Source organism: Symsagittifera roscoffensis, chromosome 1 (genome assembly GCF_963678635.1).
Source record: "Symsagittifera roscoffensis chromosome 1, txSymRosc1.1, whole genome shotgun sequence".
Classification (NCBI taxonomy): domain Eukaryota; kingdom Metazoa; phylum Xenacoelomorpha; order Acoela; family Convolutidae; genus Symsagittifera; species Symsagittifera roscoffensis.
The window spans coordinates 6,837,474-6,903,217 of NC_087062.1; the positions used below are offsets into that span (position 1 = coordinate 6,837,474).

Below are 65,744 nucleotides of genomic sequence, written 5' to 3' on the forward strand. Positions count from 1 at the left end.
GTCGGGACTGAAAAAAATAAAGCTCTATACTGACCTAAATTTATACTCTGAGTCAAGCTGAGGAAAGGTTGAAGACACTGTCAGGCCCTCGCATTCATTCATGAAGATACTGCTAGATCAAAGTGCAATTAAACACATGAATCATCTGTAAAAGGAAAGAGGCAAAGTGAGAATGTTACATGATGACAGTTTCCGGTCGACAATGACAGTTCTCACCCACTCCAGCAAGACGACGACATTCTGACGACGAGCTGAAACATAGATCAAGCGCAGCAACTGTGTCTACTCAGAGTTTCTACTTGTTTCAATTGGATATCAGATTTGGTTTCAAGAATGCAAGGTGGCGCATTTTTTGATCTTGCAAGTTTTTATTGAGGAGTCTTACGTCCGTTTGAAGATAACTTGTTTACTTTTTCCAATGATTATATAGACAAGGAGAAACGTTTAAACTGAAGGGTTTCCCAAGCTTAAGCAAGATTTTTGATCTTCCAATTTTTTTTGCATGTCGCAGAAATACTGTTAAAATGTTTTTCGCTTGTTTATGGATAGCTGGATTGCTTCCAAAGATTATTAAGACAAGAAACGTCCGTTTGAACCAATAGTGAGTGTAAAATTTCCCAAAACGGCGGAATTTCTGATCTTGCAAATTTTTTAACGAGTCGCTTGATTACTGTTGAGGCTGTCACTTCCGTTTACGGATGGCTTGTTTGTTTTCATTGATGATTAAGACAAAGAAAGTCAATTTAAGCCAATGGTGGTTCTAAGACTTTGCAAAATTTTGAAACTTCTGGACAAATGTTTAAACCGATTGTGGGTCTATGATTTAGCAAGGTGGCAGATTTTTTGATCTTGCGAAACTTTTTGCGAACGCAGAAATACTGTTAAAGGCTGTTTCGCCTGATTTTTGATAAACTGTTTGGTTCCAATTATTGCTAAAACAAAGAAAGCCTGTTCGAATTGATGTTGAGTCCAAGGTTTTTTAACGTGACGGATTTTTGTTGTAGTGATTTTTTTGCAAGTCACACAGTTACTGTTAAAATTCTTTTAATAAAGTTCTTGTTTATAGATAGTTTGATTGTTTCCAAAATTTGCTAAGACAAGAACAAGTGCATTTGAATTTTGTTGGGTCTAGTTGGATTTTGTAATTTCGCGAATTTTTGTTGCGAGTCGCTGAGTTGCTATTAATAGCTTATGCGTCCGTTTACGGATAGCTTGTTAATTTACAAAGGTTGTTAAATCAAGTATAATTCCATTTAAAATCAATGGTTGTGTAAAAATTAGCGAAACGGCGGAATAATTGTTCGTGCAATTTTTCTGCGAGTCGCAGAATTACTGTTAAAAAATTTTACGCCCGTTTATGCATAGCTTGATTGTTTTCAAATATTATTAAAAGCAGAAAGCCCGCTTGAACAATAGCGGGTGTAAATTTTTTCAAGGTGGCTGACTTTTGATCTTTCAAGTTTTTGCGAGGCGCAGAGATACTATCAAACACTGATTCGCCTGGTTAAAGATAACTTGTTTGAATCCAATTTTTGCTAAGGCAAAAAAATCCGCTTGAGTTGATGTTGAGTCTAGTGTTTTTGCAAGGTTGCGATTTTTTGATCTTGCGACTTTTTTTCGTCTCGCACTTTTTATGTTAAAAGCTCTTAAGTCTGTTATGAAAAGCTTGTCTGCTTCCACAGATAATTGAGACGTGAAAAATTCCGTTTGAGTTGTTGGTGGGTCTAGCCTTTTCGCTAGGCGGCGAATTTTTTGATTTGCGAATTTTTCTTGGAGTCGCAGAATTTTTGTAAAGGCTATCACTTCCCTTTATGGTTAGTTTGGTTGTTTTCAGTGATTATTAGGACAAGAAAAGTTCGTTTAAGCCCATGGTGGGTCTAAAATTTTGCAATGTGGCTTTTTTTATCTGCGAAACTCTCTACGAGTCGCAGATAAATTGCAATGAGCTGCTACGATTGTCTATGGATAATTTGTTTTTTTCCATTGATTATTGAGGCAAGGAAAACCTCTTTGAATTGATAGTTGGTGTAAGATGTTGCAAGGTGGCGATTTTTTTTGACCTTGTATTGTTTTCTGCGATTCGCACAATGTTTTTTTTTCACGGCTGTCGCTTCCGTTCATTGATGACTTGTTTGTTTCGTATTTCTATTAACACAAGGAAAGACCGTTCAAACCAATGATGAGTCTAAGGTTTTGCTAAGTGGTACTTTTTTCAATCTTGCGAAATTTTTTGCGGGTTTCAGACATTTTATTTAAAGCTATCACTTCCGGTTATAAGGATTTTTGCAAGGTGGCGGTTTCTTTGATCTTGCAAATGTTTTTGAGTCGCATAGATACTGTTAAAAATTGCTTCACCTGTTTATGGTTAACTTGTTTGTTTCCACGTATTGCTAAGACAAAAAAAGTTCTTTTAAATTGATGTTGACTGAAATGATTTTGCAAGAGGGTGTTGTTTTATCTGGAAATTTCTCTTGCTTTGTTTATTTCCGATAAATGTTAGAACAAAGAAAATTCGTTTAAAACAAGGTGGGTCTAAGGTTTTGCAAGGTGGTGTGATCTTTGCAAGGTAATCTTTTCAATTACTACCTCGAAATGAAAAACGTGATTTTTTTTTAATCGAATAGTCCTCATTTAAACAGGGGTAGTGTGTTCTGCAGATACTGAGACTCAGCAACAAGTTTACAATTTCTGCTTGATAATAGGTTAACTAGTATCGCTCAGCCATGAGCATACAAATCGGGTTTTTAAAATCAATGATTGAACGCAATGTTTCAGTGAGACTTATAGGGCACAGTGGTTAACAAAAGGTGCAAGAAAGAAAGTTTAAGCAAAAAGAATGAATGTCCTGGACGTTTTGTTTTTAAATCTAATTTTTGGATTAATGTTAGCTTAGATGTTTGTTTAGACTAAGGGCAATTTTCTAGAAAAGTCATCTCAAAATTTTTGATCACAAGTTAGGTCAGCGCAAGGCAACGAGAGGCAGGGCAGAGCAACGCAAGGCGATGCAAGGTATCGCAATGAGGGATAGGGCAAAGCAGCGAAGCACAATGCAAGACTCAGCTGCGTAAAAAGGCATGGCAGCGCACGGCAAGACATGTTAGTGCAAGGCAAAAAAAAGGAATGGCAGAGCAAGGCAAGGTAGGGCGATGCAAGGCAAGACAGGGCAGGGACGTGTAAGGCAAGGCAGGGCAGATCAAGAGAAAGAGGCGCAGGGCAGCTCAATGCAATAGTAGGCGGCACAAGACAAGTTGGGGTAGGGCAAAGTAGAACAGTGCAAGCCAGAGCAGCGCGAAATAAGGCATGTCAACGCAGGGCATAGCAGCAACAGATTGCTCTGAAGCTTTGAGAGACATACATCGACTACTTTTATAAAACGGGAGGCTGTACTTGCGTGTAGAGATATATAATTGAATTTATCTTGAAACTAAATATTTTTGTATTTGTCTATGTAAATACTAAATATTTATGTATTTGAAACAAAAATTGGAAAAACAAACAAAAATTAATAAAAAATCAAAACCTTTCAGTTTTTTGTTTAAAATTTTTTTAAAAAATTGTTTTTAGTTAAAAAATTTGTGTTTCAATTAGTAAAAATGACCTTCTTTAATGACCTGCGCGCTTGACTCTTTAGCATCAAATTTAAGTGTCAATTCTGAAAGCTTTTTCAGCCTCAACCTTTTTCATTGTTAATTTTCTTTGAGGGACGAAAGTAATTTGGGATATTAATGTGGTTGTACTCTAAGTCTTCCGTTTGAGCTTTTTTTTAAAACTAATTGAAAAAAAAATATCGACGATCTCGTTTCGATTGTGAATAAGCAAACCTCTTTCCACGCAAGTTATTGATGAAAAGACTCAGTTATGATTGGAAGCGGGCTCACTTGGTCTTGATTTTTTTGCGAGAAGCATATTTGTGTTTCTGCATAAGATGTTACTTTGAGAAGTTTTGAAGTATGATCAATATTTTCAACCTTCTGATAAAAGCCGTAGAAATCTGTTAGCTATGTATCAAATTGAAAAATTCAGAGACAATGTTTGCAGATAAAACCGTTTCAATTGTTCAAAGACGATTGACGGATTCAATAAACTGCTGGAATGAAAGTGACGGCCTTATCTTGGCTGATTTGCTGATGTTTGAAAATATCCACGATAGCAATAGATCAGCAGCTGAAATCGATGTTGCCACGGAAGTTCTTAATTATCTTCAGTCCTTTAAGCACTCGTCTGGGAACGTCGAAGAGCTGGTTATATTACATTTGAAAAGTCAGCACTACCTGATAATCGGTCAGCTTGAATCGGCTTTCAACGCGTGCGTGATTCGCTTTGAGTTTTCTCCTCTTAAGTCAATTTCTTACCACTCTGACGATTTGGAATTTTAGGCTAATTAGTTGCGTTCAACTTTTCATCAAGCAGATGCAGTCTCACAAAGACAATTGGGCATTACCTGTTATGATCAGGCTCGTCACGGACGCAAGAACCTTAGCTTTCAGGTAAAACTTACGGGTAATGCTTAAGTTTGTTTGTTATTATATGATATATATGTTTGTTTCAACCCCAATTTCATCGAAAGCTATGAAAAAATTCCTCAGGCTCACTCCCCTCAATCTTTTGATTGTACAGCCATAATAATAATAATAAAATAAAAGAAGACTTTTAATTGCGAGTTCGGTTAGAAAAAAAGAACGTCCCTACTAATACACTACGCTGATCGCTAGTGTGAAAAACGCTCTAGTATAAAATACAATCTTATTTCACTGGAAATAAAGTCAATGATGATGCTATGGAATGCGTTGGCGGCAGGCGCTGCAATGGCAAGCTAATTGCCAAGAACAAATGTTTAGTTCATTATAGTTTGAGTTGTAATAATCCCAGAAGAATTTGACGATACGGGGTTTGACAAGTGTGAGTGGGCCGTGGAGGTTTATGCGGTCATTTATGATGTTGTATAAGCGAGGAGCCCTGTACCAGAAGTGTTGTCTCTGAACTTCCTGATTGCTGGGAGTTTGAACATCAAACTTGATATGTTGCGAGTCGTATGTTGGCTGGTGCAACGCTGGACGTGGTTATACCAGTGAAAAATTGAATCATCTTTGACGAGTTTGAGGAATGCGATAAGATCATATATTTGGAGGTTGAGTGACAATGGGAGTATGTTGAGTGATACCATTCTATCTCTAGTGTAAGTCAGAGTCAGAGTAACCCAGAATCCAACGTATGGCTCTTCGTTGAACTTGTTCAATTGTGCGGAGGTCACCCCGTGACGGCGCCCAGGCCCGAGATCCATAAGTTAATATAGGCACAACCATCGACGAGCATGTATAAGTCGATCTTGTGCGCGGTAGTGGTTAGTGGAGCAACATTTTGCTTCACTAGGTTCAGGACCCTGTTGGCTTTCGAACATGATGTGTTGATGTGTTCGTTCCACTTCAGGCAGTCATTGATGATTACTCCAAGATCTTTTTCTGATCTGACTTGCTGTAGGGGCATGCCGTAAAATTGAAGTTTGCTGGGACTGTGTTTAGAGATTGTCACAATATGGCATTTGTCAACATTGAATTCCATGCAGTTTTCTGAGCACCATTGTTGTAAATGCGATAGGTTGTTTTGCAGCATAGAAGATATACTTGATTTGTGCACGGAGAGAAGTTTTGTGTCATCTGCGAAAATGAACGGCGTCGTTACTAGTTCACTAGGCATGTCCATTACGTAGATGATGAATAGTAGTGGCCCGAGAATGGACCCCTGTGGGACTCCACTCGATACGTCCAGACTCGGTGATTTGGTGTCTTCCATTTGCACGAACTGGGTCAGCTGTGTTAGGTAGTTGCGTATTACTCCAAGAAGTTTTCCTCCAATTCCCAGTCGCTGCAGTTTATTGATAAGAATCTTATGATTGATTTTGTCGAAAGCTTTCGCAAAATCAAGATGCACTGTTTCAATTGTGCTGTCGTTTGGAATGTTCTTTTAGATGTTATCAAGGTAGCATATGAGCTGAAGAACAGGTGACCGTCCTTTAGTGAATCCGAACTGGCAGTTGTTTATTAGTTGGGATATATACGAATAGAGGGCATTAAAGATCAGCTTCTCGTTGACTTTTCATGCGATATTAAGAAGAGTAATTGGTCTGTAGTTTTGAATTTGAAGTTTCGTCTCTTTTTTGAAACTTGGATGTACAGCACCTTCTTTCCATTTTATCGGAAAACATTGCGTTTGTTTTATTTTGTAGAAAAATTGGCTCAGCGATTTGTCCAGACCCGGCATGTTTTTGAATAAGCATGGTGGGAGCCCATCCGGTCCTCGGGATTTGGTAATATCGAGGGTGGATGTTACTTTGAACTTTAGTGGCTTTTTTGCTATAATCACGATCTGTAGCTGTGGAATTTTCATAGCATCTGTTTTCTGCTTTTTTGTGGCTACTGTTTGTGATTTATTAGGCGTCCTCGAATGTTACTAATTCGAGGCTTCTTTTTACTTTTTGTTATTGCACTTTATAGAGCTGCTTTTTTCGTCTTCTCGTTTGTGTTTGCACGGTTACAATTTCCAAGCGTTATCAAAGCAGAGTACAGACTTTTCCGGGTTAACAACTTGTTTAACAGAATCAGTTGAATAATTTAATAACTTGACCAATAATATATCAAATTTCGTAGCTTCGCCAAACTTGGTCGAAAGGTAACAACTCTCATTGTAGTTTAAAATTTTCTCGGAATATTCCTTTCCAATGCAAAATTACTTAATCTAATGTGTTGCTATTATTTTTGTTTTCTTGCCTCAAATGTTTCCGCTTTGTTTAATGGGCTGAGTGGCATAATTTTGTGTTTCCAGAGGGTGGAGCTTGTCTATTTTTCGGCCTAGTTACCGCTCAGTAAACGTTTCTGATTACTAATTTAACGCCAAGTAATTGGGTTTCTCGAGGTGTTGTCTCAAATTGAAAATCATTCGTGACAAAACTTTTGTAGTTGTTTTTTTTCGACTTAGTTGCTTTCGTTCTATTTTCTGTCTGCTAGCTTGCACTGCCATGCTTGTATGATGAAGCAAGTTCCTAAAACACAGGAGAATCGGAGCAAGAATCAGTGTTTTCTGGTATATTTCAGATTGACACAGCTCCCATTAAAGAGTTTTGCTGCATGAAGTTATGTTTGAATATATTCAGATTTTTTTGCAATAAGGATTTCATGATTCGTGTATATAACAGGTGTCTCAATATTTCCTCGGAGAATAAAAATTGAACAGTGTTATTTGTGGTTTTGATGAGTTATCAAAGAACGATTCTGCTCAAGAATTTTCCTGTAACTTCCAAATTTTGTTACAGCTCATCTGTTCTGTGTTTTGTCTACTAGTGATTCTTTAATTAACTTAAACTCGGCTGAATTCATTGAGGCTTGAATTCTGTCGACGAAGTTGACACTTTCTTTGAAATTATTTTCCAACTGATAGGCTGCAGTTGTTTTTTTAGTGTCATATATGATATTCTTTCGTGATTTCTCAGTTTCGTAGGTTTCTGCTGGAACATGTCTGCTTGGTTTCCGTCTGTTTATACAAGCTAAGCTTGTGTGAAAGTAATAACTCTCCTTTTTTCCAACCTTAGTCGCAAATATAAGTGTTCATTTTGATCAATAACCAGCTATTAAGTACAGCCAATGCTAAGGATATTAACACATACTATTATATTATTCTGTAGCGTAGAGGTAGGGAAGGAGACCCGCAACAAAATAAGAGGGTTCGAACCTGGGCAGGGTCGGATGTTTTTAATGAATTTTTTCGTATATTAGTTAATATGCGTCCGCTCTATAAATTGAGGCATGTTACTTGGTAATTTCTTTTTTTTCAGATTGACTGGTACTGCTAATGCGTCACTAAGCAATTACGTAGACTCATAATTGACTTGCGTCACTTAGGAAGTTTTGTAGACTCAAAGTTTTACTCAATCAGTTTTTCCCAATAGCGTTATCGGTCATATTTTTGCTTGTGTATGCGCAAATTTTATCTTTGACTTAGTTTTGAAACTGGTTTTTACGTACTTGTCGATCCAGTTAGGAACTTTTTTTCAGAATTCGAATGCGAGAAGGTTGTCTTGTTCAACTTGCCTTATCATTGAATTCATTCAATTTATGGTCTTCTGAGATGCACTTTTGCCACGACGCAATATAATATCCGCGACTTAGCCGTCCGATGTTCATAGTTCAAATCCCGGTCGGATCCTTTCGTATTTGTTTTTTCTTTTTGTTGTTTCGGCTTGCTTTAAATGAGCTGAACCGCCTTACACTTCGTCGTTTCAAGGGCCACAACTGATAGCTATATATGTGTTGTTCTTTTAAGGGAGTTAACATTTTTTGGCTATTCGTGCATCTAAATGAGTGCTGTGGGCTATAAACCGCTTCGTTCGTTTGGTTTCAACTCTGATTAAAAGCCCGTTTTTGCTCCGACTTTCGATACGAAAGTAACGGAATATTTGTGCTCGGGGTGGGTTTTTTCCTTCAGACAAATTTCGACTTTTAACTAGCCATTTTTGACGGAATTTTTTAATATCATTCGAAAGGTATTGTTGTCTTGAGCTCAAATGTGAAAAGATATTTCACCTATGATCATTTTTTGTAAAGTTATGAGGGTTTAAATATTGCCATTTTGACCAATTTGGGACAATTAACGCGCGATATAATTCGCGCTTTTAACGCGTAAGCGGAGATTTAATCCGTCTTAGAAATCGTTCCAAATTGGTTGAACGAAGCTTATTTGCCATAATTGATTTGTTACAAGTAGCGAAATCTATCCTTTTGTACTTTATATGGCGTGTGGGGGATGATTTTTATTTTAAAAATTTCAAATTTTAGAAAAAAATTTTTTTTGATTTTATTATATATTTTTTTGTTATTACTGCTCATGAAACCTCAAAAGGCAGTCGGAACATTCAGGGCTTCGTCCTGATACGAGCAGTCTTGTTGTGTTTCTGGACATGTTGTTCTCAAATTTCAGTTGTTATTGTAACAATCCGTGATTTTGCATCCAAACTTGGCCTCTTTGCAATCATTTGTGATGGCAACTTGTATGTATGTGTAGAATACTTGTAATCATTAAGATCTGTGGTCGGAACAATCTGCGGTTCTTGCACAGCAAACGGCGAAACTTTTTTGCGTTTAAAATTTAGCTTGTGTATAATAGCTTCTCTTGTGTATAATAGCGCATTTCACCCCCTCCGACTTTAATTTTGGAACACTAACTGATAACTTCCAAGCACAATGGATTATTTCGTTTTGACCAGCTCTTGGAATCATTAAATTTGTTACTGTTTGTATTTGTTAAGGTGTGTTGATGAGAAAGTTAGTGAAGACAGCGACAAAATTTTGGAGCGCACGGCAGACTCGTTAATGAACTGTTTCCGAATCTGTTGTGCGGATACGAGATCTGATGTTAAGCACACGAAAAGGTGGGGGATGCTGCATCTGGTCAACCAACTGTTCAAAATATACTTCCGAATGAATAACACGAAACTGTGCAAACCTCTCATACGAGCAATCGAAGGCTCAAACTTGAAAAATGATTACATGAAGGCTCAGCTTGTTACTTACAAATTCTTTCTCGGAAAAATTGAACTCGTTGAAGGCAATTTCGACGCGGCTGAAGAATCGTTGACGTATGCGTTTAACAACCGCCACCCGAGCTGTTACGAGAATACTCGGAAAGTTTTGAATTATTTAGTGCCTCTTAAAATGCTCAAAGGTGTTATGCCATCGCGGTATGTGATCAGAAAATACGATTTGACAGAGTATAGGCGAATATCAGAAGCTATTAAAGTTGGAAATGTAAGACTATTACAACAACATCTAGACGATAAACAACTACGCTATGTTGCTATGGGAATATTTGTTGTTATGGAAAAATTGATTCTACTAGCGTACAGAAACTTGTTCAAAAAGATTTACAACATCATGAACCAAACTCACCAACTGAACTTGAACTTGTTTTTCGAAGCTCTGAAATTTTGTGGCCCTGACGAAGATATTGAATTTGATGAAACTGAATTTATAGTCGCAAATTTGATTGCGAAAGGATTTATAAAAGGGTATATTTCACACCAACATGCGGTTCTTGTTGTAAGTAAACAGAATCCTTTTCCAGCTCTTACATTTCTGAGGTGATATGTTTTGTTTTAAATTGATGTATTCTTCCTTCATTTTTTAAATTTAGTCTTAGCTTCAAAAAGTAGGCTATTATTATTACAAAGCGAGCATGATCAGCATGCAAAGATGAATATAAAAGTTATGAACAGTTTTATAAAATATGAACTTTTTTTTATGAATTAATGCCGTTTAATCGAGCATAACAATGAAAGTTTTATATACATGTAAAAACTAAACTATGATTTGTCCGATTGAATAAAGTGCGAAAAACTGTTCACAGATTTTCTCTTGCGACAGACGCCATTACTCAAAACAATTACTTTGTCAATAATTGAAGTGTCCGTTTGGATGTAGTGCAAAGATACGGTGTACGAATTTTTCTCTTGTGACTACATTGCAAAAATATGACGAAAAGTTATGTTTTTTTTTGTTAGTATGGCTAATTCTCAAATAATTTTTTCTATTGAACTGATCGTTGAAAACACGATTAAACCACTAACTTTAAATATCAGAAACACGTCTTGTAAAAATGGCTGAAGTATCGAGTAATAAGAATGATTCTGATTGTGCAGACGGTTCGGAGCTGAAAGGAGTTCTCTCGCGCCGACAGCAGATAAATGACGGAGAGAGGGCGCCAGAAAATAAAGTGAAGGTAAGAATAAAGACCGAGAAGATAATATTTAACCTCAGGTTTGATCAAAGATGTCTAAATACTTCTAAGATAAGATAGTTCTCGATTTCTTTCTTTTTCAGAATTTTTCTCGATACTCATAAAATAAACTTCAGACGGTTAATTGATTGGGTGCTGCGAACAAATCAACTATCTACTTGTTTTTTCTGATGTCTTTTTGTAGCGGGTTACCATTTTTGCTTGGGAGGAGATTGCTCAATTGATCCCTCGACCGAACAGCGTAAAAGCCCTGAGAGGGGAATATTGAAGTTGATAAGTTGACTTCTAGGGCTCAGAAATTGTCCTCAAATAACTCTAATGTTTTTAACCTTTGCGATAAGCAAGGACGTGGCGATCTTCTACTAGACTTTTTTCCCGTAAACAACTTGTTGACAGGATGACTAAAATTTTTCATCTCCATGTGTTCTCATTTCTGCAAATTGAACGCTGGTTCTATTTTACCTTGCAATTTGAAAAGCTGTTGTCAGTGCAAAAATTCGAATAATCGGGCTATCGTTTGTTAGCTGCAATTAATCAGCTCAAACTCCTTGTTTTTGAATTTTATTCTGGCTTGAGCAATTTACGTAACAATTGAAACCCGTTCTGTTATATCTGAATTTACTAACTGCGACTTTGAATACGACCTTTTTTCCGGCTCATGTTAGGTTGTTTTAGTTACCTTATAATGTGCCATTTGAAGAGTAAAAAACTTGTCTTTGTTAAATTTTTCAAAAGGATTGGATGAAACCTATTGAAAAATTTTGTTTCAGTTGTTTTTTATGCAAAATCCAGCATCAATAAAAAAACATAGATTAAAAAAGTCAGCCGTGTATCAAAATATTTTGCTTTGAGTATTATTGCTTCACATCATTCGTTGGCGGTAATGTTTTTCTTCATCGGGAAAAACCTAATTTGTTGATTTATGAACCGCTTTGTGATGTTTTTATTTTCATAACTGAGACGAGGCCATTTTATTTTCTGTAATTTTGTGGTCGAAAAGCAATTTTAGGTAAAGCACAAAGTAAAAACGAGGATAGTCGGTTACTGTGCAAATAGCACAGAATGTTCCGACATTGTTTTAAAAAAGTATATAAAAACAGTTTTTTCAAATAAGTGCAGTTTTTTCTGTGTGATGTGATGAAAAGATCTGAACGATGAAAAAGAAAATAGGCATAATCGACAGTTATAGTCAACTAAGCCACTTGGAAAAGACTAGAAAAACAAAAGAAAAAAAAATTAGAGATTTTTTTTCATATTTAAAAACATTTTTTTTGCAGAACTTTTTTTTGTTGAATTTTTGAAGTTTTGATTCACAAAATGGCGCTTAAAACTTCAAGAACTCACTTTACTCGATTAACTAAGTTTTCAAGGCCTTGAATGAATGTTTTCAATTTTGTTTGAATCACGGCTGAAAGGGCTTTAATATGATATATCACTCGACCCATTCCCATGATTATTCGTGGTACATGCTTTTGCGTGGAATACAAAAAAAAAGAAAAAAACTAAAACACACCCGAATACAAAGTTCTTCAGCAATTTTCCAGTAGTCCGAAGAACAATTCATAGTTTAGTCGAGACGTTCGAAAAACGGTCTAGCTCAGCGCGGTCGACAAAATCATCATCGAGTCATTTGAAACATCAATCAAGAACATCCAAATAGGGGAAAATCAAAGAAAGATAAATCTTGAGCACTCAGTTTAACAGCGATGCTTGGGAATCAAGTCATGATTCCGTCGAGGCATTCCTTATTTTGGCCCAGTCATTCGAAAAATAGCTGAAGTGACGAAAGCATAATCGATAAGTTTTGTAATTTTTTCAGTATTGTAATGCTTTTGTAGTTCTTTCAACATGAATTGAAAGTTAAAATATGTTCCAGAAAACGCAAAATTTCAAATCATCATTGACAATTATTGCAAACCCGGCTGGCTAATAAAAATTTGCATTACTGTTTTATGCAACAAACTTTTTAAGACCGTGAGTGTTCAATTAATGTCCAATATTTTCTTTTTTTTTGATGCACCTCAAGTTTTTAAGGCAACCTTTCCATTTTGACACATACTCCATACTCTAAAAATCGCTAAAATTGACGAGTATATATACGGCCCCCGACAAGGCAAACACAAGCAGTGTAATTTTTTTTTGTACAGCGCTTTTCAAGGAATAATTTTGAAACATGATTGAAATGAGCCGTCGGCGTTGAAACATGCGCAACTTGCTAGAGACGGTCTAATCTGTAACTTTTAGTCTTAAAAGTCACCATGGGTCGATCACGTCGACCCGGTGTAATTTGTCACCAATCATCAATGAACAAGACTAAAAAGCTTTATTTTAACAGAGAATAAACAATTAGGAGCCCAGTTTTTAATCAGGGGTTTCTCACCTGCAAAAAAGCAGAAGTATTGGAACCAATAGAAAGTTTATATAGTTTTTCCCTATTTTTTTTTACATTATTGGGATATACTTTGCTATTTATTCGAGCAGCAATCGCCTATTCTTTCCAACCGCATCTCAAATTTAGTACAAACGAAGTTAATTACAGTGCTCTTAACCGAATGTTCGTTACATCGTGAAATGTTACCCAGTGATATTAATGCAGGTGAAGAAATCATCGATCAGTATTTACCTGGACAATGCGGACATGGATAAGACCACGATAGACCAGATCAAGCTCAAGTTCGAAGAATATGACCTGGATAAGAATGGGGTGATCGATGAGAATGAATTGACCCTTCTGTTCGAGAAACTGGGGGTTCCCAAGTAAGTAGCAGAATCGGCGACGGGAAATGGGGGGGTATATTGATTCATTAATGTGTATAATGGTGATTCGATAAAATAGATTAAGATTTATCCTTTTGAGTGCATCGGGGTAATTTTTTAACAGACAGCAGAATTGATTGTAATCAGCATAAACCTCAAATGTCCGCGATCTGTGATCGCCGTTGACGCTGTCCCAGGTGTACTTGTTTGCTTATACTTGGAAACGAATTTATTTATAGTTGCTTGAGGGTGAAAAAAAACGAGCAGAAAAAAATTTGACCGCTGAAAAGTTAAATGCAGTCATTGCACGTAATTGATTGCATGCGATAGCAGCTCTCTTAAGGAATTGAACTACAGCTAGTATTTTGTTTTTTAAAATTTGAAAGATGATTAGTCTGTAGCATAATGAGAAGGGGCGGATTTAGGGAAGGGTGATTCGACCCCCTGCCGACCCAAAGGGTCACCCCTTTGTACTATTTTGAGATATCCATATTTGGAGACGGACTCTAAAAATTTTCTTAAGGCGCCATGGGCGCCAATATATACTCATTTTGAGCGGGGAGCCAAAATTTTCCAAAAAGTGCCTAAAAATGCCTTTTTTGGCCTGTTTTTCAAAATTTTGCGATCTCTTCAACTATATCCCATCTAGGGTACCTAGTAACGAATATCCCCCCTATAAGAAATTAAATCTCTGGTTAAGCATATGAGAATTTTAAACCTAGTAACGAATCTCCCCCCCGCCCTCCTTGCAAAAGGGGATATAAGAGATCCGTTTTTGTTTAGTAATCTACTCTCAGTTCGCAACCTCATCGCACAAGTTGACCAGGACGGTGACTCGTGTTTGAACATCGACGAGTTCATTTCCATCTTCCGAAAAGTCGCCTCCGAGAAGCTGGACGAGACCTCAGCCCTCCTTCAGTTTGTGCGAATGACCGAAATTGACGTGTCCCAATCAGGGGTGAAAGGGGCACGTGACTTCTTCGAGGTCAAGATCAAAGAGAGCGGTGACAGTGGGTTGTCAAGAATTATGGAAGAGGAAAGGATAAGAAAACAGAACGAAGAAGAGGAAAGGAAACGAAGAAAAGCAGAAATGGTCAGGAAAATTTCAGCTTTTGAAGAAACTTCATAACTAAAAAAACTTGCAATGAAAACAATTTTCATAGCTTTCTAGTTGGGCTCTTCAGCCGCTTTCTCCACCAAAAAAAAACACCCCTCAGAAATAAAAATCGGTTTTGTCATTGATTTCACGAATTTCAATTTGAAGACAAAATGTTTTAAAAATTGAGTAATGAACTCATATGCCTACTTTCATGACAGTTGGACAACGAGAACAAACATTTCAAAATCTTATGAAAAAACTACAGGTGGTGATTAATTGAGTCAAAAACTGGGGAAAAATGCAGGTCTAGAAGTGTCACTATTTTTCTCTGCTGTTCATTTGATTATGTCATGCTCTGAGCAACGTGAACAAATTTAGAGACAGGTGTAAGTTTCAGAAGTTGCTTCCATTTTGATCACATGTTCAAGATGTTTTTTCACTTTATTTTGATTTGTATGGCACAAATTTTGAAAAAGTTAAATGAATTATGGTGAAGAAGTCAATAAATTATTTGTAAACTCTTTTTTTTACAGACTTTTGTAAAGACTTTTTTAAACAGTGTCTAGTCGGAGTTTCGTTTTTGCCGTATATTGTTATTTTAAGAGGTTTTAAACAGTCTGTTCAAACTGCGCAATGATTGTCCTGTCTCCTGTGAAGTATAAGCAAAAAGCTCTGTTTTTTAAGTGAAATTAAAACTGGTCAAATTAATAAAACTATGGTCAAATTTATGTCAAACCAACACTCATGCAAGTTTAAGGTGATCAAGACCATCATTTAAATGGCATTGCCATCAACTGTAATAAAAAACAGACCAAATTCAATCATCGTGTATATATGACGTCAACAACCCATAAAAGATGTCTGGCTTTTTCAGGACCCATCTTTCGGCTCTCATAATGCCAAGTATAAACCCGATCCGTGGTTTTTGAAAAGGCACAAAAGTTGAGATTCCAGTTTCCGGATTGAGTTTCTGCCGCTTTCCGATTACAACAGAAGCCCCTAGACTCTTATCGCTTGCACGAAAACCTAATTGTCGGGGTTATTTTGGAAAAACTACTATGTTTATTGCCTCTTTTTGCCATGATTAATTGCAACTCAAAAACCTCTGAACACTTGTCAAAAAATTCATTTTTTGTTCTGACTACAGGATGCCATGAAATTTTTATTGAACTATCGAGATTTCAGGCTGCGAAATAATTTCAAATGCGAAATGATTTCAAATGCAAAAATAGACAAGACTGATCGTATCAGGGCGAAGCCCTGAATTTTCCGACTGCCTTTAAGATTTATGGAGCAGCAATTACATGACAACATTTGAATGTAATAAAACAAAACTAAAAAAAGTTTTGAGATTTTTTTTTGCGAAAATCATCCCCCACACGCCATATAAAGAACGAAATGATAAATTTCCCTCCTAGTAACAAATTAATAATGGCATATACGCTTCCTTCAACCAATTTGAAACGATTTTTAAGACGGATTAAATCTCCGTTAATAGCGCGAAATATTTCCGCTTACGCGTTACTTGTCCCAAATTGGCCAAAATGGCAATCTTTAAACCCCCATAACTTGACAAAAAATGATCACAGGTAAAATATGTTATCAAATTTAAGCTCAGGACAACAGTAGCTCTCAAATGGTTTTTAAAAATTCCGTCAAAAATGGCTAGTTAAAAAGTCGAAATTTGTCTGATGAAAAAAAACCACCAACCACAAATATTCCGTTACATTCGTTAGGAAAGTCGGAACAAAAAGATGGCTCGGAACAGAGTAAAATGTTGATTAGTTGACTGTCCTTTTTGTCTATGGATAATTTTTCTATGAAATGTTTATAGAAAATTAATAAAGTTTCAGCTTTTTTTAAAAAAATTTTCCCATATCTTAAGAAAAAATTAATTTTTTACGGTCAAATAATAGATTAAAAAATAAAATGCGGAAATATAAATTTTAAATGAATAAGGTACGTTTTTCATCGCTTATTGTTCTATCTGTAACATTAACATTGAAAATGACATCAACACATTATGTCAAAATGAGTTGTTCGAAGTACAAAATTATGTAAAAACCTCAGATACGAGTGCAAAAAACGCCACAAAAAGGTGTGACGTGTCCTACTTTGTTTAAAAACGGCAAGAAAACTCTCTAGTTTTTCAAATTTAAATGCTCTGAAACTATTAATTTCTGCATTCATTCACATGCTTCCAATTTGAGAGAAACAAGATAGAGGGCTAGCATCTTCAATGGGTTACCAACATCGTTCAGATGTTCTTTGAGTCAACTGCGTGTTTAGGTATTCCGAGCCTTTTATGGGGCCTAAATTGGTATATTAAAAAAACTTGATGTCCCTGAATCCCTTTTAGATCGGACTACCAACCCATTTATAGGTCTCGGAATCCTGAAGTACGAATACCTTTAGTTTTTGTTAGTGGCTTAAAGCAGTTACTTCAAGAAACTTGATCTTCCTGCACCATATTTAGATCGTGTTACCAAACCATGTAAAGGTCTCGGCTTGCCTGAAAAACGCGATTGTAATTAAACAACATTGAATAAAGTGGCTTATTCAATGAAATAGCTAACTCTTCTAATTGAGTAAGCAACCCCATCTAAAGATTTCGAAATAACTAAAATAAGCTGTTAACTTCAAAAACCGGGTTCGCTACGTCCGTTATCAAAAGCAATTGCGTATTTTAGGAGTTATCACTTTAAAATGGACCTTAATTGACCTTTAAACGAGGTTGCTAACTGTATTCAAATGCAAAATAGTTCAAAAGTTCTTAAAATAACCAAGTGCTTCAAGTATTTCACAACCTTCTCAGGCCCTTAAACCGTTGCTTCAAAAAACTGGATGTCATTGAACCACATTTAGAGCTGGTTAGCATTCCAATCAATTAGCGGAAATTTGAATGTAACAAAATCAATTTCTTGAGGTAATTGGTTACTTCATGTATTTCGAGCCCTTTGTATGGGGAGTTAGCCCATTTCATGTAAGTTGCCTGAAACATTATTTCCATAAAACGGAAGTAATACGGAAAAAACCAACGGTTTTTAAAAGTAAAAGAGTATTTCGATGTTCCGAGAATTATATGGGGTCGCTCACCCGAAATGGTAGCGGCCGAAAACACCTTGTAAGCCGTCCCTGAACTTCATCTAGATCCAATGTTAGGCCACAACTTGATTATGGCGGTAGCCGAAAACAGTAAAATTCATATAAAGAACTAGGAATACTTGAAATACAGACAAAGTTATTTAATTCTAGTGGTCTAAAACGGTAGCTTCAAGAAGTTGATTTCTGTGAACTAGCAAAACCCATTCTAAGGGCTCGGACTTACCGAAACACGTGATTACCTTGAAAATTGTTGAAAAAATATGCTAATCCAATGAAGTTGTTTAAATTTTGCATTGGGTTAGCAACACCATGCAAAGGTCCGAGAATACCTGAATTAGGCTGTTACCTTCCGAAACCGGAACCGCGGAGCCCATTTTTTAAAGTAATCGCGTATTTTAGGGGTAACCGCTTTTTTCATGAAAAAAATTTCTAATTCAATGAAGTTGTTAAAATTTTGCATTGGGTTAGCAACACCATGCAAAGGTCCGAGAATACCTGAATTAGGCTCTTACCTTCCGAAACCGGAATCGCGGAGCCCATTTTTTAAAGTATTCGCGTATTTTAGGGGTAACCGCTTTTTTAATGCGTTCAGAGAATGCAGGATTGGTGATCCGAATACTTTTTTGGCAAACTAAAATTTCAGCCGAGAAATTTTTAATTTGGCATTTGTATGCAGGAAGATGAAAGCTAATAAGTAGTGCGTAGCTCGGTATTGAGTAATCAAAACGATTAATATAGAAGCAAACAAATGACAAATCCTGAAACTGTTCGAGCAATTCAAGAAATAGTCCCTTCTGTGCAACAATTTTCAAGTGAAGTAAGACTGGTCTATACCCCTAAATGTGAACCAACAAAGCTATTTTTATGAAACTCATAGAACAGCAAACAGAGATGAATCGATGTTTTGATACGGGCATGAACAAATTCAGACTAATTCGACCCCCATGGATTAAGTGATAATAACTCCGGGAAGTGTAATTCGCCCTCCTAGAAGTCAGGATCTTACAGTTGAAATGTGATAAAAAGTTATTTTTCATACACTTAGTTGAGGGAGCTTACGTTCAGAACCCCAGACTCTAGATTCTACTTCCGGTGTTATGCTCTATGTGGATAGTTCCCACCTTGACTTCCAGATGTCATTACTCGTCCCCAATTGAACGCAGAGAGCTGAAAATTTGAGATAAGCTAGGTAGACAACATAAACCATGTACTGCAATTTGAGCAAATCCGACGGTGAGACTGGAAATTCTTTAGACGGTTGGACTGTAAACTTGGGAAAAAGACCCATTTTACCGGAAAAAGGCTATTTAGGCAAAATAAAGAGCAAGGACATGTTGACTTTATGCCGGCAATAGACACAAAACAACAACTCAAAAAAAACTTTCGTGCAAAACAAACCCCTCCGCAAATTTTGTCTGCTTTTATAGCCCTTTAATTGAAAAAATGATAAGAGATTTTTGGAAAGGGACAACTGGGGTTGTTCTAATGGGATATAGATGAAAGAAAGGTAGGACTACCATAGAATTCTTACTACAAAAAAAAATGATTGACCCTGGTTGACACCCGAGTGACCTTTGAAAGACTTTGTGGATTTTGGGCACTAAACTGCATAGCAAACCGCAGGACTCAGAAGCTAAAGGGATATAGCTTTTACATTGCTCCATTGAAATAGTGGGTTGAACGTACAGTGCAAGCGGGCAGATGTTGGGTTGAGCTTTGCTATGATAGTTAATAGCAAATCAACTAGAGTAAAAAAAGTAGTTGAAAGTTAATAGCAAATCGGCTAAACTAAAAAAGTAGCCCCTAGGGAAATCTGGCAGTTTTATAAGTGTGGCTCGGTTATTAGGTCTCCACTTTATAATATGATTGTTTGGGATATTTACTTTGGGAGATTGTTTGGGATATTTACTCCCCATGGATAACTTTTTGGAGCAATCAAACCACTAAAAGACAGCTAGAAAGTCGAGCTAAAAAGTTCAGAGTGGAAGTTTAAAATTTTAGCGAGCGGTATTTATACATTCAGAAGAAATCCGCGTAAAAATTGGAGGCCGGAACACTAACGGCATAATTACAAAAAATTCTTGAGAATTTTGATACGTAAACACATTTTGGTTTTGAGATGAAATTGGACCTTAAGTTTGCAAAGATCTGTTAAATATATTCCCATTGAATTTGGCATTCATAACTAACGTTTTGGAGGGAAAACTTCTACTTGGATTTGTACCAGAGTGTATGTCAGAAGTTATAGGAAATATCATAACTATACCCATAACTAAAATTCAAACATAGCGAAAACATAACGGGTAGTCTACCCTTAAGAAGAAAAACTGCGCCGTGGGGAAAGCTTGGTTCTGGTTGTAAAATCTGAGAAATTCCAATTCTTACAGCTAGTGAAAAATTAGAGAAGACGTTTAGTGATAACAATTAAATTAACTTATAAAATAGTAATCTGTAGAAATACTTCCAATTTTCGCAGGTCGAACTAAACTGTTGCTGAGCGTAATTGGATGGCTAGGTTTCGCTTAACAGGTAGAATTGCTTAGTTGAATTTACAGGAAGCTGAATCGCAATTATGCAATTGTGTTGATAAATCGCTGACCGTTTCTTTTTGATTAGATTTTTAAATGGTATTCTGTCCACTTAGATTAGATTTTTATCTGAAAGTCATTACTATTGGAACTTTTTGCGGTTGCAAGTGCGGGCGATACAACCAAAAGAGCAGTGAGAAAAAGGGGCAAGCAACACAGTACTGTACGAAATAAGTGCCACCAACTTAGCTTTTTCTGAATTGTGGATACCACTGAGTATTGCTCAACCCGCTTTTTGCAGTGCCCAAGGAAGCACCTTGCGTTGCCCTAAAGTAAGAGAGAAAACGGGCCTAGATAATCCTTTCCCTAAATCTACAGAAAAAATAATGTTGGGTTCCTAATCCAAAGCAAAGGGTTAGCGTCTTCAAAGATTTAGCTAGCTCAATCAAATTTTGTAAAGATAATAGCGTATTTCAAGCATTTTGAACCCTCTATAGGGCTTTAAACGTTATTTCCATAAATTTTGATATTCCTGAACCACATTAAAATTGGGTTAATATATCCATATGCAGTTCTCGGATTACCTGAATTACGGATACTTTCAAATTTTGGTAATGACTTGATGTCCCTGAACGGTATTCAGATTGGGTAAGCAGTCCCATATCGATTGTTTGAGAATGAAGACATACAATGCTGATAATTGTTTTTCTTTTCGCGAAAAAAAATTTCACGGTCGTTACGAACCCGGTTTTCAAACGTAATTGTGTTTCAGGTGTTTCGAGACCTTCATGTGTGGTTGGTAACGGTAAACTGGTGGCCTAAAACTTTACCTTCAAAAAAATTGATATCCCTGTTCTGATATGAATTGAGTTAGCAACTACATGTAAATGTCTCGGAGTAAGGCTACCTAATTTTTAGGCAATGGTTCAATAGTAGTCTAAATAGGTATTTTTAAGTTAGCAGACTAAAATGGTCACTTTGTAAAATTTGATGTTCCTATGCACCTCACTGACATTGCAAAGCCGGTTTCTAACTGTAAATGCTTAATGCAAGTATCCCGAGACTTTCATTTAGGTTTGCTACCCCAAGTTACTTTCGTTTAAATTGTTAACGTGGTGACCTAAAACCATAACTTCAAAAATTTTGATATCCCTGTTTTAATTTAGTTCAGTGAAACCATATAAAACTTTCCGAATCAGGCAGCTTGTAGACAATCTTTTGATAGTGACCTGAAGAGCTATTTTTTTAGTTTTGGCCTAAATTGATAGCTTTAGTAGTATTGCATCGTGTCCCGAATCCTAAGGGGGTCCTTCCTAAGGGGCGGGGGTGAAGGGTCCTCACGTAAAGCAAAATCCTAGAACCTCAATTGGAGGACCCGTATCCTAGGATTTTATTAATTAACGTAAGTTCCCAACCCCAAAGTATAAGACCCTTAGGATCTTGTTAGGCTGAGCTTAACAACTGGGATCCGATACAATAATTCCTTTTAATTCCCTTTAAAGCGGTCCCTTTTCCCGCGACAATTAAATATAATCGTTCTAATCCCTGAACATTTTTTTCATCCTAGTTTCATGACTTTTTTTTCGTCGAACATTTGTCATGCTAATAAAAGTTTGTTGTTAAAACTGAACCAAAGGACTTCACACATTTGTTTGAACAACATTTAGTTTGCGTCAACTACTTTATTTGCCTGAAGTTATTTGTTTTAAAACAAGACCAAGACAAATTTTTTGTTAGTGATAATTTGGTAAAAACCAAAACAAGTGTAAGCCGAAGTATAAAAAGGACGAGCAGTTAAAATCATCTCAAAATGTATGTTTCAGAATTTAATGTTTATTGTTTTGGTTTTCTTCGCGCTATTTTTAGATGGTCATTCTCCTGAAGCTTCAGATAAACTAAGTGGGTTTTTTACTGTGGGGCGTTCACGAACTCGGCTACTAGAAGCTTCTTCTTCTCGCAGCTCTGTTTCTGCGCCGCTGTAAAAATCCCCAATTGAAATTCGGGCCAACTGTTATTAGTTTCATTGTATGAGTTGGCCCACTGCGGGTCCATGTAAATGTCTTCTATAAAATTTCTTCGGCGGCTTTATGTCCGAATGCAGCTGTCGAAATCCCCGTCGAAAGGAGAAACTTTTTTTGAGTCTATTGGTGCTAACAAAAGTTTGTTTTGTTTCACTGTCATATTAGTGTGACCTTACGAAACTAAATCATAGTTGTACACTCTCATTGTATTCCCAGCGATTAATTTGTTCCTGAATGTTGGACCCGTTCCCGCTGTGCAATCCATTCTTTTCCTTTGGCACTCATTTTTTTAGTGCCTTCTGAACAGAAGCAAAACTGTTATTGTTTTCTACAAGGAAGAGGATAGTTTCGTTTCACTTCAGCAACAATTTATACCGAGCAAAATTTCATTCATTTTACCAAAGAGCAGAAAATCTAATTTATGATTAAAAAAGAGGAAAAGAGAAAAAATATGTTTTCAGATAAATCAACGTTTGCGCAAAATTGTACAATGTTGCCTAAATCAGCTAATCGCTCATAGTTTTTTGCAACAAATTAAGGGGGAGGGAGAGACGTTGGTGATAGTGGTGGTGGTGGTAATTCGTTTCTGCAAAAAGGAACGAATGGGGGTGGAAGGATGGCTTTAGTTGGGATTCTTACTTTCCTTTAAGGACGACCGAATTTTGTTTCGGTTTTAGGGCGATGAATTCTCTGATCGGATTCGAAACCATTCTCGTCTTTTAACTTCAGCACAACTTTCTTGTTGATATTGTCGAACAGGAAATAGTCCTCATCATAATTTAAAAAGTCGAATCAGCTTTTTTTTCTCTATGACTCGTTAGAGGGTGTCATTTTTAATGGCATAAATAAAACTATCCGTGTCGAAGTACAGTAGTTCCGGTTTGTATTTGTTTTCATTTTTAGATAATGAAATTGAAACATGAAACGCTTGGCGAGTTCTAAGATGGTCGCATCAGCTATCATAGGCTTGTCTCATAAAATTTTGGTACTGAAAAGTTGATTGCGGCTAACTGATCGTCAATGATTCGAAAGCTCTTCATCGTGCTCCGAGCTGTTTTCTGAAGAAGATCTCACTCATTCCTTTCAATCTCCAGCTTTTTCTTAATAACATAGACTCGATTGTCTTACCGAATGCTGAATTAAGAATTAGCTGGCAAAATTTCTCCTGGAATTTATCTACGGCGGCTTTTTCTAGGCGGGTGTTCAGTTCGACAAAGGGTGCCATCAAGTGACTTTGGCGGAACTGAAGAACTTTTCTGAGGTGAGTTTTTTTCATTCTGAGGTGAGTTTTTACTAAATGCGACTTTTTAACGAGACGACCATAACTCGTTCACTTTGGCACTTATGCCTCGTTAATTTCATTTTCAACTAATTGAAAATGAGAGCAACCACGTTTCTTCCTCTTCTCTCGGGGTCACTCGAGCACACAATAGTGTAGCTTCTATCAAGATCAGAGACTCCGTCGCTGCTTGAGCCGTTCTCGCATAATCCCAGGGCGTAAGAACGTGGCTCAAGCATCAATTCTTCTAATTCGACTCTTTCAATTCCTGTAAGGGTCCTAAAATTCCAATTCCAAAATTCCACGGTTGCTGCCTAACCAAAACATTGTTTCGGGCCTTTCGCTCCTGTTTCCGATTCGTTTCTCCCATTGGTTTCATTGTATGCAGTTTTCTACAGGTAGCTTAGTGTCATTTTTGTTAATTATTGATGTCAGTTCCTAGACAAGTTCAAGTTTCAACGTTGGATGAACTTAAAATAGTTCTGATTCCTTAATTGTATCTAAAACTACCCTGAAACAACAACCTTGTGAAAACTGATGTCATCAGTCCAACTCAAAACAGTAAAGCATCAATCAGTGAAAACTGATGTCATCAGCCCAACTCAAAACAGTAAAGAATCAATATTTAAAACGTACATGTCTAAATCGAAATTATGACTCAGAAACTTCATTATTTTAAAACTGTTTAATTAATTTTAGAGGCTAGAAGTATTTTGTCCTTAATAGTAATTTAGAGGTGAACTGTGATTGGCTAATTTTTTAACATGATGGTTTAGAACCAAAATGTATGTGAATTATTCTAAATAACATTTGTAAATTGATGTAATATTGTCATTTAGATTAGTTTTTTGTAAAAATCCTGACGATGCACATAATTGCGAAAATGTTTAAAAGTTATTTTTTAGCAAAATTCTCTTCATAGTTGATATCTTTAATTGATTTTCCTGAGCCACAACGTGTAGCGTTAGTGGCCTATAACTATAAACTTTATTCTATTTTCTGGTATTGGCCTAAAAGCGCAGTTTCTTTTATTGAACTAAAACGGTAATTTCAAATGAATTGATATTCCTGAGCCAGACTTAGGTTGGAGCCGAACTTAGCAACGCCGGGTGTGGCATGAACAAACCCTCCTCGGAAAAAAAAACAAACTCGGCTAATTTTTTAACATGATGGTTTAGAACCAAAATGTATGTGAATTATTCTAAATAACATTTGTTTATTGATGTATTATCGTCATTTAGATTAGTTTATTGTAAAAATCCTGACAATGCACATAGTTGCGAAAACGTTCCTAAGCCACAGCGTAAAGCGTTAGTGGTCTACAACTATAAATTTTATTCTGTTTTCTGGTATTGAAAATTTTACATCTAAATAGTTTGAGAATGCGTTTAAATTGTAAATTCAAACAAACGTTTTTGCACATTTTTGTGCATCTTCAGGTTTTAAAATTCTAAAGTATCTGTACAAAATGATCACAGATCATAAAAAGTGTCATACACATCATAATTTCCAATTTTCAAAAATTCAACCAATCAAAACTTTACAAATTTTACTGAAATTATTGAACAATTTTTATGTAACAATTTTAAACATTTTGTCACAAATTTTTAAGAGTTTTCACGTTTTTTGTTTTTGCAATTTCGTTTTGTTGCTAATTTTCATGCTAACATGTTAATTATTTCAAAATTTTTTCTTGTTTTAGACAGAATTTTTCGATTCTGGAACTATAGCCTTAGGGTCAGCTACCTTCTTCTAAAATCGTCGCGCGTGTTAATTGCCGGTCTCTCTTTCCTAATGTGCAGCGCCTCTAATCTAAATAACTTGATGCTGCTGGACGCCTGGTCGATTATTTTCCATTTAAACTCGGACTTACCACTCTCACTACCACACTGCCGATTTCCAACCACAACTCAAGACTGAACACTTTTTTTTTATTTCTGTTCACTAGAAAAGGAGGATTTTAGAGAGGGCATACAAGTTTTCATTTTCCTCGTCGTGAATATTATCTGCGCATTGGTGATATCGCGCATTTTTTTTTGCTAATGTCTGACTGTGATTCCCCCTATATTGGACCATCAAGATGGGTGGTGAATCACTGCTATAATCAAAGGGCTTCTTTTACTTAGCCTTGTTCTTTTTGTTTTTGCCCTCCCTGATGATCTTTCCAAGGGCATGAGATGCACCCCACGACGACCAACTTCCCGGATATTGGTTATCCAACCACTTTTCACGGTTGATTTTCATAGCTTTATCATATTCTTGCCATGTTGACGTACTGCGGAAAACCCGGTGAACAAATCCTTCAATCACGCTTTTCTTGTACTGAAGGGGGCGCAGCTTCAAAAATTTAGTATGGTATTTGTATCTGTTTGTTTTGTTACCACCCACAGTTAATTTTCCTGCTTTTGTCAATGCTATTTTTTAAATCCAAAAATGCCAAACTTCCGTTTGTCTTTGGTGTCTCTTTTGTGAACTGTAACTTTGGATGTAGTAAGTTTGCAGCCCGTAGCACTTTTTCACGATCACCCTTCACTGTTCTCACTATATCGTCAACGTAACGGAGAAATAACTTCGCTTGCTGCACTGACTTATTTTCCTCTCTTGTTGCGATGCATTTTCTACAGTACCAGACGGAAAAACATTTCGGGAGTATACCTCGAAAGTGCAGTTTCGTACTGCTTCAGCCAAAGATTTGCTAAAATAACGGCAAGAGATGCCCCCCTTGCCAAACCATTTTTCGGAACGTACCATGTTTCATTGCACTTGAAATGGACTTGACTAACTGCCATGTTCAGCAGTTTCTTCATGGTTTTCCTAGCAATTGATGGTGGTTCAACTTGCTCATACAAATTTCTCAGAGCTATGTCTATTGCTTCTTTCAGTGGAAAATTTGTATACAAACTCTTCACATCTAGAGATATCAAAATTTCATTGGGCTCAAGATAAGTGCTCTCTAAGATTTCTCTCGCATCTAGTGAGTTTGTTTCGATGTTTGCGCCCTCAATTTTCTCGAAAAATTTTGCAAGAACCTTGTTCAAGTTATAACAAGAGCTACCAGGCAAGGAGAGGACCGGTCTTAATGGGGTTATGCACTTTAAGCACTTTCGCCAACCCATAAAGATTGGCGGGCTGCCCCCCAGTAGACCTCATCCTTGTGTAGAGATTCTCACTTATTTTGTCTTTTTTCCTGATAGCCAACAACTCCTTATTGATGTCTCTTTCTATCTTCAAAACAATCGCATCACTTGTTCCTTTACTTTTGCTGAATTGATTTGAATCTATTGTATCCGACAACTTGTTCTCATAGATGTCCTTCCTCATTACACAAAAATCGACGCCTTTGTCATACGGTACCGCAACTAATCCGTTACTCTTCAGATACTTTTGGGCCTTCTCAACAGTTAAGATCTCACAAAGGGCCTCCCCGGGGACTTTACGACTTTTGAGATCCGATAGAAAGATGTCAATGTCGGCAAGAAAGTGCGTCTCATTAAATTTGACCCTGACGGGATGTTTCGGCCCTAATGCCAACGCTTGTTGTACCAAATTTGGTAAATCAACATCATCGAGAGCTCTTACCGAAACCTCACCTTGCTTCCCTAGAGGTCGGTCTTGCCCGTCTGATACTTTCATTAGCTTCTTCTGATGGGTTCTTTGACTGTTTTTGTTTGTCTTTGTCCCCTAAGACTTAAGTATTTAATTACCAAAGGCTAAAACTTCTCATCTACACCCCACTGTACTGCGCCTCTCGCCCTTTCTAGTTTGACTTCAACGTTTTTCTCATCTGTCCTTGCCTTGTTTATCTCCGTTCTTAGAAGTTCAATCTGAAAAATGTGTATCGCTTGGTTCGAAAACACCCCAATTTCCGTTACCCTGAACCTCAAAAAATCAGGTATAATGTCGTTTTCTAGACAAACTCTCAAAAATTTAACAGGTTGGTGATAGTTGATAAATTTAACATATATGGACGCATAATCACGAACTATTTTCCAAATGAGTTTGTTTTTTAAAGTCAAAATCAAGATCGGAGGTGGGAGTACAACTGTGTTCATTGGTTTGCAGGCCACGAGGAGTGAACCTCCCGTGACACAAAGCAACACAAATAACACAAGTTTAAATTACCCTCTCCGTTGAAGCCTCCTCGTCAGTCGGACCAACAGTTTCCTCGCCTCTGTTCACCAGTCTTCTTTTCTCTGCCCTCCTTCTCAATTGAGATTTCTTTTTCGTGTTTGAACGAAGCTTGGACAAAACAGCTGGCAGCTTGTCTTGGTGTTCGAACACAATCCGCAAAGACTTTAGCTCCAGCTGGACGTCCTGGTGCAGTGCCTGATATTCGTTGACCAGCTCCGTTCTTCTCTTCCTCTTTGAAATGAGACACTTCGTAATAGGAATGAAAAGAATACCCGAGCTGATCAGCTGGTTCCTGATATCCGGTGTACCGTTTCTCTGACAGTATACAATTGCGCTGATATTGGTCAGTGTCTTCAGGATTTCTGTCAATTCCTCTGCAATGCAAGCTCTGCAATTGCTTGTGCGGTGACTGTTGATAGAATTATTGATGATGTCGTGCCACACAACCACTTGACGTTTTTCTGCTAGAGGTGCCCTGCAAAGTAGGCTTGCGAGTTTCTTCTGTGGGTTCGTGGTGTTCGAGTTTAAAGAAAGTCCCGGAATAGCCAAAATTTTGGGCAGAAATCGTTCTTTTTGCGGGTTGCTAAGTTGTTCCAGAATGTGGAAGAGGGAGCTAGCCGCTACAATGTAGACCATTTCAATTCTAACATGGTAAAATTCTAAAAGTTTTTTCCTCTAACAAGATTTCTCCACTAAAACAAGGAAAATTTTTTTAAATAACGTCTCCTTGTAGGAGAGACTGTAACTGAGAATTGGCTCGACGCCGTAGGGTTTCAAAATTTTACATTCGAACGCCGTAGGTGTTCAAAATTTTACAACTATGGAAAGTAATCGACCAGACTTCCAGCAGCATCAAGTTACTTACAATAGAGGCGCTGCACATTGGGAAAGGGAGACCGGCAATTCACAAGCGCGACGAGTTTAGAAGTAGGGAGCTGACACTAAGGCTATAGTTCCAGAATCGAAATATTCTGGCTAAAACAAGAAAAAAATTTCAAATAACTTACATGTTAGCATGAAAATTAGCGACAAAACGAAATTGTAAAAACAAAAAAGGTGAAAACTCTCAGAAATTTGTGACAAAATGTTTAAAATTGTTACATAATAGTTGTTACATGATTTCAGTAATATTTGTAAAGTTTTGATTGGTTGAATTTTTTAAATTTTGAAATAGTGAACTTTTTATGATCTTTGATCATTTTGTACAGTTAGTTCAGAATTTTTAAAACCTGAAGATGCACAAAAATGTGCGAAAACGTTTGTTTGAATTGACATTTTTAACGCTTTCTGGTATTGGCCTAAAACAGCAGTTTTTTTATTATTGAAATAAAACGGTAAATTCAAATGAATTGATATCCCTGAACCAGACTTAGGTTGGAGCCGAACTTAGCAACGCCGAGTGTGGCATAAACAAACCATCCTCGGAAAAAAAACAAACTCGGTTTTTGGAGGAAATTACGTTTTCCGAGAACTTTATTTGGGTTGCCAACCCAGTTCAAGAAAGTAACCTAAAATGATAACTTCCTAAAATGGACCTGGCAAGGAAATAACGAAATCAGTTTTTGAAAGTAATCGTGTTTTAATATTCTTAGACTTTTTTGTGGGGTTGATAACCCAATTAAAAACAGTAATTAAAATTGGCCTAAAACGTTAATTTAGGCAGTCTTTTGATAGTGGCCCAAAGCGGTAACGTTTTGACATTGTCCTAAAACGGAAACTCCAACAAAATTGATATTCATGAATCTCATTCAGATCAGATCTGAGCGTAGCAATGATCTAACTCAGTTCAAGGTAGTAGTGGCCTTGAAGGATAACTTCCTAAAACGGACGCGGTACGGATTTGAAGAACCCATTTTTATAAGGTTGCTAACCCATTTAAGAACAGTAAGTTAAAACTGACCTGAAATAGTATTTTAGTTAAAATTTTGTTTGTGGTCTAAAACGGTAACTTTTTGTTAGTGTTCGAAAACGGTAACTTCATCAAACTTGACGTCCTTGAACCACAATTAGATCGGATCTGAGCATAGTAATTCAGCGTGTTGCATAAATTAAACCCGCATTGATGTAGCGAACCCGGTTTTTCAAGGGAATTGCAATTTTCAAGTGTTTCGAGACCGTTGAAGGGGTTGACAACCCCAATCAAGACAGTAACTACAACTGGTGTTAAACGTTAACCTTACAAAAATTAACGTCCCTAACCCAATTCGAGGCGATAATTTCAGAATGCTTGATGTCTTTTAGCCACAACGTAGTGGTAGTGGCCTAAAACAGTATAATTCAGACAATCTTTCGAACGTGGCCTAAAACGGTAACTTCATCAAACTTAATGTCCCTTAATGACCACATTTAGATCGGATTAGAGCGCAGCAATGCAGCGTGTTGCATGAACTTAATCCCCAGGGACGTATCAAACCCGGTTTTCAAAGTTAATTGCGTTTTCAAGTTTTTCGACACTTTTGTATGGGTTTGCTAACCCAATTAAAACGGTAATTAAACTGGCCCTAAATATCACCTTATTACACATTATTACCTTAAATTTAAGTGATTAGCTTTGAGTACTATTACGAAGCTTCTTTTTCTTCGAATCGAACTCGCTAATAATAATGTTCATTCAAAATGTTATTTTATTTGGAATTTTCACTGTAGCATTGGAATATGCATAGAATCTGTTCTCTGCTGTGGTTGTGGCTAGTGTTTGGTACCTATTAAGATTCTGTGGCTAAGTGATTAGTGCGTGAGACTTAATCTCTAGGTCGCAGATAAGAATCTCAGATGCAACCGAGTTTTTTTTTGCTAATTCGAGGCTTCTTTTTTGTTTTCTCATCGCGCTCTATAGAGCTGCTTTTTTTTCTTCCTAGTGCTTGCGAAACGAAGCTTCCCCTCTGTGTAAAAAATGATGTCCTTAAGCCAATTCAAAACGGTAACTTCATAATATACGGATGTCCTTGAGCCCCAACGGGGTGGGTGTGGCCTAAAATAGTAATTTTCAGGCAGTTGTTAAAAGAAATTGCGTATTTCAGGTCTTCCGAGACCTTTATATGAGGTTGATTACCCAGTTCAAGGTAGTGGCCTGAAACGATAACTTCTTAAAACGGACATAACATTGCTTATGTTGTGATATGCCTAATTTCTCTCTAAATAAGTTTTCTGCGACAAGGTAGGAAATTCACGCTCTGCAAGTAAAAAAGCAGATATAGCGCTTAAAACGTGAATGACTTTTCTGTTTGAAAGTTGTTTTTGATATTTGGAATTCTTGGTGGAATAAAAATAAGCGATTGATCGAGTTTTCTCTAAATTTAGTTTCTTTTTCGGTTGGTTTTTTAAACGCCAATTTCATCATCGGCAGTTAGTTTTCCCAATGGCGTATTTTAATGGGAGACAGACGGGTGTAGCAAAGTTATCACACATAAAGGTGCAATCTTTCGCTGAGAGTGTTTCTTTGATATTTTCATAGAGGGTAGCTAAGATCATTTGCTTTCGGTCGATCTGAAAGTTTTGTTGAAACTACTAGAAAATGTTGTTCAATAATCAACATCTCGGAAATTCAACATCTCTACGAAGGCATCTCGGAAATTAAAAGCGTAAATTTGCGTATTTGTAACGCTTTTTTTCCGTCGGTTTTCCCAACTCGGTATTAATTGTAAAATGTTTCATTTTTTTGGTAGATGTTTTTGACTAAGTGCATTTCGTCTCTAAATTGCTGTCAAATCGCTTGCCATATGTTGTTTTTTTTTGGCGCAAGAGATGCCAATCTCCGCTTCGTCATTGTGCAAAAATTGAAACAAGTTAATCAGGCGGTTGCAAACATCTGGTATGCATGCCTTAATTACGGCGAACACTATGCTATAAAATTAATGAGTGCGTTAAGCTGGGTTGAGGGAGCCGATCATCTCGCTGGTAGTTTTATGATAACACTTCTGATGCATTTGCAGAGATTGGATGTTGAGGTTTCGCAGGTTTTGTAACCCTGTTGATCATCATCATCATGAGAATTATTTTCCTTCCTACCTCTGAAGTCGAGTGTTTGTCATTTCAGTCCTCAGAATATCAATGCGCTGATAAAGAGCAAGCAGAGTTGAAAATCCGGGATTTCAAAGACTGTTATTCTGGACCGAGTCATTTTGGTCGTGTGATGTCCTTTAAAATGAAATTGATTTCATTTGTCCGTGAAAATTCGGGAACAATTTTTGCTCTTGACTTGATTGCATCATTGTTTTTGGACAGTATAGGAGGAATATTTATTTTATTAGCTTTAATGAAGTGCAATGCTCTCGATGTTTTCGACACAAGATTAGCAACAGAATGGGCGCAGTTTTCTGTCGGTCGACTTGAATCAATGATTACTTTCATGACTAATACGCCTATCGGCCTTAAATTAAACTTACCACTAGCCAATTTTCTCGGCCAGTTGTTTTTATATCACTTGTACGTTTGGCTGACTTGGGTCAAATTGCTGCAACCGATGTTACCTTTTCTGCTTTATGGTGGTCTAATTACATTGATATTGGGTATCTCTGTTTTCACATCATTATTGTTTGATTTCTTCCAAATCATGACTCTACATTTGTTCTGCTTCTATTTGTATGCTGTCAGGATGTACGCTTTTACTTGGAAGTCGCTGCAATCTTTATGGTTACTGTTTAGAGGCAAAAAGTTCAACCCGAACAAAAAACGAGTCGACACTCAGGAATACGAAACAGATCAATTCTTACTGGGTAGTTTAGTTTTCACGACCTTCTTGTTCTTGTTTCCTACCATAGCAGTGTTTTACTTTGTATTCGCTATAATTCAATTAGCTTTTTCTGCAGCAAAGTATATTCTGTTTCAAGCTGCTACAGTAATTTATCAGCCTTATATAAGTTTCTTGTATCAGTTTGCGTATCCAGACAGCTATTATACAGCTGTGTATGTAGAAACAAAAACGAAGAGTGGGAAATACGAATTTAAAAGGAAGAAAGCAACAAAGTTACAAATTTTAAGATGCTTCTATAAATGTTTACCTGCTGTATGGTTTCCAGTGTCGCCGATGAAAACTATGAGCAGCTGGCTGACAAACATCGCCTTCGGATCATCCATAGAATTTTGACATAATACTTGATAGCTTCTCAAAAATGGACAGACAATATTACAAAAAGTTCAATGTACACAAATAAACAAGCGTTAGGAAATCCGCATTTTGTTTTGCTCAAAATTTCAGTTTTGATTCCTGGACCTGCAATAATGCCAGTATAAGAGCAATCAGCCAGATATGAAACACTGTCAGCTTCAAAACTGTTTAATTGTCGTAAGTAGTGGATGTTGGAGGTGATCAGGGGGTCCCTGGTGACCCACATGTTTTAAGATAGGGAATAGAACATCCGGTCACCCAGTTATTTATAAACATTGGGTATAGAGTCTACAATGTATTAAGTTAGAGAATATAATATTACTGTTTGTGTCATGGTAAGATAATGGTAAAAAAGTATATATTTTTTGGTTTTTGTGTAGAAATCTTAAGTTTTTTTGGAAAAAATCTTGGTGCGCGTTACCTAATTGGTAAATATCAATACCTAATTGTGTGTAGATTGTGGAATGAAGGTGTTATAGTTCGTTTTTTTTCAGAATAAGTCAATAATAAGAGTTTTTGCACCAAAATTGAGATTTTTTTTTCATTTTTTTGAAAAATTTCAAAAATTTAAACACGATAAGATTTGATCTAATTCGAGCTAGGTTGTGCGTTTTGTACTGCTCAGAATCCTAATAAGAAAGCTAATAATAGCAATACACGTACCAAAACATCAGAGTTCTCCGAAGAATCATGAAAATAACCATAATTTTTGAAAAAGTGTATTCATTTTAGACTCAGTATCTATCCAAAATTTTTTATGTTACACCTTTCATATATATGCTTAGCTGGTTTTCTGTCTAGCTAAATACGACGAACTTATTTAAGAGCCTCAATTCAAATGATTCAATGAGAAAAGTTCATGATTCAACTCTTCCTCTGTGTTTTTCTCAAAATTCAACCAAGTTATATACAAAAAACTAGAATTTCTGAGAGGTATTTCTCGTTAATTATATTCAATTTTAGATCATTGAGGTGAAATGAACGTTTTAATGTTATACTAGAATGTGGATGAAATTGAACCAAAATTGATCACTATCTCTCTTTTGCTTTTACTTAATTTTTCATGATTTTTTGTAAAAATTTTTGTTTTAAGGCTATTTCTGCTTTATATAGGTTCTCGCTTTTGAACTCATTTTACAGGAAAAACTAATCAAAACTGGAGAGTTTAAGGGGAAAATAGTATCAATTGAACAATCAATTTGATGGTAGTGGTAAAAATAGAACTGCAATCATCTAAAAATTACTGTATTTTGTATATGTGTACATCTGGCAGAAAAAACCTATTGTTCAGTTGCTACTGTAAAATAGTCTTAAAATCTTTTTTTTTCCTGATTTTTGTCCGAAGTTTCTGATTTTTGTCTGAAAATTTTGAAAGTAGAAATACGCAATGAAACCCAGTTTTTAAATTCTGCTTTATCTGAAAGCTTTCGAAAGACCATTTTTTAAAATAAAAATCCAGGTATAAGCTGTATCAATTGAACTAAATCTATGAAACTAAATGGAAATTAATTCAGCAAAAACTCTACAGTTCCACCTAATTTTCCTGTTGAAATAAAATTGAAGCCAATCAGAACAAAAGTACGAATTTTACAGTGTGTCTTCAAATCTCGTCTTGTTAATTATCATATCAATTGAGAGTTTATACATCTGATTCTGTTAAAATTATCAGTTTGCTGAAGAAATTCCAGCAAATCCTTAATTATTTTTCTAAAAATTTTTACGCAACGGTTTTTAAAGCAAAATTATTTTTGTGTAAATCTTGAAAGCAGGTTTTTGATTCATGTTTTATCTATTATCTTCCATAAGAACTATTTTTGCTTGATTTGAATAAAAAACATAGTGAAAAAACTGTATCAATTAACCGAACTTTTTTTGCTTAGGAGTTTTGTTTACTTCAGAAAACGATCCTTAAACCATCTGAGTTTTAACAAATTTTACTTAATTCATCAAATGATAACAAAATTTCCAATAAATTACGCATAATTACGTTTTTTATGTTGGTTTTTTTCTCAAGCTATAACTGATAACCTGAATTGAAGCAAAATGATATCAAAATTCCTAAAGAATTAAAATGAATTTCTATTTGACTAATTTTTTTTTCTGGTTTAATCTTTTTTCAGTTTTTACGCTTTTATCATCGAGCCTTTTAAATTGGAATTTAGAGTTTTACCTGGTAAACAATTTGTATTACAAAATCACTTAGTCATTTTCTTATCCAATTTTCGGAATCTCATTTTTTGAACTTTCGAAATCTGTGCTTTCTTCAATTCATAATTTCTGAACTTTCGGAATCTGTACCTTAATCAACTAACTAACTAACATTTTTTTGGTCATCTGATTTTCAAGTACCGTTCCGTATGATTATTTTAAAATTGACTGTCAATTTTTCTAATTCGATTCGGTATATTTTCAGTTTTGCGTTTTGAATTTCTGAACTTTCGGAATCTATACCTTAATCAACTAACTAACTAACATTTTTTTGGTCATCTGATTTTCAAGTACCGTTCCGTATGATTTATTTTAAAATTGACTGTCAATTTTTCTAATTCGATTCGGTATATTTTTAGTTTTGCGTTTTGAATTTCTGAACTTTCGGTATCTATACCTTAATCAACTAACTAACTAACATTTTTTTGGTCATCTGATTTTCAAGTACCGTTCCGTATGATTTATTTTAAAATTGACTGTCAATTTTTCTAATTCGATTCGGTATATTTTCAGTTTTGCGTTTTTTCTTATTCTGTTCGTTTGGTTATGAAGGTTTTGGTTATTTTTTCATCCCTAACGGTGTCTGCCAAAGTGTTGTCGGCTTTGTTACTTTTTAGAAGTGTTGTTTCGAGCCTATTTCTAGCGATAAGCAAGGGAGTTGCTTAAATATTCCGAGTTTTTGGGTTTTTTTTTTAAATCCACGACGACGATTTTTCAGTTTTGTTGCATCAACCATCATTGCCTGTTAGAAGAACTGTATATAGGATTGAAATTTTAATGCTAAACCGTATTTTGTTTTATCTTACATCTGAGTTTATGAATTTTAAAATTATCAATGTCGTAGAATTACTACCAAACATTTTGGTTGATAGTTTTTTAGGCTTTAATATGCCTGCAACTAAAATTCTATTAGGAGTTCGTATTCAAATTACAGCTGGTTTTGGTTTTTTAGTCGGTCAACATTGCTGCATGTTGATTGATGATTTTAAATGGGTGAGCTTAAAATGAAATTTTCAGACGCTCAGGCCTCGAAGTTTTGGAGACCAGTTTTTTGTCGAAAAAGTAAGTCTGTTGGTCAAAATCTTGGCGTTTCGTTTGTTGTTTAGATCAGGATGACTGCATGTTGATATATCTCTGCTTGGATTTGCGAACTCACAGAATAATCATGAGACTCGCTGTCATTTTTGTAAAGCTGAATTATTCATAGCATTTAGAACCCTAAATTATTTCGCGTTCGGTGTGAAGCCTCTTCTGGGCATGGTGAAGCTTATTCTGTTCGTTTCGGTTTGAAGATATTGTTTTTTTTTCATCCCAACCGTTGTCTGCCCAAGTTTTGTGCAGCGCGTTTATTTATGTCCCGGATAAAACTGTCTGAAATTCAAAAAGTGTCCAAGACATTGGCTTCCCAGATAAAATTGATGTCGTTTGAAGAGCGATAATAAGCTTTCATTTCAGTTTGTGCTGGATGCTATGCGAATCTTGAAATTTGATGTTTCGAAATTTCCTGTAGCTCAAACTTTTTTGACAAATTTTTCGGCTGTTCGGGCGTCTATAAAATTTTTTTGACTTCGTTACCGATTCATAATTCTTGCCTTACTTGCTTACTGCAAGCAATTATAAATGTTGCTCACGCTCAAATTTGATTTTTTTGCGCTTGAGTCTTTTTTGTTTTCTACTTAATTTCTGGAGAAGGAAAACTAAATAATGGTCCACTAATCTTGTTCAGAAAGTTGTAACAGAAAATTCAATTGTATGTTGAGTTTCACTAAAAATTATTTTCGAAAACTGATTGAAAAGTTTCTTCGTTCCAACAATCTCGACTGAGCAGCAAGAAATATTTTTCTTCCAAGCGCTTAGGCGTCAAAAAGTTGTTCGGCTGCATTTCATGTCGTGGGATCCTTTTTAGAGTTACATACTTTCCAATGCCAGGTTTTTTCCTGTGCAACAAATTCGTCTGCAAACGAAATACTGGAAGTTGACTGAATTTTACAAAAAAAAATAGCGAAGTCATTTTCTGTTCACCACTTCGCTCTTGCCTGCGATAACAGAAATAAAAGCTTTCTCTATTTTTTTCGGATTCAAAAATGGCTGCGTCCAAGTGATAAGTTATCGATGGATACTCCATCATTCTTGAATCATTTTCTCAATTTACATTTTCTGATTTTTGGAATCTGTACTTTCGTCAATTTACAAACATAGTTTGAGCAAATTGCTTGACAATTTAGCTAAGCGATTCGGTATGTTTTCATTTTTTGTTGCTTTTATTTCTCCTATTTCAGCCATTTTTTATTTTATTTAAAATTTTTTTTTTCAGAATTACTTTTGCCGTTTTATCGCTCGTGTTTGCAAAGTCCAGCTTAGCGTCTTTTTGAAAAAAGTTTGACGACTTTTGCTATGTTTTGTGAATTTCGTTGCAGGTATAATGAAGTTCGGATAAACCAGGATTTTTTCGATTTCAACATGTTTTTTTGAAGTTATCGATTCGTGTTTTGATTTTTTGAAGTCCTTCTTTGTTTTTGCTTCTTCCTCGAGACATGTATATTTTAAATTGCGCAGAAGTCTGTGTTTTTGTTGTCTTACGGTGTGTTTAGATCACTTCAACCTTCAATAAAGTCAAGACTTCAACCAAGTCGAATGAGACGACGTTTTATTTTCAGTTCAAATGGGTGTAACTTGTTCTTGTGGGCTAAGGGACTTGTTCAAGTCGTCAACTAGCCAGAAGTATGAACAGAAACCGCCTGATCAGCAGCAGCCCCCTGTAGATCCCACTCTACAGAGACAGCTGCCCCACCCATCCATACCAACAGTCGCTCCTGCTATTCCAATTATCAGACAAACGAGTAAAGTTCCCACCTTTATTTTTAAGAGCCAATGAACGTAATGAACACTCTTAATATAGGTCTTAGTGATTCGGCTCTTTTTTCTACCCTCCTCTCCTCTCCCCTCCCCCCCCCCCCCCCCGCATCTGCGGATTTTCACTGCTAAACTATTTGCTCTCCTTGTCCGATTGTTATGAAAGTTAACATGCGGACTAATTAGGCCATTGCAAGCATATTTGGACTTCATACTTAACCTTGCGCAACCACCAGTTAAAGAGCCGGTGATTTTTTTTGTTCATCCGGTGATTTTTTTTTGTTCATGCTCAAATTTCATTTTCCGTTGTTTTACATCTGATTTCCTTTTAAGTTCAGTTCACTTCCTTTGTTAAAAAGAAGGCATAATCGACTATCGAAGAGCGAGTGTGTAAAGGTCACAAAAAACGTGATCGACTTCTAGTTTTGAAAGTGGAAGTTAATTTTCAAATTTCCCAGCGGATTAATAAATACACCTATAGACCCAGTTCTCTCAAATTGAGTGAATTTCATCAAAAAAAATTAATCATAATTGTTCTTGAAATTAAAAGAGCTTTGATGTCATAGATTTTTTAATTCAAGTTTCGAACGTTGAAGCTTGTCTAAAAACAAGTCAGTGTTTTTTTATTGTTTCCTTGCGATCGTTGACGCTTTTCCAACTGTCTGTTCGCTATGTTATAAACAACAAATTATAAAGGGAAAGATCCATTTTTTGTTAGAATCTTTTTAGAATGATCTGGTTGTGATTTCAGTACCGCCGCAGACAACAGAGTTGAGGGCAATTTTTAGCTTCACGGCGGAAAATTCATCCACCGGGTCCAGTGAAATTGACCTCGTGCGAAACAGAGTCTACGATTTGATCGCTTCGGAGTTAGTAAAATAATATTTATAAATATAAATGTGTGTACAGGGTAGCCATGCTGATTTGGAAGTCAAAGACCTGTGTTTTGACCTAATTTTAAGTCGTTGATGTTTCAGTTATTTAGGAGCTTGAAGGAAACGAATGTAGTGAACTTGCAATGTTTTGGTTTAGTTTGAATGTCCGAGGTTCGGTGGAAGAAGAATTAATTTCTCATCGTAACAGTTATGCACAATTAAATATTACAGAATAATTTCACACAAGTGAGATTTAGTGTACTTGAAACCTTTCTTTCCTGTAAACAACTTTTTTTTACAAAGCTGTAAGAAATTTCCCTACTGTAGTAAAATTCGTCAGTTTTCAAAATGATTTCTATTTGCCTTTGTGATATTTTTCAGTGATTTTTTTTTCATGTACGGGTGTTTTAAGAAAATTTCTGATTGGTCGCTTATTGATACGTGACATGGGCCTACCAATTTTTGTCGGCTTGTTTGACGCTCCGTAAGTCTTAATTCAGTGCTGAAATAGCGCTAGAAATTTTTGTTTTTCTTGACATGTTTCTCTTAAAATTTGCTTCATCCGAGCCAAATTAAGACTAACTTCAAATTTTGATAGATCGTTTTTTTTCGACCTAGTCGCTCTCGTTTCAGTTTCTGCCGGATAGCTTGCCAATCTTTGTTTCTGATGTATGTGTTTAATATGAAGGTGAATATTGGCATGTTTTTATGGGTTTATCGAAAAATTTTAAAGCAAAACGCGTGGAAACTCTGAATTAGAGAGAGTTTAAAACGGAATCATTTTCTGGGTTACATAGCAGTATTTAGACAACCGCGTATTCAGACTGGTCAGTATTTAGACAAATACTGTTTCAACCAATCAGAATCGAGACAAGGAAGAAATTAACAAATAATTATTATTTATTTTGGATTATTTATGTCTTTTCTCGATTCTGATTGGTTCATGCAGTATTTGTCTAAATACTGACGAGTCTGAATACGCGGTTGTCTAAATACAGGCTGCACTCCATTTTCTGGTACTAATGAGCGTTCAATTTTAGCATTGAGGAGTGGTTTTTGGTGCAGTGTAAAACCACTTTCAATAAAGGATTCGCACCAGCTAAGTACCTGCAGCCAGCCAATTTGCCAGTCCAGCCTGAGTAAGTTAACTGAGAACTCAATTGCTTTCTATCTTCCAAACTAACTTCTTGTAACTATAATTACGCTTGCGATTAGCAAGTGTTATCTAACCCTCTGCTTTTTGTTTTAATCAGGTGCAATCGTGTACTTCGTGTTTGTATTTAATCTGTTTGGAATCTTTCATCTTTCGACTGCTGTCGACCTGAACTTGTAAAGAAGAACTGGCGCTAGGAAATTGTCAGGCAAGTCTGATAAGTAAGCTCACTTTTCTGCTGAGAAATAAATAATGTTTGATACCTTAAACTTATCCATTATAAAACTTTTTTTTATACATTTATAGGTACCAACTGGCAAAAATATAAAGCTAGCAATAATTTCAATTCGCAATAATAGACAGCTCGCAAATTTTAAGGAAAGCAACAACAAATTACGAATATTTTCAAAATTAGTTTAAAAGACGTCATTGGCAGGTAGCAACCGCTTGATCTGTTGCGGTTGTAATCAGCACCATTGTCATGTTTCGCGTAAATCAGTGGTTGCAGCTAATCTATTTTTTTGTTCCAAAATTGAAGAATATGACGGAATATTGGTGCTCGGCTTGGCGCTTTTTTCTTCAGACAATATTCGACCGACGATTTTTCTAAGTAGCTTATTTTGAGACAGGACTTTTAAAAGTCAGCTGAAATTTATTGAGGCCTTGAGATTAAATTAAAAGGATATTTCTCTTGCTACCGACGTTTCTCTATGTGAAATTGTGGAAGTTTGAAAACTGCCAATTTGAGATAATTTTAACGCGTATCGTCAGCGTTGATTGAATCGCGCTCAAATTCACTTAGAATTGAACATAAAATTGTGTTATAGTATGAACTATCTTTTTTTTCCAACCTAATTCGCAAATATTGTTGCGATAAAATGTGCTTATTTTGAAAGTGTTCATTTTGATCGATAACCAGCTATTAGATACAGTCAATGCTAAGGATATCAATACAGACTATTATTGTTTCGGCATTTCGTAACAAAAGTAGCGGCATTTCGTAACGAAAGTAGCGGAATTTGTGCTCGGGTTGTTTTTTTTCTTCAGACATATTTCGACTTTTTAACTAGCCATTTTTGATGGGATTTTTTTAAAATATCATTCAAAAAGTATTGTTGTTCTGAGCTTAAATTTGGAAAGATATTTTGCCTGTGATCATTTTTCTTAAAGTTATGGGGGTTTAAAAATTGCCAATTTGTGACAACTAATGCGCGATATATTTCGCGCTATTAACGCGTAAGCGGAGATTTGATCCGTCGGAGAAATCGTTCCAAATTGGTTGAAGGAAGCTTATTTGCCACAGTTGATTTGTTACTAGGAGCGAAATTTATCTCTTTGTATTTAATATGGCGTGTGGGTGGATGATTTTCACAAAAAATCTCAAATTAAAAAAAATCATTTTATTCAAGTACATTTATTTTGTTTTCGTGTTATTACTGCTCCATAGACTGCTCTATAAATTGAGGCATGTTAGTTGGTAATTTTTTTTTCAAATAAACTGGTACTGCTAATGCGTCACTTAAGAAGTTTTGTAGGCTCAAAGTTTTACTCATTCAGTTTTCGTTCATATTTTTGCTTGTTTATGCGAAGTGCAACTTTGCCTCTGTGTTCAAATATTGCATTGATAGACGCATAAATATTGCATTGAAGTATAACACTTCGTACTTTAACAATGCGTGTGCGGGAAGATAAAATGTTTGAAAATTTCATTGAAAAATTAAAATCAGCAGACCTATGAAAAACAGTAGGACAATCAGGGCTTTGCTATAATACGAGCGGTCGTCTTTGTTCCGGGAAGGAAAGAGCAAAGACAGCTCGTATTAAGTAGAGCTATGAAAAGGCAGTAGGAACATTCAGGGCTTTGCCATGATACGAGAAGTCTTTTTTTTAGGCAAGTAAAGAGCGAAGACAGCTCGTATTAGATTGAAGCCCTCAATTTTTCGTCGTGCGTGTAGCATCCAAGAAATAGTTTTCACTCAAAAATAAGTAAAATTTTCTATTTTTATCAGACAATACTGAATTTGATGTAATTTGAATCTGATGTAATTTTCGAAATATATCAAACATGAATTTGGATTTTTGAGTAACAATTGAGACAATCTTCTAAAAGTCTAATCGAGTGGCGAAAATGATCTGAAAAGCAAATAACCAAGTTCAATAATCTAGAGTAAAACAATTATTTTTTGTATATTATACGCTATACAATAGGCGGATTATACAACTTTTTTCATTGAACAGACTGATAAGGATCTCAAATATGACAACTTGTAACAAAAGGCAACTCGTAACAAGGATAGCCGGTTACTTTGCAAGTAGCATAGAGTGTCCCGACCACAGTCTTAAGAAAAGAATTTTTCAAATAAGTGACTTTTTTTTTAAATTACTGTCGTTTGTTCTGCGTGGTGTGATGAAAAGATCTGAACGACAAAAAATAACTGAGGCATATTCGACCGTCATAGTAAAATAGCCCAACTTGAAAACAGCTTTTGCAGTAAATGACTAAAAACGAGAAAAAATTTTCAAACTTTTCAAAGCTTTTGAGAAAGGTTTTGAATTTTGAAGTGTTTCATTCCCACATTGGCGCTAAAAAGTCCAAAAACAATCTTTACTTAAGTAAAACTAAGTTTTCACGGCTTAAATTAAGCTATGAGCCTGCATGCTCACGTTATTAGCTTGAAATTAGACCAAAAATCAAAAATTTTAATTTGATTTTTCTCGATACTGAATTTTGTAATTTGAGAATTTTGTATTTCAGAATTTTGTAATGTCGTTAGAATCACCACTAAAGGTGCTTTAATATGATATATCATTCGACCCATTCCGATCATTATTCGTGGTGCATGATTTTGCGTGGAAAACAAAAAAAAATAAACAAGGATAGCCGATTACTGCAAGAAGCACGTAGTTCCGACCATAGTCTTTAAAAAACTGCAAGAAAAAGCTAATGAAGTTTTTTGCGTGGAGTGATAAAAATCTGATGTAAACCTATATTTTGGGCATATTTGACATTATAATAATATAGGCAAATTGGACAGAAACTTTAAAAAAAAAATGACTAGAAAAAAACTCAATTTTTTTTTGCAGAAACTTTTCCAAGTTTTCGAAGTTTTTGGCTCCCAAAATGGAGCTATAAAACTCCAACAGCTTGATTTTTATACTTGAAGTTAAGTTTTTAAGGCCTAAATTACGCAAAATTAAGCTGGTGTATGCCTGATCGCTCGCTTTAATCGCTCGAAATTAGACGAAAAATCATAAATTCCAAACCGGTTTTTCTCGACACTGGAAAAATTTTGGAGTTTTTAAATGTTGGTCCAATCAAGACTGAAAGGGTTTCAATATGATATATCACTCAACCCAGTCCGATGATTGTTTGTGGTACCTGATTTTGCGTGGAAAACGAAAAGCAAAAAAAAACTAAAACAAAGTTACCCGGATACAAAGTTCCTCCCCATTTTCAATGGTCGGAACAAAAAAAGTTAATTCGAATTTTGTTTCGAAAGCAACATTTTGCTGACAAACAAGAAACTACGCTTGCAATTTTTTGAGCCTAAAAATGTTTTGAAGCTCAAAAGTTCCACGAACACAATTTTTGATTTTTTTTTCACTAGATGTTTTCACTTCTTTCGTCAATGACTTTCGTCTCATTTTCTGTCGTCTAGCTTGCCATGCCATATTTTTAAAGTATTGGGAGGGGCTGCGAAGCTTCGGTTCGCCTGTGTTGAACTTTTAAAAGTAATTAAATTATTTAATTTAGCGGAAGTGCATTGGAGTGGAGCAGAATAAGCGCTCGCTACTTACAAATGCCGCGTTATAAACTAATTTTCAAACCCTACGAGTTGCTGCCTTTAAGCTTTGCCAGTTTTCTTCTGCAACGAATTGTTTTTTGTTGCGAGTTGTCGCTGTGCCTCTCAAAATGCCTTTGTAAATAGCGTTTGAATTTTCAGCTGGTTCTTTGAGGATATGGACAGAAGCAAGGCTGTTGAAATTCTGCAGCTGACTATGCACACCAAGGGCAACTACATTATCAGGAATTCTTCGAACAGGCCGAGTAAGTTTACATTTTGGATGTCAAAATTGAGCTTTGAAAAGAAAATTCGACAATGTAATTCAGTAATAATGTCAATTTTCAAGCGTTTCCATCAAGTATATTAAGTAAAGTTTTTCACATGAGAAATAAATCAATTTCTTTCAAGGTTTCATGCTGCTGGTAGCCTTCGTGCAGTTAGCAGGCGAACTTGAATGAAAGGCTAAAGAAAGAAAATTTAATGCGAAGAAATTAATCTTCAAGCTGTTTTTGTTAGTTTTCGTCGAAACTCAGAACTGAACTGTAGGCTCTGGAGTTGATTACATAATATTGTTTAGATTGCTTTGCCTTGTCGCTGAGATGTTCGGAGGACGACCCCTATGACAGAGGAGCCATTAAGCATTACATCATAAATATTGATTCTCAGAATCAGTATTTCTTAAATGAGAAGAATCGATTTAAAACAATGGACGAGTTTCTTTCCCATTATTCCAGTGAGTGAACGAACAGTACGCTTAGTTGATTATCTGTCGCAGCATGAATTTCAGGAATGAATATTCATCATTTTCCCTATTTCGTAGGTGATGACCTTTTCGATAAGCAAGGCTATTGCAATGGGTACTAGACTTTTTTTCTCGTAACTCAGTTTGTTCACGAATGTTCAAAATTAGAAATGGTAAATTCCTGTTTGATAAAAAACAGGTAGTATGAAAATGTATGGGATCGGGGTTTTTAAAAAAAATTTTGAAACGCTTTGGAAAAATTTTTACCTTACCCCCCACTTTCTACAGCCTTCGAAAAAGTGTGGGGGGATTTTTGACCCATATTTATGTTTTTTTTAACATTTTCTCGAAAACTACCCTCTCAAATCGGAGTTTTTGGTTTCAATGGGTAGAACAGGTTGTGGGAAGCTCCCCGCATTAGCGGCTACGGCCGAATTTTAAAACTATTTTTTGAACCTTACTGACTGTTCGAAAATTACCCTCCCAAATCTTAGGTTTTAGTTTCAATCGAAAGGACCTATTGCAGGACGAAAAATCAAATTTACGATTTTTTAAACCGTTTTCTGAAGCTTCAACTTTTTTTTCGAAAACTGCCCTCCCAAATCGAACTCAAAATACTTCAATTCCTATCTTTTATCTATTTAAATTCGGGCTTCCTTATCTCGCCACGTTTAAGCTTTTTCAACGTACTATTTTTGCATGTTCAACGAAAGAATTTTTTCACGTTTAAGCGATATCTATATTGCAATGTTAAGATTGTTTTTCAATTTTCCATTTTAAATTCAGTGTTTATTTCATCGAGTTCAGGATATTGTCAGGGCTGTAAATTATGAAAGCCCAAATCTTTTTAGTTAAAGAGATACGACGATTTTTGTGATTTTTCTCAAATTTTTTCAGAAAGCTTAAATATCGCGATGGTTGTGAATTCACACTTAACCTTTTCTGACAATTGCGGTGAGAGTTGAATGAGCTCTTTTACAAAATTGCCGTTTCGGTGATAGATATTTTTTCTCGCAATTTAGACCACGCGGGTGGGATGGAGGTTCCGCTGATGGCCCCATGTGCTAAAGAGAAGCCAATGGTGCCGAACCGTATTAAGCGAGACATGTCTGGGTTGTCTCAGATACCTCCAGAGCAACTCAGATGGCTGGAGAAGTTGGGGAAGGGGTGCTTCGGAGAAGTCTGGAAATGTAAGTGCCTTGAGAAAAATAATGGTTTGCTTACAAGTGATATCATGATATGCAAAATTATGGGATCTCTTCAACTATTACCCCCCATCTCTTTAACTAATACCTCCCCCCCTAGGTTACCTAGTTAGCCTTGCGATAAGCAAGGTTATTAACAAATTGCTGCTCTTATCAAAAAAAAACTGGATGGTTACGCATATGTGAATTTTGTACCTAGTAACGAATCTCCTCCTGCGAAGGGGCGGTGGGTGAGATAGTTGTTGAGATCTAAATGCTGTAAGCACTTTTAGTTTTCTTACCAAGTCACCATTTGAGAGTGCTATTAAATTATTATCTAGCTTTTTTGAGACCACATATATTCTACATCATTGGTCATGGAAATGTAAAAAGATGCACAAATTGAGTTGGGAAGCCGTTTTGAAGAAGTTAGTTGATATTGTATAGTAGAATAACAGTAGACATCATTTCACATTGATTTTTGGGCTTTTCTTGTTATACAACTATCACCATGGGGTTAAGATGATCGAGAGCCGACTTTCGGAAATATTTAAAAGTGAGTTACGTCCAACTTATTATGTGGAGGTCTGTTACTAGTATTTTTCAAATTAAAACCCTTGTGTTAAAGATAAGTTTATCGGAAACATGTTTAGAGGATACTCCGCAAATTTGGATGCCGCTAAGTCGCCAAATGAAAACAAGGATAGCCGGTTACTGCAATTAGCACAGCATGTTCCGACCATAGTCTTTTAAAAATACAACAAAGTTTGTTCAAATTATTGTCGCTTTTTTCAGCGTGGTGTGATAAAAGGAACTGAACAAAAACACTAAGGATTAGACATATTCGACAGCCATAGTAAAATATGAAAATTGAAAAACAATCTTTGCGGAAAAGTAACTTAAAAAAAACTAAATAAAAAACAAAACAAAGTTTGCAGTTTTTTGAATTTTTGAAAATTTTTATTCCAAAAAGGAGATAAAATAATCAAAGTAAACTAACGTTACTCAAGTAAAACTAAGTTTGTACATTTTAAATTAAGCTGTTGTAAGCTTCTAAGATAAGAATGCTCGCTCGCTTTATTCGCTCGGAATAAGACCAAAAAATCAAAAACTGCAAACCAGTTTTTCTCGACACTGGGCAAAATTTAAGTTTTTGGACGTGTGTTTCAAATCACGTCTGTAAGGGCTTGAATATGATATATAACTCACTCCAGTCCGATGATTATTTTGTAGTACCTGATTTTGCGTGGAAAACAGCAAAAAAAATCAAAACAACCTAATTTTCAATGGTCGGATTAATTATTAGAGGTACTTTTCAAATACCTTGGCTTTGGTTAAACAACTGTTTCAGGATCTAATTGCGTATTTTGCAATTTTCGTGCAATTTTTTTGTTCCAACCATTGAAAGTGGGGAGGAATTTGTATTCGGGTGTGTTTGTTTTTTTTTTCGCGCAAAATCAGGTACCACTTATTATCATCGGAAAGCGTTGTGATATCAAATTAACGCCATTTCAGCCGTAATTGGAACTACATTAAAAAAGATTCAAAAAGCCGCCCCAGTGTTCTTTCAGACGTGATTCGAACGACATAAAAAGTTCTTGAAAGGTATTCTCGTCGAAAAAAACTACTTTCAGTTCAATTTCGAGCGAGTAGAGCAATCGTGTAACGTTCGCTATACAAAAATTTAACTTTTATTAGACTTTTACGCTAAGAATAGTTGCTTCTTTACACAAGGAAAGCTTGTGTGATAGTATGAACCCTTTTTTCCAACCTACGTCGCAAATTTCAGTTTTCATTTTGAAAGTTCATTTTGATCAATAACCAGCTATTAAGTAAAGCCAATGCTTTTTTTTCAAGTTTTCTCAGTTTTTATGTTTGACTTTTATTTTTGAAGACAATTGGTGTCGATTTTGTCTTGTTCACTAACTTCTTATGCGTTTGTGTTGTCCTCACAGCATGCCCTAAAAACGAATAATTTGAAGGAAAAAATGAAAGAAGTTTTTTTTTAATGAGCGCGGTCCGAACATTCTGTGCTACTTGCACATCAATCCTTGCTTACTTTTCTATTTGTTTTGAGGCAAAAGACGCAATTCAGTTCTGTAACTGTTGTTCAATTAAATTTTCTAAAAAGATTCGACGTGCTTAAACACACTGTATGAAAACAAGTTGCAGAGTAATCGATGTTTGACATCATCTTTTTTCTGCGAAAAACTTGCAACATAGTAAGTTGTCATTATAGACTAGTCGTTACTGCTAAACGCCATTGCACAATTCAAGTTTTGTGGCCACTAATTTGCCAAACCGCTTATTAAGAGTCATGAACGTAGTGAATACTCTTATATAGGCCTTGGTGATTTTTGTTCCGACCAATGAAAATGGGGAGGAATTTTGTATTCGTGTGTTAGTTTTTGTTTTTTTCCTCAAAAAGTCAGGCACCGCAAATCATCAATAGACTGGGTTGAGTGATGTATCAGCTTAAAGCCCTTTCAGTCGTGATTCAACCGGCATTAAAATTTTTCACGCTGTCGAAAAAAAAAACGATTTAAAATTTATGATTTCTTGCCTAAATTTGAGCGAGAATAGCGAGTGAGCAGGCTTAATTTGTTTTTCAACCGAAAGAAAAATTCACAAATAAATATCGGAATGGTAAGAATGATGTATCATATTAAAGTTCTGTCAGCCCTAATTCGAGCGACATTAAATAGTTTTCAAAAAGTGGCTTAAAGTTTTTGTTCAATTCGAGCGAGCAAAGCCAGCGAGCAGACCTTTAACTGAAGGATAGGTCATGAAATTTTAGTTCTACCTAAGAAAAAAGATTTGAAAGTTTATTCAGCGCGGTTATTGTAATAAAAACTTCAACAATTCCAAAATTAGCTGCTAAAAATTATTGATTTTGTTAATGTTTAAAAAAATTTTTTTAATAATTATTTTGCCGGTTTTATTATGATCGTCTAATATGCCTAAGTTTTGGGCTTTTGTCAGATCCTTTTATCACACCACGCACAAAAAAAGACACTAATTTGAAAAAAAAAAGAAAAAAAACTCGTGTATTTTTTCAAGTATAAGGCCAGAACATTCTGCTACTTGCACAGCAACCGGCTATCTTTGTTTTTGTCTGTTTTTTGTTTATTTTTTAATGATTTGATTATTTGACTTTTGATTAATAGTCAATGAACGTAGTCAGGCTTAAACTTTTTTTTTGCGATTTGACTTCTGATTGCTTTTTAAGTTCAGTGCATTTCCATTGCTTACACTAGCGTCAGCTTAGTGTATTATTATGAACCTTCTTTTTTCGATTTTAAGTCGCAAATATTGGTGCCACTTCTGGGGCACCCTTAAAGTTTTTTGATAGCATGTGCTTCGAAATTTGAATAGTAATAAGTTAACACAGTTGATGCATTTTTAATTCATCAAATGAATCGAAAAAAAAAGCTATTTGTTTCAAACAACATAACAATAATAAAAACTCGATTTCAGAATTTTTCTAACCCAATGTATCTCGCAATTTTTTTAAAATGCATAATTTATACCGAATGTGGCTGTATGCTTTGCGTTTTGTTGCGTGTAAAATTAGTGTGGATGCCTTCAGTTTGTTATATTCCAAATTATTACTTGCAAAATTGTGTCTATATGTATTTGGTGCCACTTTTACTGAATGGCATTGGCAATTTATTAGCATATGAAGCTGCTTTATTCATTACTAGTGTTTGTCGGTGGTTAAGCGTGCGTGGCTGGATTAGAGCGTGAGACTCAAAATGTTTTGATTGCAGTAGGTCGCAGATCGAATCCTAGACATAGCCGAATTTTTTTCTAATTGGAGGCCTATAACTATTTTTTCTTTTTATACTTTCTGGAGCTGCTTTTTGTCGTGTTCTCGCTACTGTTTGTGAAGCGAAGCTTCGCCTCTGTGTAAACTGAAGGTAAACTCCACTCTCGAACAGCAAAAGTGTAAAAACTTCTAGTTTCGAAAGTGGAATTTAGTTTTCAGATTTCCCAGCGGAATAAAAATTTTACCTATTATTCCATTTTTCTCAAAATGGCTTAGTTTATCAAAAAAAGTGTGAATCATAAATTGTTCTAGGTTTGTAAAGCCAAATATTTCTACTTTGATTTTCGAAAGTTGAAGTATTTTCAAAATTGAAGTACTTTTTTCTGTTTCTTTGCGTTCATGACTCTTTTGCAACTGTCTGTTGGCTTTATTTAATGTAGTCTGAACCCTGAATTAGTATACATTTGACCTGTTGGAATGAGTTAAATAATAGTTAGTATTAATTTGACCTGAGGGAATGAGTTACGTAATAGCAAGCATGGCTTCGACTGTTCTAGGCCAGATGAGGGGTCGAGAGGTGGCCGTAAAAACGCTAACTTCCGAAAACTCGGAGAGCAGACAAGGATTTCTACGGGAGGCGGAGAACATGAACAAATATCGGCACCCGAATCTGGTCGAATTTGTTTGTGTATCATACAACGAGCGAGACAATAAACTCTACTTAGTGTCTGAGTTAATGGCTGGTGGTGACTTGCACGCGTTCTTAAGCAAGCGAAGAAAGGCCAATGTGCGATTTCATATAAACTACATGCTGAAAATCGCCCTGCAGGTAAAAAGACTGAAATCATTTTGTTGGGGTGAATTGAGTTTATTTGCCCACGAAAGAAAAGCTTACCTTCATTAAACTACCATTTGTTAAAAGTTACATTCAATTTATTTGGTCATATTTTCAAGGTACCAAGTGTATCAGCACCTAACCCCTCAACTGAAGCATCGAGCATGTCTTAATATGAAAGTGCAAAATTGAACTAGCGAAAGTGAAAAAAGGTACCGATAATAGTCGTGGGGGAAGTAGCCTTTGAGGCGCTTTTCAATTTAAAAAGTACAATTTGAAATTAGTGATTTTCACTTTTTATAGGTCTTGATGATTTTTTTTGGAGAAAGTCCTAAAATTTGTTCACGCTCAAATTTTATTTTCGAGGTTTGGCATGATTTCTGTTTAAGTTCGCTTGATTTCCTTTGTCAAATGAAGGCAAACTCCACTAGAGAACATCAAAAGTGAAAAGGTCACGATAAACGTGAATGAATTCTAGTTTCAAAGTGAACTTTAATTTTTCGAATTTCCAGCGGAATAAAAAACATTACCCATTGATTCAGGTTTCTCTACATGGGATAATTTTACGAAAAAGTGCAAATGATAAATAGTATTTGAAAGTCTAAGATTTTCAAAGTGATATATGTTTTCGAAAGTTGAAAAATTTTCAAACATTTTCAATAAACTTTTTTTTTCGGTTTTATTGTTCCTTTACTTTTTTCAACTGTCTATAATCAATGTTTGTTTTACTTCATAAGGAAGCTGGTATGATTGTTTCCCTGGAATCTTGATGATTTTTGAAGACATTTTTTGAATTGAGCGAAGTCATAAAATAAATTCACCAAATATGACTTTATGGGTATTTTGATTAGATTATTTGTCGTAAGGCATCACCTGACTCGGGCCTTTTGATGTCCTTGCATATCAGAGTTGTGTAAATTGACAAATGTCTGTTGAATAATCTCTGATATGAAAACAATTTATTATTATTATTATTATTATTATGATTATTTTTATTATTATAATAATTATTATTATTATTAGATGCTTCTTAATGGCTATTTCTGTTTCAGGTTCTGGATGGAATGATTTACCTGGAGGCGCATCATGTAGTGCACAGGGATCTGAGAGCACAGAACGTGCTAGTTTCAAACGAGGAGATTTTTAAGATTTCCGACTTCGGTCTTCTCATTGACGAAAGCTCAAAGGATGGTAAGTGATGAAACTGCTATGGATTGAAAGCTAGCGGCTCCTTTCGACAAGCCTTAAAGCTGAGTTTACCGTTTTTTTACTTCGCTTAGAGAGAATAGTTTTGCGTAATTTGAAGTAATTATCAAAACCGCTCATATTTGAAGAATGTTTCCGGGTTAATGGATTATTTCTGAATTTAAGTTCCAACTAAAAAAATTCGACTTGCTTAGTATTGATGTATGTTTACACTTGCGTCAGCTTATAGTGTGTTGTTACGAACCTTCTTTTTTTCTAAGCTAACTCGCAAATAAAAGTTTTCTTTAAAAGTATTCAATTATTGGAAATTTCACTGTAGCATTGGAACTTGCATAACATCTGTTCTCTGCTTTATTTGTGACTAGTGTTTGGCTCAAAGTTATTAACATTCGTGGCTGAGTGGTGAGGGTGTTAGACTCTTAATCTCTAAGTCGCAGATTCGAATCTTAGACGTAGCAAAATTTTTGCTATTTCTATGCTTTTTAATACTTCGCATTTCCCTTTGTAGAGCTGCTTTTTTGTCGTGTTCTCGCAAGTGTTTGCGAAGCGAAGCTTCGCCGCTGTGTTTATAATGCCCAGGATAAAACATTTATTGTAAGAATGAAAATCAGTTTGCCTAATAATGCCTAACAATTTAATAAACTTTTCATCGAAAAGTTTATTAAATTGTAAAATGATTAACTTAAGGCTTGACTTATGTTGAACCCATGAATTTAACTTTATAGGATTTATATTGAACCCATGAATTCAACTTTGTAGGATGAACACTCAAAGTCCTTTGCCTCTGAGTTCTGAGTTCAAAGTAAAGTCAATTTTTCGTATGATTCCATTTTAATTTTCATCAAACCAACCAAATTCTGCCCGGATTTCAAAAATCCCATTCAAATGAGCCAAGGCCATTTTCCAGGCGGTGCGAATCACTGGTCAAACGAGTTGTCGAAAATTTAGATGCATTCATTATTTGTTTTGAGCAAACATGTCTTGTTTGGCTGGCCTTGTTTGCGCACAATTTGCTTTGCTGATTATTTGGCTGACATTTTATAAGGCATCCTTCAAAATATTTAAACACCCTGTTGACATTTTACACGGCAATCATTGAAACCAGATTTTTCGTGATTTTGTGAGACTTTCAAGCCTAACTTGACTATAACTACACTTAACAATGGCGGTGGATGTACCTCTTGCTGCAGATCAAGCTTCTAGGAAAGATGAAATCTCAAAAGTTCGACACTTTTCGGTAACTGGTGCTCCATCTAATGACAATGCGAGACTCTCAACGCTTCCTGATCCAGACAGGCCAGAAAATTCAGATGCGGTGTTAGGAGGAAGTAGAAAAATGAGCGAACCTACGCCGCGCGAACTTACGCCGCAGCAAATTAGAAACAAGAATCTGATTTTGACCATGAACGGATACTGTCGGACGACACTTCTGAGAAGTACGTCGCCAACTTTCGCATCTGAACATGTGAGGAGGCCGAGTTTGTCAACTTTCAGGCCGAGAAGCGCGAACGAAATGGCTCCGTCGCGACAGCTGGAGAGAAGCTACTCTGAAGCGGACTTGTCCAAGTTTGTAGAGACAGACAAGACGAAGGAGGAGGCCAAACAGGAGCTAGAGAATTCAAGAAATGATTCTGCCAAACGTGAAAAAAATGAAGGTACTAAAGGCACTCAAGATATTAAAGTTGAAACTGAGAAATCGAAATCCATAAATGAATTGCTAAGCTCGAGCTGTGAATGCGCGGAACTAAAAAATATTCCCGATGAGTCTGATAGCGAAAATGATGGTGTTAAATGTTCAGATTGTGTTCGCGAGGAGCAAACTGCAGCCGAAATAATGACAGAAGTTCCGATTGATGCACAAAAAAAAGAGGGCGAGGAAAAGAAGGGGGAAAATCCAGCGGTTACAGATGTGCAGCAGAGCGGTTGCAAAATTGTGATGAATATTCGACCCCCGGTTGACCAGCGGGAAAATGGGCAACCGGAACGCTACCAAGACAATCCGGGAGCTGGAAAGGACAGAAAGGAGAGTGGCGGAAACCCGAGTTACGGGGCTATTACGCAACAGCCAATGTCCTGTGAGGCTAAAATGCAAAAACTATTCTTCGAATGGGAATATTTGAACGATACAGGCCAAGAAACAACAAGTCTCATTGTTTCGGTTGAAGTGGAAAAGATACAAGCGAAGAAGAGATATTCCTGCTGCTGCGCGTTCCCTTTCAAAAGATAGCAAATGCAAATTGATTTATAGTAGTTGAGTTGAACTGAACACGACCATTTTATAGGTTTTAAAATACTAAGGTTAATAAGGCGACAGAACACTAAGAAGACTAAATATACTTGCAGCTTTCTGATTGGTTGTATCTTTCTTCTTTCTCAAAAACAAGGTTCTTGAATATTGAAAATTGATCAGCGGAAGTAATTCAGGCTCTTTTTGTTATTATTTATTTGACTTCTCGAAGTTCCATTAATTGTCTTGACAGCTATCGTCTTATTTGCCGCACACCCTTCATATATTAACTGCTTAAGTTTGAGTTAAATATTTTTCATAAACCGTATTATTTTGTGTCACGATTATTTCTTAGTTAAAAATAATTTGTTTTGTGAAATTAAATTTTATTTAAACGATTGGAGACATATTCTAGCGGAAGACGGCCTTATGCCAGTTTCAAACGAGCCGTAGTGTTGGTTGTTTTTGAATATCACAGAAGTATTGTGGTTAACATCTTACTCGCAGGTGCTTGAAAGTATCAGGGACCCCTAATGCATGTTTGATTGTAAAAGAACGAAGATGATTTTTGTGATTTTTTTTTTCAGGAAAAAAGTCATGATGGTGTTTTTCAAAGTCTTAAGTTTTGTTCACGCTTAGTTTGTTTTTTCGCTATTTGACTTTTGATTTCTTTTCAAAATCAGTTCATTTCCTTTGTTAAAAGGAAGGCAAACTCCATTATTGACCGGCAAAAGTGTAAAGGTCACGAAACACGTGACTGACTTCTAGTTTCAATAATGAACTTCAATAAAATTGATGAACAATATTTGAGAATCAAAGAGCTTCAGCGTGATTTATTTTTCCATCGAAAGCTGATGAATGGTCTAAACTTTCCAATCAACTTTTTTTTCGGTTTCCTTGTCCTTTTACACGTTTCCAATTCGCTATGTTTTCTAAAGAATAAAGATGTTACCCATAATATGACATCGGAAATAGAACAGCGTCTCAGATTCCAAGATGTTGCAAAGAATACAAAACTCTAAAAAATATCTCACAAATTTGATTCTTTCACATATTTTTGTCATCATATTTGTAGCATTGCCATAAAAATTGAATTGAGTTCAATATCTTGTACATATTTTCCAGATACACAACCCAAGCCACACCCAAGCATCCCAAGATAATTAGGAACCCAACAACTGATTCGGTAGAATCAAATCAGACCCTTCAATAATTATGACCCCCCCCCCCCCCCCCACGTATAATTACGCTATGGAGCTCGGATCGCCAAACTGTCGGTGAATTAGTGGGAGACTAGAGGTCTTTTTTTTAAGCTCTAGCACGTGTTGTTAAGGGTGGGGGAGGGGGTTTGAAAGTTTCTAGATCGTATTTTTCAAAATCAATGAATATCTGTTTCAGTCCATTCGAAGTTCCCAATTCGCTGGACAGCGCCGGAAGCGATTCGAGATGCTAAAAACTTCTCGACTAAAAGTGACGTCTGGAGTTTTGGGATCTTAATGATGGAGATCGTGACGATGGGAATTAACCCATACCCGGGTCAGAAACACATTTTATTGACAGTTTACCAATAACCAGTACATAATAATCATAATAATTATTATTATGATAACTAATCTACGAATATCTATGTATAATAAGAATAGTTATTATTATACATAGGTTTGTTATGATGATGATGAGTTTAAAACAAACGAGTGCATGTCACTGTTGAGTAAAAAAAATTTCATTTTATCACATTTTTTTCTTTATCCTGTTTTTCTTCATTTATCACAGAAACTATTTATTGGAATGGATTTTTCATGATCCATGTTGAGGCAATAATGACGCTAATTAAGGCCTGTGTTGTGTAATAGAATTTCAGTTGGTAATTTGTGCTTGTTTGATTTAGATTTGAGCAACCACAAAGATGTCCAGAGGTTCGTAACTCAGGGCAACAATCATCCGAAGCCGGAAGAATGTCCCGACAGTCTCTACGACGTCGTCACTTTGGTAAGAGTTCCTGAAAGAGAAAGAAAGACTTTATTTCTCATTGTTAATGGTAAATTTGCATACAACGAGAATTTAAATATGAAGCACTAGAAATAGTGAGGGGACAGTTAACGAACCCAATTGGGTTACACAGCACTTCCCGTTTTATCAAATGAAAGACGAAATTTGAGATCTTCAAAGACAAGGAAAAATATATAAATCTGAAAACATAAAAGAAAATATTGGAAAAAAAATACTCAAGTTTGAATAAACATAAAGCAGCAGGTTTAAGGCATTGTCTAGACAGGTTAATGACATAAGGTCCAAGCATCAATATTTAAAATGATTGTTCAATCGTAGTCGGTATAAAACCAAATTAAAGAAGAAGTTAGTTCAAGTTCATCACTCGTAGTTTCTGAAACTCGCTAGTCGTAGGCACCCCTATTTGGTTTCAAAAACAAAACTTGAACTTGTTCCCTTTACAGTTACTGCATCTACTATCGTTAATTAACATTGCGAGTGTTTTTGAGTTTTCTTGTTTTTTATTCGAGACGATTTGTCCACAAAGAAAAGACTCAGTGTAGGTGCTGTTCAGCCTTTCATGGAGAAACGCTGTTGTACCCCTGGTTTTGATTAACTTGCATGCTTTTTGCTTGTTTTTCTTGGCTAGCCTAATGTAGCCTCACCCTCAAGCAACGAGCACATTTTTTTTGTCAGGGAAAAAGTCATAAACTTAAATGTTTAACAGTTTGAATAGTTTTGAGCTGCATCAATCATAAATTGTTCTTGAAATTCAAAGAGCTGTAATGCCATATGTTTTTCTCTTTGAATAACGGAATTTTAAGTTTTAAAAAAAAGGCCCAGTATCTTTTTGTTTCCTTGCGATCGATCATTGACTCTTTTCCAACTATTATCTATGTTTTTTTTACTTAAATTAGGACCATATTTTGTATTTCGATCTGTAATTTTTTAAGTGCTGGATGTCAAACCCTGACCGAAGACCCAATTTCGAAGGTCTAAAAAATACACTGGAAGACAGGTTACTTGACAAAGACGGACAATACAACGACCACTGAAGACCAGCTGAACACGCTACGCAGTCTGGCTGGCTTAACCTAAGACGATCTTTCTTCAATCATATCAAAAACTGTCTAAAATATTTATGAAATTGCTGTAAAAATAGCTTCTGTACACTTGTACTTTCTTGTAGAAATATAAAATTTATAAAATATACTGGTGTGTAAACATTCGACCGGAAAATTTCTCTCTTTCAGTTAAATTTTTGATTGACTTTTTTCAAAGCATCGATGAACTATTCTGCTCACGAATAGCGGAGATGTCGACTTTGAGGAGCGTATTTTTGATTGACCTGATAAGAGGCTGTTCAATTTCATGTATTGCTATATCAATCGTAATTTCTATATTGATACATTGATGCAAGATGTATAATTATCATTTATACTTAATTTTCTAAAGAAATTTCAGATCTCTTTGATTATTTCCCCCCTTTGGTACCTAGTAACAAAGTGCAACCCCTTCAAAGAACTAATTCAACGGTTGAGCATTTGTGATTTTTGAACCTAATAACGAATCTCTCCCGTTTGCAAAAGTGCGAAGGGAATAGTTAAAGAGATTCGATATTTGTAATGTATTGTAAAAGTATGAATGCTTTTTTGTTCTAGAAATTATGGGTTTTGATTAATTCATTGATAACATTTTCTTGTTTTTTTTCCTGATTGCTGTATAACCAGAGTTTCGTGGAAAGTCATAGATTCTAGTCATATTGTTGATTGCTACTCGACATGTTGAATGTTTTTTTTTGGTGAATAACAGAGACAGTACTTCGCCAGACACAACTCAATAGTAATTACAGGAACAATACTTTTAGACGGTGTTTTTTGCACCTATTTTGGCGGTACATTTACAAAAACAATCCTATACAAAAGAGTCCGAAACATCAAAAAAGGCTCTAAAAACAGTCCCATACAAAACAGTCCAAAACTATTAAGTTTTTTAGACCTTTTTGACAGAACTGATCTACGCTTTGAAAACTTAAACATGAGCGTAATTAAAGATCAAAGAGCTAAACATGGAACAATAATTCAGATACAAATCAAAGGGCTCATGGTATAGTGGTTAAAGCGGTAGACTCAAACTCTAGAGCTCAAATGATCGAATCCCCGGCGGCACAAAATTTTTTTCTAATTTTCCAAAAAAAAGTTGAAATTCGGTTAAATATGATAATGGGTATATCTAGGGTACAACAAAGGGTTCAACGTTAGAGGATTGGGCGGGGGCAAAATCAAAATCAACATCTTGTATGTATTCATTGTTTTGCCGGTTTCAAATTGACTCAGTTTTGAAAAATCAAGGAAAACAATTAAACTTGGAATTTTTTTTTATTGCTTGGCAGTGTGGAATAAGTGTGAAAACTCATAACAAAAGAAGTTTCTGATTAGAATTTATTATTATAACTACTTCCTTTCAAAAACCCAATACTTTTGTTGGGTTGATATGACCTAATCATAGTGATTAGGTTTTTGGTATATAGCCTTTTTGGGTCGGGCTACTTTTTGTCCTACGCACATTTTTTCTAACAATTTTTCCGCATTCTTTTGCTCGTCCTGGAACTTCTCGATGAGTTTTGGAAATGAAGGATGCTTACTGTTGACCAGTTGTGCGAAATTGCTGTTCAAACCTTTTACAGCGTTGTTGGTGTCTAGGCTTCTGTCGTCCTGGAAAAGTCAGTCTACCAATGTATGTGTCCTCGAAATAATTGAAAATTGGCTGACTTTCTTTAGGTGTCATACCTTGCAGAAGCTCAAGAGCAGTGGAGACGTCCTCCACGGGCAGAAATGCTGTTGCAAGAAGCATTCGAATAAGTTCGCGAAAATTAAGGTCATTGTTGTAATTGGTTTGCCTGACGACTGAGCATGTCGCCAGACGCTTTGACTCACATGGAAAAATTTCAAAACTGAATATGAGCACTTTGATGGGTAGCTACTATTCAGTTTCTCACAGCTACTTCAAACTCAATTGCAACGCGTTTTTGGGAATCAACTTTAAGAATATTGAGAAGGCGACAATAAGTTGATTCCTTTTTGTCGGGTAGCAGAGCGTAAACAATAGAGTAAAGCATACTTCAACAGAAGCGTGTATTGTAAAAATTTGTTAGGATACATTGGTAGCAGTCCAATACAGGCACGCTCCACTATCAAAAAGAAAAATTGAAATGGTCCCGAAAAACGTGAATGACTTCTAGTTTCTAAAATGATTTTAATTTAAGATTTCTCTGTGGATTTAAAAAATTACGTATTGATCCGAACTGTTCATTCTAATTTCGAAAGTTGAATTTGTTCAAAAAAGAAGGCAGTATTTTTAAGTTTTCTTGATTGTATTGACAGGTTTCCATCTGTCTGCTAACTAAGATTAGATAGAAGCATATGAAGCCTTGTAATGAGGTGATGATTAATTGCGCGATGAGACCATGAGGCCGATAAAATTTGAGCCGACAAACGACTTTCCGGCAAATGAATTTTTCGCGGGAAAAAAGTTCATTTGCCTTTTCATTTTTTGTGTACGCTTTCAAAGTATCTGTATCAAGCTCTGCTCAAAATCGAGTATTTGGAAGCAAGTTTTCATCATTTTTTTTGAAAAGGCTTCATTGCCACCTAATATGATTTGTTTTTGCATGCGATAAGCAACTGTTATCAAATCGCATTATAGACTTTTTCCGAGCTAACAACAAGTTTTACAAAATCAGTTGAAGCAATTGCAGCTGACATACTGTTGAATCACAGCTGTCATAGGGGACTTGAAACTTTAAAAAGTTTTTACATAATCAGTTTTCTTTTTTGGCTCAACTGGAGTTAGCTCTAAGATTGGCGGCCTTGTTTCCGCTTCGTAAGTTTTTTCAGTCGCCAGTTTGAACTGCAAATTTCCTGCCTAGATTTGCATGTTTGCCTAGAATTTTTTGGTTGATCAAAGCAAATTTTGTGAAAATGAGTGGTATCGGGTTTTTTTTAATTTTTTTTGGAACGCTTTGGCAAAAGTTTTCGCCTATCTGAAAACTTTTAATTTGTTTTCCTCAAAAACTCCTCTTCCGATTTTCGAAAGAGTGGTACCAATGGGAAATTTGTCTACTCACCGGTGTGCCTGCTTCAATCCTTAGTCTCTTTTTACCTTACCCTTTTTCTACATCTTTCAAAAAACTGTGAGGGAATTTTGACCCATGTTTTTGGTTTTTTCAAATACCTTTTCTGAAAACTACCCGCCCAAATCTTTGGTTTCAATCAAAAAAACGGATTGTGGCAAGCTCCCATGCATAAGCGGATACGCTCTAAAAATATTAAACGAAAGCTATGGACCTCAGTAAAAAACGTCCGATTTTTTTATCGTTTTTTGAAACTTTATTTTTTTTTCGAAAATACTGCCACTCCAAATCTGAGTTTTTCTACTTTATTCAAAAGGACGGGCTATTAGAAGTTCCCATACAAAAGCGGTTACGCCTAGTTTATTAAAGTTATGACCCTCGGAATATTCAATGTTGTGATTTTGGGCATTTTTTCAAGTTTTTAGAAAATTTTATTAGAAAACTACCCTCCGAAATCTGAGTTTTTGATTTCAATCGAAAGAACGGGTCGTGGAAAGCTTTTAACGAAAAGAGTTATGACCCTCAAAAATTCAAAACTTTGACTACACTGTGACAGGAAATACATATTTGATAGTTTTTGAATTTCTTAAACTCATGCGGAAGGACAAGAAATTTTCAAAAACTGGGCTTCACTCAAAATCTTAGTTGGTTCTCTTATAAAATAACTAGGAGTGAATTTTTTTTCAGCTCGTTTTGGCAGAATAACCTTCGAGAAAATCAAAAATTTTAAATATTGAACTGATTACAAAAGCATGTTAGATTGAAGGATGCTAAAAACGTTGCTCATTAGATTTGGGTGGGTAGTTTTTGAGAATAGTCAAAAAGTTTCGAAAAACGGTCAAAAAGTCAAAAATTTTCATTATATTTTTCATAATACATAAAATTGAACGTTTTCTCCAACTTTTATGCTTTTTTGAAAAACTACCTTCACAAATCTAAGATTTTGGGTTCAATGGATAGAACGTGTTGTGGTAAGCTCCGCAGCATAATTTTTTACGTCCAAATTGTTTTTACACCAAAAGTTAAGACCCTTGAAAAAGTCAACATTATGATTTTTGATCGCTTTTTGAAACTGACATGTCTCGAGAACGACTCTGCCAAGCCTGTTGTGGTAAAAATGTGTTATGGTAACCATAAACTCTGATTTGGGAGGGTAGTTTTCGAGAAAAGTCGAAAAATTACAAAAAACGGTCAAAAAGTCGTAAATTTGATTTGCCCTAGGGCCATAAATTTTTGTATTAAAAAATTTATGCGTAACCGCTTGAGCAGGGGAGCTCCTCACAACGCGTACTTTCGACTCAAACTAAAATTTCAGATTTGGGAAGTAGTTTTCGAGAAAAACCAAAAAGTTTCAAAGAGTGGTCAAAAAAGCTTTCCGCAACCTGCTTTATCCATTGAACCCAAAATCTCAGATTTGGTAGGGTCATTTTCCAAGAAGTGAAAAAAAAAATTTGGGTCAAAAATCTCCCCACCATACTTTTCAAAGGCTGCAGAAAGTGAGGTAAGATTAAAAGAGATTGGGTAAGTATGCAAACACACAGGGGAGTGGGCGGACTTCTCATTGGTACTACATTTTTGAAGAGTAATTTTTGAGAAAAACTAATTTTTTTGAAAAAGTGAAAATTTTTCCAAAGCGTCATAATTACTTTTTCATAATTTTCATAAAACATGAATTTGAAAATTTTTTCCATTTTTTACGCTTTTTTGAAAAACTACCTTCACAAATCTAAGATTTTGGGTTCAATGGATAGAACGTGTTGTGGTAAGCTCCGCTGCATAAGCTTTTACATCCAAATTGTTTTTACACCAAAAGTTAAGACCTCGAAAAAGTCAACATTATGATTTTTGATCGCTTTTTGAAACTGACATGTCTCGAGAACTACTCTGCCAAGCCTGTTGTGGTAAAAATGTGTTGTGGTAAGCTCAGTTGCATAATCGACTACGCCCATATTTTTTCAAAGGGATGAATTCTCGGAAATGTCAACTATCTTATTTGTTAACCTTTGTTCTACTTTTCTTGATAACTATCCTGTCAAATCTGATACCATAGCTTAACTCAACACGACAAGTTGTTGAAAACTTACCTTTATAATTTGCTGCGCCCAGTTTTAAAGGTTATGACCTTCAAACAGGTGAAAGTTTTGAACCTTTGACAGTTTTTTTGGAATTATTTGATTATTATTATGCCAATTCTCAGTCTTTCATCGAGAAACCCGATACTGGGAATCTTCTCTTTGTTAGTGGTCACGACCTGCTTTATGCAGAAAAAAACATGGATTTCGGAAAGTAAAGTTATGATTGTTCTCAAAAACCATCCCACTAAATCTGAGATGAAAAGTTTAATTGAAAGAAGCCGTTGCGAGAATTTCTTCTTCAGAAGTGTATTTTCGATTTTTTGTCGTTGGGGAAATCTTATTGCTTTGGGTAAAATCAATTATATCAAAAGCTTTCACTCTTACTACTTATTTTAGTAGAGAAACAACTAAGTTTTTGAGCAATGTCCAGTTTTTGAAATTATACGTTTCATCCCGCATCAGTACTGCAAATTCACAAAAAAAAATTAAATCAAACAGTTACATCCAGCTTTAGCTGGGTTTTAGGTATCCTTCATCGGGACATGCAAAAATTTTGGCTCAACTTGTTTTTTTTTTCAATTTTTTCGTTTTTGTAATTGTTTTTTTTTATGATAGTTTTGTATCGCAGGTGGTGCAAAGCTCCACTTCACCGCTGTGCTAGATAAAAAGTTAACAAAATGAGGCAGGTGGTTTGAATTCGGTTGTCTGCTTATTCTAATTTTATTTTAGTTTTGTTATTTCAAGAGCTTGTTAGGTTGAAAGATGTTAAAAACGTTGCTCATTAGATTTGGGTGGGCAGTTTTCGAGAAAAGTCAAGCAGTTTCAAAAAACAGAAAATATTTGAAAATTTGACTTTTCCTAGGCTTATAATCACTTGTGCAAAACAATCAAGACGTAACCGTTTATCTAGTTTAGCTTCCAATAACCCGTTCCATTAATTGGAACGAAAACCTCAGATTTGGGAGGGCAGTTTTCGAGAAAAGTCAAAAAGTTTCAAAAAACGGCCATTAAATTAGAATTTTGACTTTGCCGAGGGTCATACCTTTTTGTGTAAAACATTTTGGGCATAAATAAATTATAGTGGAGCTACCCACAACACGTTTTTTCGATTAAAACTAAAATCTCAGATTTGGGAGGATAGTTTTCTAGAAAAGATAAAGTGTTCAAAAACGGTCACAAAATCGAAAACTTGACATTTCGGAGGGTCATAACTTTTTAAGTTAAAAAAACTTAGGTTTAATATTTTAAGCAGCGGAGCTTCCCTCAACCCGAATTACTCATTGAAACCATAAACTCAGATTTGGGAGGGTAGTTTCCGAGAAAAGTCGAAAAATTACAAAAAACGGTCAAAAAGTCGTAAATTTGATTTGCCCTAGGGCCATAAATTTTTGTATTAAAAAATTTATGCGTAACCGCTTGAGCAGGGGAGCTCCTCACAACGCGTACTTTCGACTCAAACTAAAATTTCAGATTTGGGAAGTAGTTTTCGAGAAAAACCAAAAAGTTTCAAAGAGTGGTCAAAAAAGCTTTCCGCAACCTGCTTTATCCATTGAACCCAAAATCTCAGATTTGGTAGGGTCATTTTCCAAGAAGTGAAAAAAAAAATTTGGGTCAAAAATCTCCCCACCATACTTTTCAAAGGCTGCAGAAAGTGAGGTAAGATTAAAAGAGATTGGGTAAGTATGCAAACACACAGGGGAGTGGGCGGACTTCTCATTGGTACTACATTTTTGAAGAGTAATTTTTGAGAAAAACTAATTTTTTTGAAAAAGTTAAAATTTTTCCAAAGCGTCATAATTACTTTTTCATAATTTTCATAATACATGAATTTGAACATTTTTTCCAACTACCTTCACAAATCTAAGATTTTGGGTTCAATGGATAGAACGTGTTGTGGTAAGCTCCGCTGCATAAGCTTTTACATCCAAATTGTTTTTACACCAAAAGTTAAGACCCTCGAAAAAGTCAACATTATGATTTGACCGCTTTTTGAAGCTGGCATGTCTCGAGAACTACTCTGACAAGCCTGTTGTGGTAAGAGCGTGTTGTGGTAAGCTCCGCTGCATAATCGACTACGCCCATATTTTTTCAAAGGGAACAATTCTCGGAAATGTCAATTATCTGATTTGTTGACTGTTGTTTCTTTTCCTTTTTTCTCGATATCTATCCGGTCAAATTTGATACCATAGCTTAAATCGACACGACAGGTTGTTGAAAACTTACCTTTATAATTTGCGGCGCCCAGTTTTTTAAGAACGTTATGACCTTCAAACAGGTAAAAATTTTGAAATTTTGACCGTTTTTTTTGGAAGTATTTGATTATTATAGTGCCAATTCTCAGTATTTTATCGAGAAACCCGATATTTGGAACCCTATCTTCGTTAGTGGCCACGTCCTGCTTTTCGCAGAAAAAATCATGATTTTCGACAAGTAAAGTTTTGAATGTTCTCAAAAACTATCCCATTAAATCTGAGATGAAAAGTTTAATTGAAAGGACCGCGAGAAGTTCTTCTTCAGAAGCGTATTTTCGATTTTGCAAGAGCAATCTTATGTCTTTGGGGAAAACCCAAATATCTCAAAAGGTTTTTTCTTGCTACTTATTTTAGTAAAGAAACAACTAAATTTTTGAGCGAAGTCCAGTTTTTGAAATAACGCGTTTCATCCCGCATCAGTACTGCAAATTCACAAAAAAAAATTAATTGCTAACATCCAGCTTTAGCTGGGTTTTAGGTATAATTCATCGAGACATGCAAAAAATTTGGTTCACCTAGTTTTTTCAACAATTTTCAGTTTTTTAATTGTTTTTTTTTATGATTGTTTTGTATCGCAAGTGGCGCAAAGCTCCACTTCACAGCTGTGCTAGATAAATTTTTAACAAAATGAGGTAGGTGGTTTGTTGTCGATTGTCTGCTAATTCTAATTTTTATTTTATTTTTGTTATTTTCTTGGGCTCTCAAAGCTCTCATTTTGCGTTTCTTCTGCTGCTTCGCCTCAATTTTTGTTGACTCATTTGCTACTTTTGCTAAAATTAACAAGTTTTGTCGTCACAGATGAAGGTTTTTAGCTGTGCCTTGAAAACAGTTAAGCGTAAAATTTACGTTGTCTCAGCAGAAAAATCATTTTTGTACAGGGTCCGATTCTGGGAGTATAGCTAATAAGTTTTTTTCAAAAATATTGTTTCAGGTAGAAATTTTTTCGTTAGTATTGTGTAGCACAAAACAAGAGTAGAAGGTTGTTTTGTAAGTTGCGTTAAAAGTTATTCATAGAAGGTCGCTTAATAAGACCATCTAAAAACATCATTTTTTTTTGGAAAAAAAAAGTTGGTTAGTTTTTGGCGCGCTGTGATGTGACGAACGAAACGAAAAATTATAACTCTGAGTTTTTAGGTAGCCATACTTGATCTTATTGAAAAGAATTTTAAATAGCAAACAAAAGCAATTTTTTCCACATTGATTTATCTTGAAAATTTCTTGTTGTTGACAGGAAGCGCTAGTTAAAGTTTCAAAAACCAATTCTTGGCGGCTTAAGTTTTTTTTGTGCCGTTATAATTCTATTATAGTCTATATATTAGGCAAGAATTAGCAGAAATTAGGCTAAAAAGCAAGAATTTCAAACCGATTTTGCCCGATCCGGAGTTTTTTTTGGAATTTTCAAAAGTCAAATTGACTGATTCAAGACTAAAATGGAATAAATATGATATTTGACTCGCTCAGTTCTCCAATTTGTATTGACACCAGTAATTTGTATGGAGCAAGGATTTAAAACACCCCGGAAGACATAGTGGGAACAACCAACCGCAAGCTTTTTCTTTCTTTGTCGATAGTTTTTTTCAAGGTCTAATTTTTTGAAACCAGGATATAATTTTTTCTCGAAGATTAGCAAATTATTGCTTTAAACTCTTT

The 65,744-nt window shown here is 35.6% G+C and overlaps 5 protein-coding genes across 5 annotated transcripts; all 5 read left to right on the forward strand.

Annotated features, from left to right (window-relative positions):
• The first annotated feature begins 4,000 nt into the window (after positions 1 to 4,000).
• On the forward strand, positions 4,001 to 10,165 carry LOC134857099 (PCI domain-containing protein 2-like). The gene is made up of 3 exons (XM_063873466.1): positions 4,001 to 4,306; positions 4,377 to 4,487; positions 9,296 to 10,165. Exons 1-3 carry the CDS (start codon positions 4,029 to 4,031, stop codon positions 10,128 to 10,130), a joined length of 1,224 nt encoding a protein of 407 aa, XP_063729536.1. The 5' UTR covers positions 4,001 to 4,028; the 3' UTR covers positions 10,131 to 10,165.
• A 261-nt stretch (positions 10,166 to 10,426) lies between these two features.
• On the forward strand, positions 10,427 to 15,150 carry LOC134854024 (EF-hand domain-containing protein D2 homolog). Its single transcript, XM_063870090.1, has 3 exons — positions 10,427 to 10,764; positions 13,379 to 13,539; positions 14,323 to 15,150. Exons 1-3 carry the CDS (start codon positions 10,642 to 10,644, stop codon positions 14,666 to 14,668), a joined length of 630 nt encoding a protein of 209 aa, XP_063726160.1. The 5' UTR covers positions 10,427 to 10,641; the 3' UTR covers positions 14,669 to 15,150.
• Positions 15,151 to 31,638: 16,488 nt separating this feature from the next.
• Positions 31,639 to 33,135, forward strand: LOC134854034 (phosphatidylinositol N-acetylglucosaminyltransferase subunit Q-like). Its single transcript, XM_063870102.1, has one exon. The coding sequence runs from the start codon at positions 31,688 to 31,690 to the stop codon at positions 32,786 to 32,788; it is 1,101 nt and encodes a 366-aa protein (XP_063726172.1). The 5' UTR covers positions 31,639 to 31,687; the 3' UTR covers positions 32,789 to 33,135.
• A 4,543-nt stretch (positions 33,136 to 37,678) lies between these two features.
• Positions 37,679 to 57,333, forward strand: LOC134857102 (tyrosine-protein kinase SRK3-like). The gene is made up of 11 exons (XM_063873469.1): positions 37,679 to 37,857; positions 38,622 to 38,739; positions 39,786 to 39,884; positions 43,843 to 43,946; positions 44,261 to 44,416; positions 45,448 to 45,615; positions 49,936 to 50,207; positions 51,266 to 51,404; positions 55,045 to 55,182; positions 55,535 to 55,635; positions 56,589 to 57,333. Exons 1-11 carry the CDS (start codon positions 37,680 to 37,682, stop codon positions 56,688 to 56,690), a joined length of 1,575 nt encoding a protein of 524 aa, XP_063729539.1. The 5' UTR covers position 37,679; the 3' UTR covers positions 56,691 to 57,333.
• Positions 52,214 to 54,201, forward strand: LOC134857105 (uncharacterized). Its single transcript, XM_063873470.1, has 2 exons — positions 52,214 to 53,074; positions 53,219 to 54,201. Exons 1-2 carry the CDS (start codon positions 52,582 to 52,584, stop codon positions 53,644 to 53,646), a joined length of 921 nt encoding a protein of 306 aa, XP_063729540.1. The 5' UTR covers positions 52,214 to 52,581; the 3' UTR covers positions 53,647 to 54,201.
• Positions 57,334 to 65,744: the final 8,411 nt, after the last annotated feature.

Bases quoted from the DNA above. Each gene is read 5' to 3' on its own strand.
- LOC134857102 (XM_063873469.1), top strand. From the start codon at position 37,680: ATGGGTGTAACTTGTTCTTGTGGGCTAAGGGACTTGTTCAAGTCGTCA. The intron at 43,947-44,260 runs GTAAGTTTACAT...AATATTGTTTAG, and splicing joins GAATTCTTCGAACAGGCCGA to ATTGCTTTGCCTTGTCGCTG. The intron at 51,405-55,044 runs GTAAGTGATGAA...TATCTGTTTCAG, and splicing joins TGACGAAAGCTCAAAGGATG to TCCATTCGAAGTTCCCAATT.
- LOC134854024 (XM_063870090.1), top strand. From the start codon at position 10,642: ATGGCTGAAGTATCGAGTAATAAGAATGATTCTGATTGTGCAGACGGT. The intron at 10,765-13,378 runs GTAAGAATAAAG...ATATTAATGCAG, and splicing joins CGCCAGAAAATAAAGTGAAG to GTGAAGAAATCATCGATCAG. The intron at 13,540-14,322 runs GTAAGTAGCAGA...GTTTTTGTTTAG, and splicing joins GAGAAACTGGGGGTTCCCAA to TAATCTACTCTCAGTTCGCA.
- LOC134857105 (XM_063873470.1), top strand. From the start codon at position 52,582: ATGGCGGTGGATGTACCTCTTGCTGCAGATCAAGCTTCTAGGAAAGAT. The intron at 53,075-53,218 runs GTACTAAAGGCA...TTAAATGTTCAG, and splicing joins CAAACGTGAAAAAAATGAAG to ATTGTGTTCGCGAGGAGCAA.
- LOC134854034 (XM_063870102.1), top strand. From the start codon at position 31,688: ATGAGAATTATTTTCCTTCCTACCTCTGAAGTCGAGTGTTTGTCATTT.
- LOC134857099 (XM_063873466.1), top strand. From the start codon at position 4,029: ATGTTTGCAGATAAAACCGTTTCAATTGTTCAAAGACGATTGACGGAT. The intron at 4,307-4,376 runs GTGCGTGATTCG...TTGGAATTTTAG, and splicing joins CTTGAATCGGCTTTCAACGC to GCTAATTAGTTGCGTTCAAC. The intron at 4,488-9,295 runs GTAAAACTTACG...GTATTTGTTAAG, and splicing joins GCAAGAACCTTAGCTTTCAG to GTGTGTTGATGAGAAAGTTA.